The sequence below is a fragment of the Aquarana catesbeiana genome, linkage group LG12, assembly GCF_042186555.1.
Source record: "Aquarana catesbeiana isolate 2022-GZ linkage group LG12, ASM4218655v1, whole genome shotgun sequence".
Classification (NCBI taxonomy): domain Eukaryota; kingdom Metazoa; phylum Chordata; class Amphibia; order Anura; family Ranidae; genus Aquarana; species Aquarana catesbeiana.
The window spans coordinates 72068480-72140568 of record NC_133335.1 but is presented as its reverse complement, the minus strand read 5'-3'; the positions used below and the strand labels follow the sequence as shown (position 1 = coordinate 72140568).

The 72089-nt window shown below is 43.4% G+C and overlaps 1 long non-coding RNA gene across 1 annotated transcript; it reads right to left on the bottom strand.

Moving 5' to 3' along the window:
• Nucleotides 1-33830: 33830 nt before the first annotated feature.
• LOC141114388 (uncharacterized) lies at nt 33831-44485 on the bottom strand. Its single transcript, XR_012236904.1, has 4 exons — nt 44290-44485; nt 38125-38215; nt 35774-37063; nt 33831-35695 (listed from the first exon to the last, which is right to left on the bottom strand). It is a non-coding gene; the product is annotated as an uncharacterized lncRNA (long non-coding RNA).
• Nucleotides 44486-72089: the final 27604 nt, after the last annotated feature.

The following is a 72089-nucleotide window of genomic DNA, read 5'->3' as shown; positions in this document are numbered from 1 at the left end:
CCCCATTAATTTGTTCAGATCTTTTTTGCAAGGTTTCCACATCCTACGGAGAAGTTATTGCCCTGCTTAGCTTAGTATCGTCTGCAAATACAGAGATTGAACTGTTTACCCCATCCTCCAGGTCGTGTATGAACAAATTAATTAGGATTGGTCCCAGCACAGAACCCTGGGGGACCCCACTACCCACCCTTGACCATTCCGAGTACTCCCCATATATCACCACACTCTGAACTCGCCCTTGTAGCCAGTTTTCAATCCATGTACTCACCCTATGGTCCATGCCAAGGGACCTTATTTTGTACAGTAAACGTTTATGGGGAACCGTATCAAATGCTTTTGCAAGGTCCAGATACACCACGTCTACGGCCAAGTGTTTGGTTACCATTATGAAGTATGCATTCCATGATATATAAGTCCTTCCCTATAGGTGGGTATTCCTATGTTGGTGTCCCAAGTATTTGGTTACCGTTATGAAGTATGCATTCCATGATATATAAGTCCTTCCCTATAGGTGGGTCTTCTTATGTTGGTGTCCCAAGTGTTTGGTTACCATTATGAAGTATGCATTACATGTTATATAAGTCCTTCCCTATAGGTGGGTATTCCTATGTTGGTGTCCCAAGTATTTGGTTACCGTTATGAAGTATGCATTCCATGATATATAATTCCTTCCCTATAGGTGGGTATTCCTATGTTGGTGTCCCAAGTATTTGGTTACCGTTATGAAGTATGCATTCCATGATATATAAGTCCTTCCCTATAGGTGGGTATTCCTATGTTGGTGTCCCAAGTATTTGGTTACCGTTATGAAGTATGCATTCCATGATATATAAGTCCTTCCTTATAGGTAGGTCTTCTTATGTTGGTGCCCCAAATATTTGGTTACCATTATTCTAGGTTCAATACATTTGAGTGAGTAAAACTAATCTAATTGTCTTTGGACCCTAAAAATAATTAGGGGACCCCAACTTGTGCCCTTTTCCACAGCCTGGACATGCCAGTTATAGATAGTTGTGGGTCGGGTTGTTATATAAGAGCTGAATATGAAAAACTTGAAAATGAAAATGCACAAATTCAATTAAACATGGCATACAACATTCCATCATCTGTTTATCACTCAACGTAGCATCTCAGTACTGTAAAGACAAACAAATGTAAGTTTTTATCCATACTGTCAAGCTATCTCTATAGAACACGCAGAATATCATTTTCCCTTGATCAAACCTTAATTACTATAATTGCATCTGGTATGTGTTTAATAATCAGCAAATCAGATAGTATTCTCACTTACCCATACATAGAATCCACAATTCTGTCCCTTGTTTGAGCAGCTTCTTCTTCATGGAACATCAAACAGTATATAGGATTCACAGGCACTCTTTACTAAATCCAGCTTAGAAAAATAAGTTGAAATCCAATATTTGTTATGAGCAGGAGGCTGTGATAGTGAATGGTCGTGACTTTTAGCATAAGAAAAAAAGGTTTGAAATGATGTGTTAAGGAGCCACTTAGAGAGCAGCGCTTTTGTCGTCTAAGTCTCCCTTCAGCGTTCGTAGGCTTGTAGTTAGATCTGGTTACTTAAATATTGATGTACTGTATGCACACTTCCAGGCAGCTCCAAGTCTGCATTCATCTTTTGTAAATTTAAACAAGGATGAGCAGTTAACCTCTTGATTGGAGAAGAGGAGAACGCTCACTGCATTTTGACTGGGTGAAATTCTGCATGGAGTCTGACATTTTTTTTTGCTGGATTTTTAAATGAGTTTGCAGGGAAAATTGGAAATTCCATTTGTTTAGAAGTCCTCCGTGTAAAACGTCTAGGTTATCTGGGACAGAGGTTTGCTATTACAGATTTAAGAGCTCTTTCACATTATGGGCAGTGACCTGCGTTTTTTCACACTGGATAATCAATATTTTGAGAAAAAAACGACACAATCACATACTGTACACATGAGTACAACGATCAAATGTGTTCAGACAAGCAAAACTGCTTGTGGGTACCTCACATAAAAGAAAACATGCTAATGATCCCCAGATTGATGTTTTATCCCTTACAGAAAAAATAGTGAGCCACGTGAAAGATATCACACCAACATGTCAGAAAAATAAAAATAAAATAAAAAACAAAAACACTGAGTTGGAAAAAAGGATCACCCCCCTCCTAAAAAATACTTGTAAACTCAATCATGTGCAGCTAATCACCTTTTCAATGGCACACAAAGCTATTTGACTTTCAACTGTGATCAGCTGTGGTGATTTTGATTAGATCATCATGAAAAGAGCTTTCCTGGAGCATTTTAGTCCCTGGTAGTGCAACTGAAGCAAACAATCAGCTATGGGTGGCAAGGCACTGTCAAAAGATCCCTGGGATAAAGCTTTATCAATGCCTAGAAGCACAGTGAAGTCTATTGTTAAGAAGTGGAAGGTATTTGGTACAACACAGACCCTCCATGGATCAGCACATTGCCCCAAACTGGATGAAAGAGCCAGGAGGAAACTGGTCAGAGAGGGATCATCCTTTATCCCCACCTTCTCCACACCCTATAGTGTGGAATTCCACAAGATACAAAAAATTGTCACTAAGTATCTTCCGGTCCTGTCCAATGATCCCATCTACTCCAAAGTTTTGGCTAAGGGTATCCGCAGTGTCTCTAGAAAAGCACCATCCCTTGGTAACCTTCTGTCACCCAGCCTCTTTTCCAGCAAAAACAAATCTAAAAATTGGTTATCATTTCAGGGCACTTTTAAGTGCGGTGCTCGTAACTGTAACTATTGTCCATTTGTTAAGGGTGGAGACGTGGTGACATCAATGTCCACAGGAAAGTCCCATAAAATTAACTCTTTTGTTAATTGTAACACACGTTATGTAATATACATTATTACATGCACTACATGTTCCATCCAATATGTAGGGAGAACTACACGCAGGCTGAAAGACCGGTTGTACGACCATCTCTACGACATTGACAAGGACCATGCCACAAACGTTGCACGTCATTGGAACGAAGTCCATCAGAAGGACACGTCTTGCCTTGTTATACAAGGCATTGACAAAATTAGGACACCGCCGAGGGGGGGTGACAAATTTAGAATCTTATGCAGACGTGAAGTCCAATGGATTTTCTTTCTCAACACTAGACGACCCCTCGGGCTCAATTTCGAGTGGGATGTGTCACATTTTTATGAATAACCGTACATGCGTCCTGCGTCTTCGCATACATATAAATGATTTTACCTGTAGTTTTTGTTATCCATATCCTCAGTAGTCCACCATCTGGGATTTCACCAACATTAATCAGTTCCCCTAAATTTGTTATCATTAGAAAGTTGCATCAGCCTGCTTATGCATTGTCTACTATTTACTATGTTTCATTGATATTTACATTATACATTTTTTTACTGTTGATAGATTAGATATCTGGTTTTCGTATATTCTTCACTCCTGGTAGATTGGAAACACAATTCCCCAGGCCTAAGTTGTTTAGGCTTCAGCTTTATGCCATAACAAGTAGTAGCATTTTTTCAGCAGTTTGAGTGAGACTTCTCAAGAGACCCTTTTGAGTCTCCGAATGCACGGCATAATACAGTAAGGCTCGGTATAGACTATTTTGTCTTCTCCGCCTTTCGGCTTTATTTATTATTTTTTGTCAGTCTCACTCTGGATTTGTGGTGTCTCTATAGCGGGCCGTGGTGTCCTGCAGCACAAGAAGTGAGACTTTGGGAATTTCTAATTGCATGGTATTATGCAGCAAGGCCGCCATAACAAATACTCATACATTTTGCATTTTTGGTAGATGAGAAACACGATTCCCTAGGCCTAAGTTTTTTTAGGCTTCAGTCTTATGCCATAGCAAGTAGCACTATATATATTTTTTCAGCAGTTTGAGTGAGACTCTTTAAGTGAGACTCTTTTTGAGTCTCCGAATGCATGGCATAATACAGCAAGGCTTGTTATGGACTTTTTTGTCCTTTCTGCCTTTTGGTTTTATTTTTGTCAGTCCCACTCTAGATTTGTAGCGTTTTAATAGCAAGCCGTGGCGTCCTGCAGCACGAGAAGTGAGACTTTGGGAATCTCTAATTGCATGGTATTATGTAGCAAGGCCGCCTTAATAATATATAATATAAAAAACTAGTTTTATCTAGTCAGATACAATAAGCTATAGTCCCATTGACATAATTTTTTGACAGTCAACTGTGAGATGCTGCAGCACTTCAAGTGAGACTCTCTCAAGTCTCCGAATACATGGCTCAATGCTGTTAGGTTTGTTATAGACCATTTTGTTCTTTTTGCCTTTTGGCTTTATTATTTTTGCCAATTCCACTCTACATTTATGGTATTCTTATAGTGAGCCATGGTGTTTTGCAGCACGAGAAGTGAGACTTTGGGAATTTCCAATCGCATGGTACTATGTAGCAAGGCCGCCTTAATAATTCTTAATTTTTCTTTTGGATGCAGGTGTGGGCTTTGTTTTATGCAGATTCTATAGCCACCCTACTATATCTGTGTGCGTTTGAGGTTACTCTCTTTCGCGTTATTATTCAACTCAACCTATTTCAGCACATGGAGTGAGACTTATGGTCTCTATACATTTGCTGTTGTAGCATAGTTTGCCAGCACGTTGATCTATGTGGAAACTGCATTCATTTAATAGTTCATTCGGTTCTTTGTTTTGGTTCCTTTGTTGGGTTTTTCTATGTTTCCTATGTGGTTGATCATACACCTTTTTATTATTGACCGCACAGCTAACATGATATTGTCATGGGAGTTTAATATCAACAACAATGGATATTTATCTATACTTTTTTGTGGTTCATCTGGTGTCTTATCCATTTTCATGCTTCTGTTTGTCTGTTTTTTACTGTTTTTTCTTTTCAGAAAGTAAAGACTTATCTGACACCAGTGCTTTGGATGCGATGCTACATGTTTGATACTTTTGACACATTTGTAACCACTCTTTCGGGTAGTTGGACCGACCCCTTTTTCAGATCTATGTATATATTTTTCACTGCATATATTTTTGTCAACTCTCTCGTCTATAAAATACAAGTGGTTAAGAATGATTGGAGGAGTTGGAGGAGTAATGTGCATATATCTCTAAATTTCATGTTTAATGTATATACACGCTGATCTCATGTCTAATATGCTTGTACTTTGATCTCATGAAAATGTGTGTATATTTCATTTAAACTGCTTATGCACATTTGCTGTTTTAGGGTTGTGAGAGTGCTTTGACACCTTTTTAGCACTCCCAACTACCCAAGTTTGTTCCACTGTTGCGGCTTCACCTGCTATGGAGGGTTTTAGCATCCAATACCTACCTTTTTTTTTCTCTTTTTTTTCAGTTATTTTTATGAGTTCATGCTGATTTTTATTGGCATGACAGTTTTGTCTACTTACATTTTTCATTATGCATTTTGGTTAGGTTAACAATGGATGTTTCCTCTCCTCTTTTAGCAGGTGTAGTTTTTTAATGGGATCAGTATTGTTTTAATCACACTGAGAGGGTGGGTTTGCTATGCAGCACGGTGATTGGTTGTTTTACCGGCATGCATACCCCACCCCCCCTCTTTTACTTTTTCACTTTTCTATTTATACCACACTATTACTATCCCTCTCTAGCTACGAATAAGCATCCAAATGATGTAAAACGCGTTAGCAGTCTACCAGCCTGTACGTCTCTGCAATTGACTGTATGTTTGGATTTTATTGAAATAAAGATGTCCTTATCCCAGAGTGCGGCTATCCAGGATTTCTTTCTACCTCACTACCTCCCTAGATAAGCACATTGCTCCAAACTGGATGAAAGAGCCAGGAGGAAACTGGTCAGAGAGGATACCAAGAGGCATACATCAACTCTGAAGAAGTTTCAGGAATTTACGACAGAGTGGTCATTGTGTACATGTGACAACAATATCACAAATTCTCCACAGATGTGGCTTGTATGGGAGGGTTACAAGAAAAAAGCCACTCCTCAAGGAAGGCTACATGCAGTCATGACTGAGCTTTGCCAAAACGCACCTTGAAGATTCTGAGGCCACATGAAAAAGGGTGTTATGGTCAGATAAGACTAAAATTTAATTATTTGGCCTCAACACCAAACCATATGTCTGACAGAAATCCAATACAGCTCACCATCCAAATAACACCATTCCTACAGTAAAGCATGGAGGTGGTAATATCCTGTTATTGGGGTGTTTCTCTGCAGCAGGGACTGGAGCACTTGTCAGGATAGAAGGAAAAATAGATGGGGTAAAATACCGAAAAATTCTTGAGGAAAATCTGCTGTCCTCTGCCAGAAAGTTGTCAATGGGAAGAAGGTTTACATTCCAACATGACAATGGCCCAAAGCACACAGCAACAATGACCAAACAGTGGTTGAATGTCCTTGCATGGCCCTCAGAGCCCAGACTTAAACCTCATTGAAAATCTGTGAAATGACTTAAAAAAATGACTGCAGTCCATAAACGGTCACCATCAAATTTAACTGAAGTTGAGCAGTTCTGCAAAGAAGAGTGGGCAAATATTGCAAAGTCTAGATGTGCAAAGTTAGTAGAGACAAATCCCAACAGACTAAAAAGCTGGAATTAAAGCAAAATGCGGTTTAACGAAATACTGACACAAGGAGGTGATCCCTTTTCCAACTCAGTGATTCTGTTTTTGATTTTTTTTTCTGACATGTTGGTGTTATATATTTCATTTGGATGTTATAAGTTGGATGTTATATAGCTGGATAAAACAAAAACTGTATCCGTCTTCATTTCAGGCTGAAAATCAACATAATGTGATTATTTTAAGGGGGGTAAATCTTTTCTATACCCACTGTATAATTCACTTATGCATAACAAAGAAATAAACTTCAAAGAGAGATATATAAAAGTTAAAATGTGAAATCTTGAAAGTGATGAAAGTCCATGTGTAAGAATCCCAAACCACCACACAGACAAGTGTTCCAGTTCACTTACCAAACAGCAATGATCTCCAAATGATAAGAGATCAACAGCGCAGAAATCATCCAATTGGAGGCCACCACTCGGGGAACCACTGACTCCGCTGCCTCCAAGGTCCTTCTCTAGTTATCCAAAGCCAGCACCTCAAAGTAATAATGAGTATGAGAATGAACAAAGGACCATAGAGTAGTATCCTAAAACCATATGATTTATTAAAAGACATACTGTACACACAAAAGTAAGGGTAACACCGGCAAAACACACCACACCAGGAACCAACAGCGGGTGTATAACATCATATGCCACTGGCCTCACCTAGTTAGGGTGAGGCCAGTGGCATACACCCACTGATGATTCCTGGTGTGGTTTGTTTTGCCTGTGTTACTCTAACTTGTGTTACTAGAGGCACAGCAGAAGACAGATCGTTGTACTGGGTCGGCCCTGGTACCATGTGATCGCTGTGACCAATCACAGCGATCACCTGTCAATAGCACACAATTGCTTTCATTCATAGCCATTTATTTTGTACTATTGTCATTTCTGTGATCGGTCACAGTGATCACATGATGCAGGGGCCAATTACAGCAGACCTGTACAGTGTGATAACTGTGGCCAATCACAGATATCATAATAGTACACAATTACACATGAATGGATGCCATTCATAAAAATTATTGCTTATAACAGTGATCAGATCACCGCTATACCAGTTATAGGATGATGCTGTACTGCACTGGTGACAGTATGTAAAAAAGTTAAAAAATTTTTTTTTTTTTTTTTCATTTCTTTATTTTCCCAAAAATTGTGTCAAAAAATGACAACTTTAAAAACTTACCATGCCTCTTACTAAATGCCCTGGACTGTCTACTTTCCAAAAAGGGACCATTTTGGAGACATTTTTACTGTCCTTCCATAGGTGTGCGCAGCCTATTGCATTAGGGTATGCAGCCCACAGCTCAAACACACATGCCTTTCTCTGCATTCCCAGCTGCACGGGGCAGTGAATGAATGGGAAGTGCTCTGTACTGAGCAGCTTCCTGTTCATTCACAAACGAAAGCATAGTAAACACAGTTTATTATGTTTCAGGTATGATTGAACACAGTGAGTGTGTTAATTTAGAAAAGGAAGGGGCTGGTGAGTGATTAGCCCCTTCTCCCGCTCTCCATCCTGAAACATCCCCCGCAGCAGCTGGGGGGAGGGGGAGGGGAAGGAGGGAAGCCAGCAACACTGCCGTGGGGGGGCACAACACGGGGGGATTAGGGTGTGCCCAGGCACACCTGGCACACCCCCTGTGCACGCCTATATGTCCTTCCATTTTTGGGCCTAAAGAAATAAGATGTCAGTACATCAGGATTGATCAATTTCATAGTTTGTGAACTCTAGAACTTTCCTACAGGCTAAATAATATACACTGATTTGAGTTATTTTCACCAAAGAAATGTAGCAGAATGCATTTTGGCCTAAATCTTTAAAGAAATATTATTTGCAAAATGTTATAACAGAAACAGAGAAAAATGTGTTTTTTTTTCACAATTTTCGATATTTTTTCGTTTCTTTAGCAAAAAACCCAGCGGTGATTAAATACCCACACAAGAAAGCTCTGTTTGTGTGAAAAAATGATAAATATGTAATATGGGTACAGTGTTGCATGACCGCGCAATTGTCATTCAAAGTGTTACAGCACTCAAAACTGGAAATTGTCCTGGACAGAAAGGGAGGGAAAGTGCCCTGTATTAAAGTGCTTATTAAGATAATTAAATGTCCTATCTATATTATATAAAAAAAACTACCATTCACTATATGGTAATATATCCCAATTATTAATAACTGCCACAGTTGGCATAATACAATGCTTGTGCTCTCTACAGCTCGTATAGTGGGTAACTTCTCACAACAATTTTAACCACTTCAATACAGGGCACTTCCCAACGCTGTATCCTGGCCTAGGCCGACAAGGCCCAGGCCTAGGGCAGCACTTTGCAGGGGGGGCAGCACAGAAAGAGTCCCCGCCGGCTTGCGCTACACTGTTAGTGACAGTTGTTCGGTCATGCGACGCTGTACCCAAACAACATTTTTATCATTTTGTTCTCACAAATAGAGCTTTATTTTGGTGGTATAACCTCTGTGGTTTTTATTTTTTTCTAAACAAATAAAAAAAGACTGAAAATTTTGAAAAGAAAAAGTTTTTCTTTGTTTCTGTTATAAAATTTAAAAAAAATAAGTACATTTTCTCCTTCACTGCTGGGCACTGAGGAAGCTGCACTGATGGGCACTGATAAGGTGGCACTGATGAGCACAGATAAGGTGGCACAAATGAGGTGGCACTGATGATGGGCATTAATATGCGACACTGATGGGCACTGATAGGCGGCACTGATATGCAGCACTGATGGGCACTCATAGGCGGCACAGATGGGCACTCATAGGTGGCACTGATGGGCACCGATAGGCGGCACTGATGGACACTGATAGGCAGCACTGATGGGTAATTATGGGTAACACTCATGGGCACTGATAGGCGGCACTGATGGGCACTGATAGGTGGGCACTAATGGGCACGGATGGGTACTGCTAGGTGGCCCTTATTTACACTGATAGATGGCACTGATGGGCATCGCTGCTATTGAGGCACTGGCAGGTATTGCTGGTGGGCACTGATTGGCATTATGTGTGGGCACACATTGGCATCATGTGTGGGCACACATTGCCACCCATGGCTACCAGAGATGCTATACCTGGTGGTCATCAGTGGTGGCCATCCCTGGTGGTCCTGGTGGCATCCCTGGTGGTCCTGGGCGGGAATCCGCGGCAGGGGGGCTGCACTGATAAATAATCAGCACAGACCTCCCCTGTCAGAGAAGCAGTTGATCGACTCTCCTCTACTCGCATCTGTCAGACGTGAGTGAGGAAAAGCCGATAAACGTCTCTTCCTATTTACATTGTGATCAGCCGTGATTGGACATGGCTGATCACGTGGTAAGGAGCCTCCATCAGAGACTCTTTACCTAGATCGGAGTTGTGGTGTGGCAGAGTGACACGCCGCAACAACGATCGCAGCGATGCGCCCCTGGGGGGGCGCATGACGGCTTGTTATCCTGATCACGTCATATGACATCCGGTCAGGATATCGCAACTACTTTGCCGGCATCATTTTGCTATATGGTGGGCGGCAAGTGGTTAATAATTGTCTTATGGAGCAAGATATAAATTGAATTATAATTGGCATTTGTAGACTGCTGTGTAGAGAGCAGGGTCATGCTCTGGTGATGTCACATCCTTCACAACCTTTATTAAACTAATAGTGCACATATAAATCCCTTCCTGTGAGACCTGACCCTTTAACAAATTTTGCCCATCTAGGCTTAATCATAGAGTATTTGGAGAGATGAGTGAACTCTACCCTCCCAATAAAAGGAAATCTATGAATAAAGAAATGGCTAGGATTATTTAATCTACAGTACTTAAAATACTACTTAAATCTACATAATGTGACTAAACTTTCTCAATCAATATTTAAAAAAACAAACATGCTATACTTACCTGTTCTGTGCAGTGGTTTTTCACAGAGCAACCCCGATCCTCCTCTTTTCGGGTCCCCCACTGCCACTGATGCTCCTCCTCTTCAGCCAGTGCCCTCAATAGGAAGCTGCTTGCTCTCTAGGGGCACTAGTGCATGCTCGCTCCGCAGCCCTGCTCTCTGCATCCATAAAACATGCGCAGTCGCAGCTCGGCCCCGCCCCACTCTCTCCTCTTTGACTAAAATGTCATTGTATGTATACAATGACAATAAAGTATATCTATCTAAAGTCTATCTATCTATCTATCTATCTATCTATCTATCTATCTATCTATCTATCTATCTATCTATCTATCTATCTATCTATCTATCTAGCTATCTAGCTATCTGGCTGTGATTACATATTACTGGATCGATAGGGAGTTCAGGTAAGTACTTCAACCACTTTAACTAATCTGTCGGAACTGCTGCCAAACATCCTATACAGTATCTCACAAAAGTGAATACACCCCTCACATTTTTGTAAATACTTTATGATATCTTTTCATGTGACAACACTGAATAAATGACACTTTGCTACAATGTAAAGTAGTGAGTGTACAGCTTGTATAACAGTGTAAATTTGCTGTCCCCTCAAAATAACTCAACACACAGCCATTAATGTCTAAACCACTGGCAACAAAAATGAGTACACCCCTAAGTGAAAATGTCCAAATTGGGCCCAAAGTGTCAATATTTTGTGTGGCCACCATTATTTTCCAGCACTGCCTTAACCCTCTTGGGCATGGAGTTCACCAGAGCTTCACAGGTTGCCACTGGAGTCCTCTTTTACTCCTCCATTATGACATCACGGAGCTAGTGGATGTTAGAGACCTTGCACTCCTCCACCTTCCATTTGAGGATGCCCCACAGATGCTCAATAGGGTTTAGGTCTGGAGACATGCTTGGCCAGTCCATCATCTTTACCCTCAGCTTCTTTAGCAAGGCAGTGGTCGTCTTGGAGGTGTGTTTGGGGTCGTTATCATATTGGAATACTGCCCTGCGGCCCAGTCTCGGAAGGGAGGGGATCATGCTCTGCTTCAGTATGTCACAGTACATATTGGCATTCATGGTTCCCTCAATGAACTGTAGCTCCCCAGTGCCGGAAGTACTCATGCAGCCCCAGACACTGTAGGCAAAACACACTTGTCTTTGTACTCCTCACCTGGTTGCCACCACACACGCTTGACAACATCTGCACCAAATAAGTTTATCTTGTTCTCATCAGACCACAGGACATGGTTCCAGTAATCCATGTCCTTAGTCTGCTTGTCTTCAGCAAACTGTTTGCGGGCTTTCTTGTGCATCATCTTTAGAAGAGGCTTCCTTCTGGGACGACAGCCATGCAGACCAATTTGATGCAGTCTGCGACGTATGGTCTGAGCACTGACAGGCTGACCCTCCAACCCTTCAACCTCTGCAGCAATGCTGGCAGCACTCATATGTCTATTTCCCAAAGACAACCTCTAGATATGATGCTAAACACGTGCACTCAACTTCTTTGGTCAACCATGGCGAGGTCTGTTCTGAGAGGAACCTGTCCTATTAAACTGCAGTATGGTCTTGGCCACCGTGCTGCAGCTCAGTTTCAGGGTCTTGGCAATCTTCTTATAGCCTAGGGCATCTTTATGTAGAGCAACAATTCTTTTTTCAGATCCTTAGAGAGTTCTTTGCCATGAGGTGCCATGTTGAGCTTCCAGTGACTAGTATGAGAGAGTGAAAGCGAGAACACCAAATTTAACACATCTGCTCCCCATTCACACCTAAGACCTTGTAACACTAACGAGTCACATGACAGCGGTGGAGGGAAAATGGCTAATTGGGCCCAATTTGGACATTTTCATTTAGGGGTATATTCACTTTTGTTGCCAGCGGTTTAGACATTAATGGCTGTGTGTTGAGTTATTTTCAGGGGTCAGCAAATTTACACTGTTATACAAGCTGTACACTCACTACTTTACATTGTAGCAAAGTGTCATTTCTTCAGTGTTGTCACATGAAAAGATATAATAAAATATTTACAAAAAATGTGAGGGGTGTACTCACTTTTGAGAGATACTATGTTAGAAGTGAGAAGACATTGCTGGAAGATCTTCAACTCACACTTCGCTCCTGTTTATACTGTATTCCTTGGACATCTCATTACTGACCCGGCTTGCCTCTAGACCTTCCTGCTACCTGACTCCTGGTTTTTGACCTCGGCTTGTTAAAAGGACTTTGCCTCTTTTGACCAAACGTGAATGACCCTGGCCTGCTCCCCTGACTACACTCCAACCTGCTCTGCCCGATTCTTGTGTATGACCTCAGCTCCATTCCTGACTAGGTTTTTGCCTCACCTCCTACCTAATTCTCCATGCATGACCTTGGCTCTGATCCTGATGACTCCTCTTAAGTCTGGCTCTACCAGCCTGTCCACCTTCCTGCCTTGGGTGCCATCTCGCTCGTGGCTGCTGCGTTGGCCCTGCTACACCTCCAGACATTTTTGTGTTCCTGCCATCAGCCTTGATGGATTATATCTCTGCAAGCATTCCTCTGTGGATCCACCTAAATGACACCCGTACTGCGTTGAGCCCTACAATCTCTGTTCTCACCTCCAGGGGTGCTCGGTGCTTCACCTCAAGGGACGCCCTCTCGACATTTCAGCCTCTAACCAAGTACATGACACCTGACCTTTTAAAATTGTTAAATGGTGGCTGTCACACTGCCCCTATAAATTCTTTAAGTGAGTCACCTGGAGGTAGGCGTGTAGGCTGAGCATACAAGCCATGCATCTGGGCAAAAGAGGCAGTGGGGGAGCTGTACTTACAGTACTTACATTCACAATTTGGATGAGTGCACTTTGCACATCACCACTACTGAATAAACCCATACGCACAGATTTCCATCATACTGGATCTTTTGTAATCTCTGATCCACGGTGTAGTCATCACACAGCTGTTTGCATTTTTTTGCATTCTCCCAAAATTTGTTCACATTTAGCCCACTTTATTAATGTAAACTATGGAAATGTCACTCAAGTCAGCGCTCTCAGCCATTGGTTGAGAGCGCTGATAGTGAAGCCATCGGCAGACCTTTTCGGGTTATGCCCCTTTGACAGAAGCCAGCTGAACAGCCGGCTTCTGTCGGACCGACTCCAATACACACGGGCAAAATGTCGGGCGGTTTCTATTAAACCAGCCAATGCCGCCCGACATTCAGCCCGTGTGTACTAGACTTTAGATAAATTAAATAGCTTGACTGTTACAGGAAGCAATTGACAGTGAATACAAATGACTGGAGTAAAATGCAAGACTGTATAAAGAGGAACTCTTATCATAAAAGTTACAGTATAGGCATCTTAACTTAACATATTTGGTAATGGCAATCTGCAAATAGATACTTATAGATAAATCGCAGGCTTTTCATTCTTTGCATAACCTTTTTTTTCTTTTCCTCCCCAATCTTCTCATGGTGGCCATTTTTACTAAGGGTGGATTAATCAATCTCCCTTTAATTCCTGGAACATGTGACAGGAACTTCCCAGGATGCCTCTGTGAGGCCCTGGTTACATCACCAGTGCCTCTGTCAACCAGGAAAATGAAAAACAGTAAAAGCAAAAAAATATTTGTCTACCCACTTGACCGCTAGAAGATTTACCCTCCTTCATGACCAGGCCATTTTTTGCTTTTTGGCACTACTTTACTTTAACTGGCAATTGCGCGATCATGCAATGCTGTACATAAATTACATTTATATAATTTTTTCCCTCACAAATGGAGTTTTTTTTGGTGGTATTTGATAACCACTGGGTTTTTTATTTTTTGTGTTATAAACGAAAAAAGGCTGACAATTTTAAAAAATATATATATATTTTTTACTTTCTGCTATAAAACATGTCTAATAATTTTTTTAACAAAAATCAAAGGTCTTCACAAATTTAGGCCAATATGTATTCTGATACTTATTTTTGGTAAAAAAAATCTCAATAAGCGTATATTGATTGGTTTACGTGAATGTTAATGCGTCAGCAAACTATAGTGTATATATACTGGATTTTTAAAAAATATATTTTTGTACTAGTAATGGCGATGATCAGTGACTTATTGCAGGACTGCAATGGTATGGCAGGCAATCTGACACGTTTGAAACTTTGTGGGAACCAGTGACACTAATACAGTGATCAGTGCTATAAATATACACTGTCACTGTACTAATGACACTAGCTGGGAAGGAGTTAAATATCTAAGGCAATCAAAGGTTTAAATGTGTGCCTAACAGTGATTGCTGCATTCACTGTGTGCTGTTTTTACTAAGGGATGTGCCAGTTTTTATTCCCTGCTTTGCAGGGAAACAAAAACCGGCACATTCCCACTAACAGGACAGAGCTCTGTATTGTTTACATTCACAGAGCTCTGTCCTGTCATCTTCTTTGCCAATCAGTGGGTGCTAGCGGTCATCTATTGGTGGCACCCGCTGATCGGCATGTGCTGTGACTAATCGGAAGTGCTGGCTCACGTACTAGATATGTGATCCGTCGCAGGAGAGCCTCCCTTTTTAGCGAAAGAGGGAGAAGAGTACACTTTAAGGAGAATATCTACATCAGGGGTAGGTAATCTTAGATTGTCATCCAATATTGCCTCCTCATCACTTGATTTAAACCTATAATTGCCATACTACCATGCCACAATCGTGTGCATTTCACTGAAATTATTGCTAAAGGGGTTGCGGTTGAGGGTGGTAAGAACAGGGCTCGACTATGGGGTTTCACCACGCACCTCCCTTGCAAACCACAACAAGCCCTCTTCTGTTGTAAGCCCCTGATTATAGTTGCTTTTTAGTGGAGCCCTGGGATGAGGACAGAGAGGAACCCATAGAATGAGGACAGAGAGGGATTGCTAGGATGAGAACAGAGAGGGATCACTAGGATGCGGACAGAAAGGGACCCCTAGGATGAGGACAAAGAGGGACCCTGGGATGAGGACAGAGGGGGACTCCTAGGATGAGAACAGAGAGGGACTCCTAGGATGAGGACAGAGAGGGGGCCCTGGGATGAGGAGAGAGAGGGACCTCTAGGATGAGGACAGAGAGGGACCCTGGGATGAGTACATAGAGGGACTCCTAGGATGAGGACAGAGAGGGACCCCTGGAATAAGGGCAGAGAAGGACCCCTGGGATGAAGAAAGAGTGGGATCCTGGGATGAGGAATAAGAGGGAGCCCTGGGATGATGACAGAGAGGGACCCCTGGGATGAGGAAAGAGTGGGACCCTGGGATGAGGACAGAGAGGGACTCCTGGGATGAGGCAATAGTGTGACCTTGGGATAAGGACAGCGAAGGACCCCTGGGATGAAGAAAGAGTGGGATCCTGGGATGAGGAATCAGAGGGAGCCCTGGGATGAGGACAGAGAGGGACCCCTGGGATGAGGAAAGAGTGGGACCCTGGGATGAGGACAGAGAGGGACTCCTGGGATGAGGACAGAGAGGGACTCCTAGGATGAGGAACGAGTGGGACCCTGGGATGAGGACAGATAGGGACTCCTGCGATGAGGAATGAGAGGGACTCCTGAGATGAGGAAAGAGTGGGACATTGGGATTAGAACAGAGAGGAACCCCTGGGATGAGGAAAGAGAGGGACCACTGGGATGAGGAAAGAGTGGGACCCTGGGATGAGGACAGAGAGGAACTCCTGGGATGAGGACAGAGAGGGACTCCTGGGATGAGGAAAGAGTGGGACATTGGGATGAGGACAGAGAGGAACTCCTGGGATGAGGACAGAGAGGGACTCCTGGGATGAGGAAAGAGTGGGACATTGGGATGAGGACAGAGAGGGACCCCTGGGATGAGGAAAGAGAGGGACGCCTGGGATGAGGAAAGAGTTGCCGGGGTTGCCGACCCCAGATCTACATGTTGCCTGTTATTTCTGATTTGAAAGAATAAACATATATTTATGCCAGTACAAACTTGAAACATTTTTATGCATTGCAGACACAAGCATATTATGGCATTTAAATGTATCTAAACCAAAAAAACTAGAATGTAATACATTGTAACATACTAGTCCTTGGTGTGGTAGTTGAATTCATTTTCATATTTTCAAGCTTCGTTTATTTTTGTTTTTTTCACTAGGTGATCCTGCATATAACACATTTCCTGTCCCTGGGTGGCTATGTCTTTCCTCCACTGTATCTATGGGGGTAGCCATGGTTGTCTGTTATCCTAGGCAGCTCTCCTGATATGGACTACAAACATGCCCATATCTCTTCATCTCAATTACATGGGGGGGTAGGCCAGTTGGTAGATTACAGAAGATAGCTAGGAAAGAAGATATTCTATAGTGCAGCTCCCAGGAAGTGATCATGACATCATGACATTTCTGGCAAGATCAACAGGTATTTTCAGGCTGGCTGAAAGTGCTCTTAGCTTGAAAAAGAGAGAAAACTAATAGAGCCATCATACTGTATCTAAGGACTATGACCTGCAATAAATTTCATATTTGACCTTAGCTTTAGTTATATTTTAATTCATTTTTCTGTTGTTGTAACTCCAACTTAACTTCATTAGCTTACTTTATACTCACATGCCTAGGTTAGAGCTTTGATCTCTCCTGCTTGCTTTTTTCCAATATGCTGAATCTTAGGGAACAGCCAACTGGTGAAGTCTAAAAACTTCCAAACCGGAAACTCTGTAGCATAGAGGCTGTGATTGATCATTTAATGCAAAATGGGTCAGTTAATTTGCAGCATTTATCTCTGTCTCTTTTCTCTAGCTCTCCATTATCCTCCATTACATCTCAATAGACCCTACCTAGCAGTTGATCTCTTCATTTACCATGAAGAGAGAAAAGGAGGTCCCCTATGAAATGCATAGATAACCTTCAGCTTGGTAACAAACATATTGGAAGCTGTTATTAAGGTTACTGAAAATTTGAAACAAAGACACATAGGGGGTTATTTAGGAAAGGCAAATCCACTTTGCAGTGCAAGTGCAAACTACAAGTGCAAAGTGCACTTGAAATTGCACTGAAAGTGCACTTGGAAGTGCAGTTGCTCTAAATCTGAGGGGTAGATCTAAACTGAGGGGAAGCTCTTCTGATTTTATTATCCAATCATGTGCAAGCTAAAATGCTGTTTTTTACTTTCCTTGCATGTCCCACTCGGATCTACAGCGACTGCACTTCCAAGTGCACTTTCAGTGCAATTTCAAGTCCACTTTGCACTTGTAATTTGCACTTGTAGTGCAAAGTGGATTTGCCTTTAGTAAATAACTCCCATAGAAACACATTGTTACATAGTTAGGTTGAAAAAAACACAAGTCCATCTAGTTCAACCAATAAAAAAGGGAAAAAAAAAAACATACAATCCCATTTACACAATCATATACCCACAGTTTACTCAGAGGAAGGAGAAAAACCCCAGCAAAGCATGGCCCAATTTGCTCCAGCAGGGAAAAAAATCACTTCTTGATCCCGAGAGGCAATACCCTGCATCAACTTTACCTATAAATGTAAGTACCCAGTTATATTATGTATATTTAAGAAAGAATCCAGGCCTTTTTAAAGCAATCTACTGAGCTGACCAGAACCATCCCTGGAGGGAGTCTATTCCACATTTTCACAGCTCTTACTGTGAAGAAACCTTTCCATAACTGGAGATGAAATCTCTTTTTCTGCAGATGTAAAGAGTGTCCCCTTGTCCTCTGTGATGACCTTAAAGTGAATAACTCACCACAACACCAAGTTCACTATATGGACCACTTATGTATTTGTACATGTTGATCATATCCCCCCTTAATAAATTCAGTTCCTCTAATCTTTCCTCATAGCTGAGCTCCTCCATGCCTCTTATCAGTTTGGTTGCCCTTCTCTGCACTTTCTCCAGTTCCCCGATATCCTTTTTGAGAACTGGTGCCCAAAACTGAACTGCATATTCCAGATGAGGTCTTACTAATGATTTGTACAGGGGCAAAATGATATCTCTCTCTCTCTGGAGCCCATACATCTCTTAATACAACAAAGGATTTTGCTCACTTTGGAAACCCCAAGCTTGGCATTGCATGCTATTATTAAGCTTATGATCTACCAAAACCCCCAGATCCTTCTCCACTATGGATTCCCCCAGTTGTACTCCCCCTAGTATGTATGATGCATACATATTCTTAGCTCCCAAGTGCATAACTTTACATTTATCAAACATTAAACCTCATTTGCACTTAGTTGCCCACATAGTTGAGGTTGGCTTGTAAATTGGAGACATCCTGAAAGGACGTTATTCCACTGCATAGCTTGGTGTCATCTGCAAAGACTGAAATGCTACTTTTAATCCCAGACCCTATATCATTTATAAAGATATTAAAAAGTGATAACCCTTCAGAAGAAAATAAAGTGTAGATACAGACAGACCTATAAATACACAACTGATCCATGTGAACTTGTTTGGCACATTGAAATCTTATTTTTTTATAGATGTTGCAACATACTGTACAGTATCTCACAAAAGTGAGTACACCGCTCACATTTTTTGTAAATATTTTATTATACCTTTTCATGTGACAACATTGAAGAAATTACACTTTGCTACAATGTAAAGTAGTGAGTAGGCATGGGCCCGAGCATAAGTTTGGCGAACAACCAACATTATGCGGTGTTTGTGGCAAAATCGAAAGTCGCGGAACCCGTTAAAGTCTATGGGACACAAACATTAAAAATAAAAAGCGCTCATTTTAAAGGCTTATATGGAAGTTATTGTCATAAAAAGTGTTTGAGGACCTGGGTCCTGCCCCAGGACATGTATCAATGCAATAAAAGTTTTAAAAACTGCAGTTTTTTTGGGAGCAGTGATTTTAATAATGCTTAAAGTGAAACATTAAAAATTAAATATCCCTTTAAATATCATGCCTGGGGGGGTGTCTATAGTATGCCTGTAAAGTAGCGCAGTTGACCTGTGTTTAGAACAGTACCACAGCAAAATGACATTTCTACAGGACAAATTGTTACGGCTGTAATAAATTGTTGGGTCTCGGCAATATGGATAAAACTCATTGAAAAAAACTGCATGGGTCCCCCCCCTCCCCCCAGTCCAATACCAGGCCCTTTGGGTCTGGTATGAATATTAAGGGGAACCCTGAACCAAAAATGAAAAAAAAAAATGCCTGGGGGTCCCCCCAAAATCCATACCAGGGCCTTCAGGTCTGGTATGGATATAAAGGGGAACCCTGCGCCAAATTTAAAAAAAAATGGCGTAGGGGTCCCCCCCAATTCATACCAGACCCTTCAGGTCTGCTATGGATTTTAAGGTGAACCCTGTGCCAAAATTAAAAATAAAATAGCGTAGTGGTCCCCCCCAAAATCCATACCAGAGCCTTATCCGAGCACGCAATCTGGCAGGCCACAGGAAAAGAGGGGGGGCGAGAGAACACCCCCCCCTGAACCGTACCAGGCCACATGCCCTCAACATGGGGAGGATGCTTTGGGGTCCCCAAAGCACCTTGTCCCCATGTTGATGGGGACAAGGGCCTCATTCCCACAACCCTTGCTCGGTGGTTGTGGGGGTCTGCGGGTGGGGGGTTATTGGAATCTGGAAGCCCCCTTTAACAAGGGGACCCCCAGATCCCGGCCTCCCCTCATGTGAATTAGTAACGGGTACATTGTACCCCTACCATTTAACAAAAAAAATCAAAAATAGTAAAAAAGACAGGAGACACTTTGGAACAAGTCCTTTATTAAAAGATAAAAAAATAAAAATATCCCGCGATTTAGATCCATCTCACGCCGCCCGACGGGCTGAAAAAAGAAAATAAACAAACGCAACAGCCCCGCCTCCATGGGAGGCTCCCACCGAGTGATGCTTCTTCTCTATGACAGCTGTTATATAGCTGAGGGCGGGGCCACTTGGTGATGTAAATGGGTGACCCCGCCTTCCTCTAACGTCGTGTGGCTTTAATGGTGTTTGTGTGTTTGTCCAAATTTTTTGCCTGTTCGCAAGTTCTGGTGCGAACCGAACCGGGGGGGTGTTCGGCTCATCCTTAGAAGGGAGTGTAAAGCTTGTATAACAGTGTAAATTTGCTGCCCCCTCAAAATAACTCAACACACAGCCATTAAAGTTTAAACCGCTGGAAACAAAAGTGAGTACACCCCTAAGTGAAAATGTCCAAATTGAGCCCCATTTGCCATTTTGCCTCCCTGGTGTCATGTGATTTGTTAGCGTTACAAGGTCTCAGGTGTGAATGGGGAGAAGGTGTGTTAAATTTGGTGTTCTCAATCTCTCATACTGGTCACTGGAAGTTCAACATGGCACCTCATGGCAAAGAACTCTGAGGGTCTGAAAAAAATAATTGTTGCTCTACATAAAGATGGCCTAGGCTATAGGAAGATTGCCAAGACCCTGAAACTGGGCTGCAGCATGGTAGCTAAGACCATACAGCAGTTTAACAGGACAGGTTCCACTCAGAACAGGCCTCGCCATGGTTTACCAAAGACGTTGAGTGCTTAGCATCATATCCAGAGGTTGTCTTTCGGAAATAGACGTATGAATGCTGTATGAGGAGGATATCAATTTTTGTAGGATACAGAGGGTAAAAAAGGGGGATGGGTATGCCTGTATATCAAAAATGATGTACAAGTGAATGTGAGAGACGATATTACTAATGGAGCAAGGGAGGAGGTGGAATGCTTATGGGTAGGGCTACAAAGGGAGGAAACTAGTGGGAAAGTAATACTGGGAGTAAGCTATAGGCTCCCTAACCAGAGGGAGGAAGCGGACCTCCTATCAAAATTTGGATTAGCGGCAAGAATGGGAAGTGTCATTATAATGGGGGATTTTAATTTTCTAGACATAAACTGGGTGGAAGGAACCGTGCATTCATCTAAGGCTCACCAGTTCCTAAATGTTTTGCAGGACAATTTCATGGGTCAGATGGTAAATGCACCAACTAGAAACAAAGCGTTACAAGACCTACAGATTACCAACAATACAGACCTGATCACGGATGTGGAAATACGGGGCAATTTAGGAATCAGCAATCACAGGTCAATTAGTTTCAGTATAAATCACACAAATAGGAAACAGAAGGGGAATACAAAGACACTGAATTTCAAAATAACCAACTTCCCTAAACTACGATCCTTGCTAGAAGATACTAAATGGGATAAAATCTTAGGACCAAAGAACACTGAGGAAAAATGGGTATGCTTTAAGAGCATATTAAATAAGGGTATTAGCCAGTGCATCCCAATGGAAAATGAATTTAAAAGAGCTAATAAAAGTCCTAGGTGGCTTAACTCCAACGTAAGAATGCATATAAAAGCAAAGGAGAAGGCCTTCAAAAAAATACAAGGCTGAGTGATCATCATCAGCATTCCGACTTTACAAAGAATGTAACAAGATATGTAAGGGTGCAATCAGGGCGGCTAAGATAGAACACGAAAGACACGAAAGAAGAGAGTAAAAAAAATCCCAAGAAATTCTTTAAGTACATAAATAGTAAAAAAGGGAGGTCAGATCACATTGGTCCAATAAAGAATGATGAAGGGAATCTGGTTACTAAGGATGGAGAGATGGCGAAGGTATTGAATTTAGGCATCTCTTCGGTCTTCACAAGGGAATCGGGGGGCTTCAGTAGCCAAAACTGCAATGTTTATCCTCATGACACGTCACAAGAAGCATCCTCATGGCTAACAGAGGACAGAATTAGAAATAGACTTGAAAAACTTAACATTAATAAGTCACCGGGACCAGATGGCTTGCACCCGGGGGTCCTTAAGGAACTCAGTCAAGTAATTGCCAGACCATTGTTCCTAATTTTTACGAACAGTCTACTGACTGGAATGGTACCAGCTGTTAAAGAAAAGCCAATGTAGCACCAATATTTAAAAAGGGGCCAAGATACATCCTTGGGAATTACAGAGCAGTTAGCCTAACATCAATTGTATGCAAGGTCTTGGAGGGGATGATAAGGGACTAAATACAAGAGTTTAGTAATGACAACGGTATCATTAGCAGTAATCAGCATGGATTCATGAAGAATCATTCTTGCCAAACCAATCTATTAACCTTCTATGAGGAGGAGAGCTGCCATCTAGATAAAGGAAGGCCTGTAGACGTGGTGTATCTGGATTTTGCAAAAGCATTTGATACAGTTCCCCATAAACGTTTACTGTACAAAGTAAGGTCCGTTGGCATGGACCATAGGGTGAGTTCATGGATTGAAAACTGGCTACAGGGGCGAGTTCAGAGGGTAGTGATAAATGGGGAGTACTCGGAATGGTCCGGGGTGGAAAGTGGGGTCCCCCAGGGTTCTGCCCTGGGAGCAATCCTATTTAATTTATTCATAAACGACCTGGAGGATGGGATAAACAGCTCAATCTCTGTATTTGCGGACAATACTAAGCTAATCAGGGCAATAACTTCTCCGCAGGATGTGGAAACCTTGCAAGAAGATCTGAACAAATTAATGGGGTGGGCAACTACATGGCAAATGAGGTTTAATGTAGAAAAACGTAAAATAATGCATTTGGGTGGCAAAAATATGAATGCAATCTACTCACTGGAGGGAGAACCTCTGGGGGAATCAAGAATGGAAAAGGACCTGGGTGTCCTAGTAGATGACAGGCTCAGCAATGGCATGCAATGCCGAGCTGCTGCAAGCAAAGTAAACAGAATATTGGCATGCAGTAAAAAGGGGATTACTTCCAGAGATAAAATGATAATTCTCCCACTCTACAAGACTCTGGTCTGGCCGCACCTGGAGTATGCTGTCTAGTTCTGGGCACCAGTCCTCAGGAAGGATGTGCTAGAACTGGAGAGAGTCCAGAGAAGGGCAACAAAACTAATAAAGGGACTGGAGGACCTTAGTTATGAGCAAAGGTTGTGAGCACTGAACTTATTCTCTCTGGAGAAGAGACGCTTGAGACGGGATATGATTTCAATGTACAAATACTGTACTGGCGACCCCACAATAGGGATAAAACTTTTCCGTGAAAGGGAATTTAATAATACATGCGGCCATTCACTAAAATTAGAAGAAAAGCGGTTTAACCTTAAACTGCGTAGAGGGTTCTTTACTGTAAGAGCAGTAAGGATGTGGAATTCCCTTCCACAGGCAGTGGTTTCAGCGAGGGGGGGCATCGATAATTTAAAAAAACTATTAGATAAGCACCTGAATGACCACAAGATACAGGGATATACAATGTAATACTGACATAAAATCACACACATAGGTTGGACTTGATGGACTTGTGTCTTTTTTCACCTCGCCTACTATGTAACTACTACTGCAGAGGTTGAAGGGGTGGGGGGTCAAGCATGGTGGTGGGAGTGTCATGGTTTGGGGCTGCATGAGTGCTGTTGGCACTGGGGAGCTACAGTTCATTGAGGGAACCATGAATGCCAACATGTACGGTGACATACTGAAGCAGAGCATGATCCCCTCCCTTCAGAGACTGGCCCGCAGGGCAGTATTCCAAAATGATAACAACCCCAAACACACCTCCAGGATGACCACTGCCTTGCTAAAGAAGCTGAGGGTAAAGGTGATGGACTGGCCATCAGGGGCGTAACTACCACCATAGCGACCCATGCGGGCGCTATGGGGCCCGCAGCCGAGTGGGGCCCAGTGAGGATGAGAGCACCACCGGCACAGTCTCCCAGCCAGGGGAAGAGAGAGGAGAGAAAGAGACGAGCTGTCCGTATTAGCAGAGAGCTGAATTGCCCGATGTAATAGCTTTCATTAGAATTTCTAGTGTTCCCGGGGCTCACGTCACATAGCTCCACCTCTTGGCCCGGCGCCTTTGATAGACAGAACGCCGATCCAATGCGGGACATGTGACGTCATCAAAGGCGTCGGGCCAAGAGGTGGGGCTATGTGACGATGAGCCCCGGGAAGGCGGGAAATTAAAATGAAAGCTATTACAGCGGGCAATCCTGCTCTCTGCTGATCTGGGTGGCTTGCCTCTTCCTCTGCATAGGTGAGGCTGTATGGGGCACAGGCAGACCAGGCTGTATGGGGCACAGGTCACGCTGTATGGAGCACAGGTCACGCTGTATGGGGCACAGGTCACGCTGTATGGGGCACAGGTCATGCTGTATGGGGCACAGGCAGACCAGGCTGCATGGGGCACAGGTCACGCTGCATTGGGCACAGGTCACGTTGCATGGGGCACAGGTCATGCTGCATTGGGCACAGGTACCGCTGTATGGGGCACAGGTCACGCTGCATGGGGCACAGGTCACGCTGCATGGGGCACAGGTCACGCTGCATGGGGCACAGGTCACGCTGTATTGGGCACAGGTCACGCTGCATTGTGCACAGGTCACGGTGTATGTGGCACAGCTCACGCTGCATTGACACTAGGGCAGCTGTGGGGGGGGGCTGTTTGCAGGAGGGCCCCATACAACATTTTGCTATGGGGCCCTGCTATTTCTAGTTACGCCCCTGCCAAGCATGTCTCCAGACCTAAACCCTATTGAGCATTTGTGGGGCATCCTTAAACGGAAGGTGTAGGAGCGCAAGGTCTCTAACACCCACCAGCTCTGTGATGTCGTCATGGAGGAGTGGAAGAGGACTCCAGTGGCAACCTGTGAAGCTCTGGTGAACTCCATGCCCAAGAGGGTTAAGGCAGTGCTGGAAAATAATGGTGACCACACAAAATATTGACATTTTGGGCCCAATTTTGGCATTTTCACTTAGAGGTGTACTCACTTTTGTTGCCAGCGGTTTAGACATTAATGGCTGTGTGTTGAGTTATTTTGAGAGGACAGCAAATTTACACTGTTATACAATCTGCACACTCACTACTTTACATTGTAGCAAAGTGTAATTTCTTCAGTGTTGTATAATAAAACATTTACAAAAATGTGAGGGGTGTACTCACATTTGTGAGATACTGTATTTCCAACATAGGAGATGTTTCTGAGTAAAACCCACAGTTTTGGAATATTCATCTCTTGGTATATGCGGATTGAAAGAAATTAGTCAGAGCCATAGATTCCACTGCGGCTACTAATTTGATTCAAATAATGTGTGGGGATCAGAAGAAAAGATAGAAACACGATTTAATACAATGTAAATATAATCTTATGAATGAAACATTTCAGTGTTTGCAGATGACACCAAGCTATGCAGTGGGCACTATTCCTCCCACTGACACCAATGATGGGACACTATTCCTTCTACTGATACCAACAAAGGGGTAATATTCCTCCCACCTTTATCAATAATGGGGCATTGTTTACTCCCATTGACACTAGGGCATTTTCTGGTCTCACTGGCCACAGTCCGCCCCCCTCAAAGTCTGAAGGACAGTAAACTAAAGGAAGGAACTAAATGTATTGTCTTTTGAGAAAAGGAGATTAAGGGGGAATATGATCACATAAGGGGTTCATATAGTGAACTTGGTGTTGAGTTATTCACTTTAAGGTCATCACAGAGGACAAGGGGGCACTCTTTACATCTGGAGGAAAAAAGATTTCATCTCCAAATACAGAAAGGTTTCTTCACAATAAGAGCTGTGAAAATGTGGAATAGACTCCCTCGAGAGGTGGTTCTGGCCAGTTTTAAAAAGGCCTGGATTTATTCTTAAATGTACATAATATAACTGGGTACTGACATTTATAGGTAAATTTGATCCAGGCAGGGCTTTTTTCAGCTGGAACTTGGTGGAACTCAGTTCCACCACCTCTGGCTCAGGCCCTCTGCTCCCTGCTCACCACTATCTCTTGCAAACACAGAAGTTCATCTTCTGTGTTTACAAGTGAAAGCTTGTCTCCCAAGAGCTCCCATAGAACTGATCTTCTAAATGACTGCCACTGAGTGCAGGATGGGGACAAGGGAGATGCAGGTGCAGATCCCAACACCCCAACTGAATGATCACCCTGCAAGTGAGAGAGACGGAGCCACCTATAGTGTGCGGGGAGGTACTAGAGCCGGCTGGGTGCTTCAGCTTAATACACAAGCACAAGTAAGACATGTGGAAGATTGCGGAGCTTTTAAGGAAGGAAGGAGAAGATGGAGACAGTGGGGGTTGCATGCAGAGTTCAAAAGTTGAAGAGTGGTGAAAGTGAGGAGGATAGGGGATGCAGAGGTAACCAGCTGTGGAAGAAGGCCCCCCCCCCCCCTCGAAACTCTGCACTCTGTACATAATGCACTCCTGGTATTTATTGCCCCTTCCACTGTTAGTGAAATCTGACCACACTCACTATTTGATGCGGTTTGAAGGGTTTGTGTGGGGTGGGGGAGGGTTTTTTGAGAAGTCGTGGTTGAGTTCCTGCACCTATTTTCTGAGGAAAAAAAGCCCTGGATCCAGGTAATATCCAATTGCCTCTCGGGGGATCAGGAAGGAATTTTTTCCCCTGCTGTAGCAAATTGGAGCATGCTTTGCTGGGGTTTTTCGCCTTCCTCTAGATCAACTGTGGGTGAAGGATTGTGTATATGGGATTGTATGATATTATTATATATTTTTTTTTATTAGTTGAACTGGGTGGACTTTTTTCAACCTGACTAACTATGTAACACTGGCAACAAGCCCACTTACAAGCCAGGCTGGAAAAACACTGGCCGTGTGGCAACCCTAATTCTGTCATCAGACCTCCTGCCTGAGATTCCTGCATACATTTTGACTTACTAGACATTCCCTCAGCCTCTGGTAACAGCACTTAGTTGTGACAGTTGGCTGCTTAGGTACCTATTACTGTATTATAGGGAAGCAGAGGCAATGTCATGTATTCATCCATACCCGGAAAAACAGTAATTTCCTGGACGGGTAGGCAGTGGAGCAAGGCAGCAGTAGAGCATCATGGGAAATGTAAGTTCTCGTTCCGCGTGATCCAAATAGTAAAGCAAATGTGTTACTTTATTCAGAATGGAAACACAAGTTCACTTTTAAGTTACCCTTTAACGTCTTAATGAATCACAAGTGCAAGTTTTGTAAACTTCTCAGGTGTCTAAAAGTATTGTGACGCCTGCCTTTACACGCACATGAACTTTAATGGCATCCTAGTCTTAGTCCGTAGGGTTCAATATTGAGTTGGCCCACCCTTTGCAGCTATAACAGCTTCAACTCTTCTGGGAAGGCTGTCCACAAGGTTTAGGAGTGTGTCTATGGGAATGTTTGACCATTCTTCCAAAAGCCCATTTGTGATGTCAGGCACTAATGTTGGACGAGAAGTCCTGGCTTGCAGTCTCCACACTAATTCATCCCAAAGGTGTTGAATACTTCTCACAGAATAAACTTACAAACACATGTATGACTAAAAGCAATGATTTTATTACATCATCATCATGTTAAAAATTAGTTGGGGTACAACCCCCTTAAAAACCATATATAATGGTAAACAACAACCACACATAACTTTACAGCCCCCCAGAGAGGCAACCCCCATATATTGTAAATAGATACATTTAAACACTATGCAGAGACACCAATAAAGAGTGGTGTCTATTGGTCATAAATGCACTATATAACACTGTGCAGGGACACCTGCAGGGACATAAAAAAATGTCATATAAAGAACACATGCATCAAGCAACTATTGCGACTAAGCAACTATTAGCTTCTTTTGGGGGTTCATGGGCCGTTGGATATGGTTGATAAATCAATATAACAAAAAATCCCCCCAAAAAGGGAGGGTGTAAACCGGTCTGGTATGTAACCTCTAAAAGTGTAGCTGCAGGCATGGAAGACATCAGTTGGAAAAGGTGGGGGGGGGTGATGTCCAAGAGTCCAACCAGGGAATCCAAAAAACAGTGCCCAAGGGGGAAGGTACAAGGGCCTATTCATCCAGCAAAATGCAGGGACCTGCACAATAGAGACAGTAAGGATCCGGACTCCAAGAGTCCACCATCAATATACACTCACCTCACTTTTAACAGGAGTAGTGTAATGTTTCGACAGCGCTGCTAGGGAAATACCCATTTTAACACGATGGTGTAATAAAATTATTGCTTTTATTCATATACTGTATGTGTTTGTAAGTTTATTCTGTGAGAAGGATTGAAAACCTATTTCTGTTTGTGTTTGCTTTTCAAAATACTCAACCTTATTTTCCCCAGTCACAAGAAAGGGCATCTTCTTTTCAAGCATGGAGGTATTTTGGTGGCAGCAGAAGTGAGAAAACAAGGCTGGCCATGTGAGTTTGCTGTGAGTCTCCCTGTTTAAGAGGTAGTGGGGGGTTGGGAAACCTTAACCCCAGGAATTTCAAAGAGATTTCTGTGAAGAAAGATTGTTAAGCATCAAGGAAGTGCAACTAATAAACAGTAACTTTATTGTTGTCAAATGCATTTGCCTGATCAAGATGTAATTGTGTTCTGCATATGAGAAGTTCTGGTTCTAGGTCCTAGGAAGGGATCAGAGATGATGGCACTCCTGGAGAAGGGTGCATATGGCCACCTGGATTGAGCCATTAGGCCCAGGTTGGAGAGCTGGTTTATGTCTGCAGAAGGATAGGGTAGGTCTCAGAATATCCTCGTTCAGAAAACACACTGTGTATTGCAGGATGTAACTTGGGTGTACTACCACAGTTATGAAAGGTGGTCTAAACTCCTACATTTCACTTATGGCCCTCTAGGCTGATCACTAAAGATTTTCCACAGCCAGCCAGGTTGTATACAGACCCTTGTTATACTGGTTTACCTGGTAGAAGACCAGTTTTCAAACAAGCATATAATTTTCAATAAAATGTACCAGGTTTCATTTCATGTACCAGCAATTAATTTTATAAGCACCCAGGGGAAGATTGATGTGCCCGACACTGCCTGCAAAGTTTTTAGCAAGCATGACTAGACCTGGTATTCTCCTCGTCTTTGATCTGGAGACTTTAACACTTGGCAGCAGAAGCTTTGGGGATTGGTCCTGTGCAGGGCTGCAGCCATTGGTTACCATTTTCTGGGGAGATACGCATTATACAATTTTGAATACTGCACTCCGCAAAGCTGTGCTGTATATTACATATGCCTGTCCAAGTGTTAATTGTCTCAACAATTGCTGTTTGTCGCATGTCCTGAACTATTTTAATGTAGTTCTCCTTTATTGCATAGTAACCTTTTCTATGAGTTTGTTCCGTAATTGTATTGTTGCAATTTTCTGGAAAATGAAGAAATTATATAAATTTCTCCTTTTTTTTTTTTCATTTTAACAAGTTATTTCTCACACACTGCATAGTAATACTTATACAGTAATTACACCCCAAAACACATTTTGCTATGGCTCCTATGGGGATACCACATGTGTGTCATACTTTTTACCAGCCTAGATGCATAGAGGAGCCCAAAATCCAAGTTGCACCTTTGGACTTTCAAGGAGCATAAATTACACATAAATTACCTATATAAATTTCCTGACTACCTATCACATGTTGGAGGCCCTGCAGCACCAGGACAGTGAAAACACCCACAAAATGATTCCATTTTAGAAAAGCAAATACTCCAAGGTATTTTTTGAAAGGCATAGTGACCAGGCATACAAGACAAAAGGTTTCTTCATCTCAAACAGGCCAAAATGTGGAACGCAAGACACTTTTTGCACCGCTCCACCTGGCTGTCTTCTACTCAGCTTAAAACTTTGGAGGAGCTGGCTCCTCTAGGTACCCTACAGATATTATAGCTATCCCACTTTCTATGGTCTTTGCCTGAATCAATTCATGATCAAATTCTCACGCAACTTGACGTCCTTCAAACAAGAGAGCCAAACAGCAGGCTCGGTTTACCATACCCTCTCCTTGACTTACAAATGGCGCCTTATGGAAACATCTCACGCACCCCTACATTATCTATGGGAACAAGACTCAGGGATCACTTTATCAAAGGTTCTTTCTATGTCTTTCACATCCTCCATATCCAACAAATACCAGGACCCTTCATTTTATATACCTTACAGAATTTGAGATCTGTTGGAAATGTGATTTACTGCACATATTCTGGTCCTGTCTATCTCTTGATAATTTTTGGACATGGGTTCACAAAATTACTACAAAATTTTCTGACTGGGAACTCCATAAAATGGGCAAATTTTTTCCCTTGCATCACAACTCGACTCCAACATCGGCCTACAAAAAACTAATACTGCGCCAGATGGTAAACATGGCAAGGTCCACACAGCGAGGTCATGCATACCCATGATTAAGAGCCGGGGCGAGATGTGTTGGGGGTGTGGCCTTATTGGAGTCCAGGCTGAGGTTGCCACTCTTATCACCACTATAGAATCACACAGATGTGTGGCATCAGGGATCACTTTTTTCTTTACCCTCTACTTGGTTTTATTTCACATACACCCCCTCATGTAGCCCCCCTTTGTGGGAACACATAGATATTGGCCACCTTATTTTTACACTTTTACACATTAAATTAATCCCTTTTAAACATATTTTTTCCTGTCTTCCCTGGCAGATACCGGACCTGGCCTTGAGGCTGTGTAGTAAGTATCCCAATTTATCTCCACCTTGTTGGGATATAATCTCTCTGTCCTCCCTTATTCGAAGGCCATTACCATTAACCCCTGTCCATTTCCTTTCCAGTATATTACTTCATAACACTCCTGATGAATGGCTGTAATGCCAGGAAACGCGTTGAGTGCCACTAGATGCCCAAAGTTACCTGTTTCTATAATACATGTTTTTTAACCCAATTATCTTATCATGTATATTTATTATGTCTAATTCATATTTGTATTGCATGGTATGTAGCAGCATATTTAGTGTAAGTCATGTGACTACCTATCTATTTGATACAATATTTTTCTTCAATGTAACAATAAATCATGTACTGTAACTTCAACTTTATGTTGTTTTTGTCCATATCTGACATGGCGGTCGCCTCATTTAATGTCCCACAGCTTTCCTTTTCTATAAACTAATTTAGTAATGGAGGTCGCCATGTGTGCTATAGTGTGTGTGCCAGGTCACATCCAATACACTGTTCTACTATTACTTGTGGCACTTCAGATTCTACTGGTAATTCACATTATGATAAACATTACTTGTTACGCATAGATTGTTTTATCTGCCAATCTACTTTTGTCAAGTACTTGCTTGTTTTACACTTTGTTTATATACTGAAAATTAGTGACAATAAAGACTGCAATCAAAAAGGGCATAAGGTTAGTACAGGCATCAAGCAAAGGCAACACTGCACTGTTGTGGCGTTGATCAGGGAACCTAACTGGTGTGGCGATGATCAGGGACACTGAAACTGTTGTGGCGGTGATTAGGGACAATATGACTGGTGTGGTGGTGATCAGGGACATTGTAACTGGTGTGGCAGTGATTAGGGACAATATGACTGGTGTGGTGGTGATCAGGGACATTGTAACTGGTGTGGCAGTGATCAGGGACAATATGACTAGTGTGGTGGTTAACAGGGACATTGTAACTGGCGTGGCAGTGATCAGGGACAATATGACAGTGATTAGGGACACTGTGAGTGGAATGCAGTTGTTAGAGACACTGTGAGTGGGTGGAGGTGACTAGGGACACTGTGAGTGGGTGGAGGTGACTAGGGACACTGTGAGTGGGTGGAGGTGACTAGGGACACTGAGTGGGTGGAGGTGACTAGGGACACTGAGTGGGTGGAGGTGACTCGGGTCACTGAGTGGGTGGAGGTGATTAGTGACACTGGGAGTGAACTGCGGTGATAAGGGACACTAAGTGGATGGCAGTGATGAGGAACACTTAGTGGATGGTGATGGTTAGGCACACTGTGAGTGGGCGGAGGTGACTAGGGACACTGTGAGTGGGTGGAGGTGACTAAGGACACTGAGTGGGTGGAGGTGATTAGTGACACTGGGAGTGAACTGCGGTGATAAGGGACCCTGTGAGTGGATGGCAGTGATGATGAACACTGTGAGTGGATGGTGATGGTTAGGCACACTGTGAGTGGGCGGAGGTGACTAGGGACACTGTGAGTGGGTGGAGGTGACTAGGGACACTGTGAGTGGGTGGCGGTGACTAGGGACACTGGGAGTGAACTGCGGTGGTAAGGGACACTGCGTAGGTGGCAGTGATTAGGAACACTGTGAGTGGATGGTGATGGTTAGGCACACTGTGAGTGGGTGGAGGTGACTAGGAACACTGTGAGTGGGTGGCGGTGATGAGGAACACTGCGAGTGGTGGATGGTGATGGTGATGATTTTTTTTTTACACTCTGCTTATTACAGTGATGATCACTGTATGAGCAATTAGTAACACTGTTCAAAGGTTCCATCCATGAAACCTTTGCTTACTACTGTGATTGTACACAGCTATAAAATGGTACAGGACCGCTGTGATTGGCCTGGTACTATGTGATCGCCATTACCAGTCACAGAGATCACACAGTAGTAAGCAAGGCATGCAATCACTGTCAATGTCAATCACAGCCTTGTTTAATACTGTAACTGTGATTGCTGTGATTGGTCACAGCGATCACATTGCACCAGGGCTGCATGCTTCTGGTAGGATGTACAGGTATGTCCTTCTGGAACAAGAGCGCGCCCACCCATCCGTTTATGTAAATTTGCATAGCGGGACACAGTTAAACTGGCTTCTGATAGAGAAACATCAAAACTAGTGTTATGTGCATACACTTGTGAAAGTTAAACCACAAAGTACAAAGTTCTTTACCATGAAAATTCAGAAACTGACATGGCACTCAAATGAAAATCATTAAAAATTAGTCAAATTAATGAAAGCGCCATTGAATGCTCGGATGAATGTTTTTGATCCTTTGTTGCCCAAATTCAATTTTACAGTAAAAAGCTGTAAGGCCAGCTTTAGTTTAGAGGCAGATGTAAATAACAGAACAGTGTTGCGCTACCAAAATACCAAAAGTGACTACAAATATATCCTAAATTAAGAATAAATGATTAGCTTGCAAAGTTGCAAGATACTAAGTGCACCATCAAATATTCATGTTCCCTAACTGGGAAAAGTGAAAAGGCAATATGCTATGTCAGTGTTCCCTGACTGGGAATAATGAACCATAAACAATAATAATGAGGTCCACACACTCAAAAAATGACATAACAGTCCAAAAGAAAAAAAAACAGTCCTCAAAATCTTCTGCATAAAAATGTAAAAAACACCACTAGTGAATAAAAGATGAGACTGCAAGTGCTCTCCTCCACCTCAATATCCTAGCTGCTCACCTCACGTTTTGACCCCTGTTTCACCAGAAGGTCAGAAAAAGCAGGTTCCCTCTCAGGGATGCAAACGGATCAGCTGATCATGGAGCTCCTATTCCATCCGTGCTGCCTCCGGCTGATTAGAGGAACACCAGCCAGTACAAATTCCCTCAATGGGGTCCAGTGTATAAAGGAATAGAAAAGGCAAATCTAGTGCTCTCTGTATTCAAAAACGGTTTATTTCTTCATTAAAAAGACATTAAAATGTTACTCACAAACGCAGCATTTAAAGTGGTGTTCCAGCCGAAATTATACTTTTTAAATAAAAATATCCCTATAATACACAAGCTTAATGTATTCTAGTAAAGTTAGTCGGTAAACTAAGCTCTGTTTTGTTAGTTTATAGCAGTAGTTTGTTATTTTATGAAATTGCAGTAGGCTGTGGCCATCTTAAGTGTGGGCATCTGAAGCCAGACTGTATTTCTTCCTGGATCTCATCCTTGCAGATCTCGCACATGCTCAGTGCAGCACAAGCAGTGTAATAGGTTTCTGGTCAGGTTTCCATAGCAACGGCAGTGTCAGAGGAAGTTGCCGCCCCTTCACAGAAGGCATTGCAAACAGGAAATGATGCGATGGGCCACGGCCAGGGAGGAGGAAGTGAAAGATGAATACAGCAGATATACAGTAGGTGCTGAGAAAAAAAAATAAAAAATATCCAATTTGTTTACAGTGCACAGTTTAGTGAGGGATGCTGAAGAGTTGTAAAAGTGGGTGGAACTCCACTTTAAGCAGTGCGGGCTCAGGATGCATAGAAATATAGAAACAGTAAGATGCTCTCAGGATGACGCTGCCACTGCGACTCCTCCCTCCTCTTCTATCATAGGGGGAGGAGTCACAGTGGCAGCATAATCCCGCGAGCATCTTGCTGTTTCTAAGCATCCTGAGCCCGCACTGCTTAAGCGCTGCGTTTGCGAGTAACGTTTTAATGTTTTGGACCCTCGAATCGCATTGGCTTATCTTTTGATTGTTTCCCTGACCCTTATTTGAATAAAGTCATATTTGGACTTTATAACAGTGGTGTGTTACTTCAGTTTACATTATACCTATAAATACCTTGTCATGATGATGATAAATAGCTATTTAGAGCCCTTGTGTTCCCAATTGGGTATATTAATTTTTACTTCCTGTACCTGTTGCAGGGTGTCACAAGGACAGAAAGTGATCAGATAGCTATCTGATCAGGACAGAAATAGCAAAAAAGTATTTACCAGCATGCCGATCGGTTATGTCGAAAAAGGGGGTATTGCTCTTAGTGACACCCACAACCCAGATTTCTTGTAATGACGTCACCAAGACAGGAAGTGCAGAGAGATCTCCCTAAGAAGGGCACTAAGTGCCAAAACATTTGTAGCCACCCTGTATTTAGTGGGTTCCTAGTAAATTTACCTTTCCTGGGTAGTAGTTTGCCTGGGACAATTTGTAGCTTTTCTTTTGGCTTCTCCCTTTTATTCTAGAACTGCTGCAGTACCCTAATGCTGCCACTAGGTGTCACTGGAACTTAGGGCCATAGTTCTGGAATGGAGAAAATGTTGTGCTATTGAGTCTTTATATCTCCTTTTACTACCACTAGTAGTTTCCTGCAGTGGCGCTTAAAGTATAACTAAAGGCAAGCGTTTTTTTAGTTTTGGATAGAGGGGAGAGGGATTAAAACACCTGCCAGTTTTTATTACTGTCTGTGCTCCCTATTGTGTCCTGTTTCCAAATCCCAAATCCCAGAAAAGTAATAGAGGGGAAATCTTCCAAAGGGGATACTAGTTCAGCTGACCTAGGGGTCAGCAAGGAATTCCCTTAATTTGCTGGGATTTGCCCTAACTTTGTGAGACAGGAAGTGAAGGAAAGTCTCCACAATGGGACACAGATGGCGAAAAAAAAATCTGACAGGGGTTATAACACTCCCGTGCTCTATTCAAAATGGAAAAAAATTTTTTCCTATAGCTCTACTTTAAGCTTGGGGAGTGGCTCGGCGAGGTCTCTTTCCCCCAGGCTTCGACCTGGGGAGGATGTGTGGAGGGTATGTTTCAAAGGTGGAAGAGCCTGATGAATGTCTGCTGGAGGGGGATTGGGGTCTGCTCTCAGAGGATCCTAGCACTCCCTTGGGCTAATGGAGTCAGGAAGACCTCATTGCTAATGGAGACCTTACCCTAAACCTCTCTCCCTGTGAAGCTGGAGTAATAAAACTTGAAAAGACTAAAGTGACTGCCCCCCTTCTCTGTCGTGTCATGCTCTCTGGCCATGGATCTGCAGCTTGTTAATGACCAGGCCGCACAGCGGGAGGTGAGTGGCGACTGTAGTCTGCACATGGCTATCAAAGACCATGGTTGCCACTCACCATCTGCTGTGTGGCCATGCTTGTGTGTCCTCTGCCAGCTCCTCCTCCCCACCCAACTATGTCATCCTATGAGCATGGCAGGGGGTGGGAAGAGCTGCAGTTCAGAATGGAGCAGGGGGCAGGAAGAGCTATCCAGAATGGATAGCTCTTCCTGCCCCCTGCTCTGTTGATAGGATGCCATCGTCGGGCAGGGGAGCTGGGAGAGGACACAAAGACTGAACACAGCCTCTGCCCTGCCAAAGGTACGAGTCGTAAGCAGGGGAGGCAGACATCAGAATGGGGAGAGAGGAAAGGGGGGCAGGCTGCAGGGGCACTGTGATGGAGGAGGCTGTGATTGCTAAGGGAACGGTAATATAAATGCACTGCACTGTAATCATTACAATGCACTTTTACAGTGCAGTCCCCTTTATATCAATGTAAAAGGGGACTGTGATGTAAATGGAACTGCACTGTAAAATAAAGGGGGCTGTGATGTGAAGGGGAATTGAGAACACTGATATAAAGGGGGAACTGTGCTATAAAAGGGGTGGTTGTGGTGTGAAGGGGGGCTGAGGACAGACTCGGTGAACAACCCCCCCCCCCCCCCCGGGAAAATTGATTGCCATGAAACCGGTTCCTGGTGCTGAAAAGTTTGGGGACCGCTGCTCTACCCCATGAAGGAGTGGTGCTACACATTGAAAGAGGTTCTCTTATCCACTCTTTAGAAAACAAAACAAAAAATGTTTCAGTCTTCGCACACCTCTGGAACATAATTGTAGGTAGCAGACAAACAGCAAGCACGATGTTCAGTACTTTTTATATACATAGGGCATTTTTACACCTGATCCATTGAGTCTTTATAGTTAGCTTGACCATAGAAAACCAAACAATTAATATCCTACAATAAGTCTTTATAGCACAGGGTTCCTCAGTACCAGTTTGTACATGTGATCATGAATCTCATATCGTCCACTTTCTTTTCCCCCATCTGTAGTTGTGGCGCACTGTCCTCAGTCTTTGGAGGGACTTGGTAATCCTCTTTTTCCTTAGTTGCAACTTTAGATCCATGGTCGGCAGCCTGTAGGATTCTTTCTCCTTGCTGATGTTTATCTTTATTTTCTTCCATTATCTGTTGAAGAAATAAATATAATGTGCAATCAGTTGTATGTTACACTCCCAAATCACAAGCAGTGCTAACATCTATTGCATCACTTTCATTTTTCTGGTTGTATATTGCCACCTAAAGGGTAACTACACTTTTGTGTAAAAAAAAAAAAAAAATTAATATAATACAGCATATTATAATATGCTACACAAGCCATTCATTTTTAATGTTATTAAAAAGTACATTTCAATTTCTACAGTATCTGAAGTGCTGTCATTTTCTGTTAGTGTGTTCACTTATTGTGACTCTGAGTGTACAGTGTGAGTATAGTGTGTCAGTATAGTGTAGTGTCAGTGTAGTGTGTTAGTGTAGTGCAGTGTTTAGCACAGCATTTACATAACACTTAGTGCTGTATACAGTGCTGTATACCTTTTTATTTTATTTTTTTTTGTTTGCTGCATTTTTTTTTTTTTTATCCCCTGCCTGCCCTCCTTTTTTTTTTATTGTAAGCCAGTTTTTCTGACCACAATGCTGGTGTCCACCCCCCCCCCCCTTTTTTTATAGTTTTTACATTTCTGTTAGCGTCAGTCCTCAATTTAAAGTGCACCAAACACCACTTTTCATTCGATAAGGTGCATCCAATTGCACATTTCCCAGTTTCTATTAAAATCAGGTAATAACCCCCCCACATCATGCCTGGAAGGCCAACAAGGAGAGGCAGACGTTCCCATGCTATTATGAGGGGGCTAGCAGCGTCTGTGTCCACAGGCAAAGGTGTATGTGGTCTGTCCTCAGGCAGGGCACATTTGTCTCTATTTACTGTTGTTGGCCGTGCTATCCAGCCACAGCATGCAGAGGAGGTGGTGGACTGGCTTACTAAACCATCCTCATCTTCCTCATATGACCCAAGCTGACACTAGTGCACAGTCCACTGCAGCCACCAGAGAGGCATATTCTGCCTCTAGAAGGTTACGGGGTGAAGGCACCACAAACACCCAAAGACCAATATTTCCACAACTGTTTGACAGGTGCATATCATTGCAATTTTTTACAGCAAGGCCAATTCTTGCTTTCATCAAGATTACCTCTATAGGGTTACGGTGTGAAGGCACCAACGACACCCAAAGACCACCTGTTACTTCTATCCAAATCTACGAAAGAGACACCAGACTTTATCTAAAAAAAAAAAAAACATTGTTAATCTTGGCCTGAGTGTACTATAATGTGGCTTCTTCACATAAGGCCTGCTCACTGTTGTGCAAAACATTATTTCCATCCAAAGTCTGCCAGACACCAGAATTTATCCAAAAAATCTTGAATCTTTTTTCCAAGTGCACTAAATTGTGGCCTTCATTTTTTTTTTCTTTATAAATGTCAATTTTGCTGCATAGGATCTATACACGATACAGATTAGCCACATTACAGGCAGACTAAGGGGACCCCCAGGCACTATATTTAAAGGATTTTTTCATTTTTATGGTTTCACTTTAAGCATCATTAAAATTATTGCTCCTTTAAAAATTATCTTTTTGTAAAACAATTTTTGCATTGATACATGTCCCCCGAGGCAGTACCCGGGCCCCCATACCCTTTTTATGTCCAATAACTTGCATATAAGTCTTCAAAATGGGGACTTTTGATTTTTCAAGTTCAGGTCCCATAGACTTTGATAGAGTTTGCAGTTCAGGTTTGAACTGTTGCGATGTTCGAGAGTTCTGGCGCAAACCAAGGCTGGGGGTGTGCAGCCCATCTCTACTCTCCAACAGAAATGTAATCTTTGAGGAAATACTCCCTAAGGGTTAATTACTTATAAAGGGATGCAGACGCTACAACGTTACTCATTAGAACGCAAAATGCACCAGGTGATTATAATGAACCAGACCTCCCCCCCATTCAGAAAGGACAAGGTGAAACAAACAATTATTCCTTCAACCTGGGTTCACACTTGTGCGGTGTAGGACACTACATGTGATTCACACGGAAATCACACTGCATTACTGTGCACATTATATGTGATGTCTGTGCGGTGTGATTTGAGCCATACATTTTGTATGGCTCAAATCGCATGGCATCCGCACCAAAATAGTGCAGGACTCTTTTTTTTCCATGCCTGAATGGCATTGCATGGTTGCTCACACTCATGCAATGCAATGCTGGCAATCGCACTGCGTTTTGCGATCTGTTTCGGGGTGTCATTTACCTAACATTGACACCCGAAGCAGATTGCATGGATGACATTTGATTGCTATGCAGTGCGATGCAGGGAAATGCAGTGAATCTTGTGCGTTTCCCACATCACATCAGTGTGAACCAGGGCTCAAAGCAGAAGCAAGTAGGAATATTTAACAAATTTGTTAAAATCCTTGCAATGTATATTGATCACCCAGAGGGAATTGTTTGTTTTTTTTTTTTTTCAACAAAAGTGGAGTTACTTTTTAAGTAAAGAGCAGAGTGAGCTTATTATTGTGTGTCTGGAGTGACGCACTACAATAATGATTTGATTAAAAGTTGTAGAACTTAAGCCCTATGTCTACCAATAGTAAAAAATAGTATCTGGGTTCCCACAGTTACAAGTCAGATTCAGATCAGATTGAATGACTGGCCTATATTGATGCCTCATGACATTGTACTTGTCACTAAAAAGGTCACACTGGGAGGACAAGTTTGCCTAATGTGTGACAAAAGTAAGCTGCGTAGGTCCAAAGTCAGCCCATGGCAACATCTGCCCAGCCCACTCCTTTGTCCTTATGGATGGGATCTGACCCATTAACATCCTGGTGGCAGTTAGTGAAGTATGAAATACAGTCAGTCAAAAAGTAAGCTGTGTATAATGAGTAACACTGCCAGGCCACAAGGAAGTGTGCGGTAGTGTAGAAAGCAGATGAAGTGGCAAGCAGTAGAGAAGCTTGTGGTAAGTGAGTGGTAAAGTGCACAGGTGCAGTGGTGGTCATTGCAGAAATGCTTGGTACAACAGAGAAGAGTGCAGCTGCAGTAACAGTCAATGGAGAAGTGCATCGATATAGTGGCGGTAAGTGGAGAAGTGCATGGGTGAAGTGGCAACCAGTAAAAATTAGAGTGTGTGTATATTGGTAACCAGTAAAGAGTAGAGTGTGTGGGTAGAGAGGAGCAGTTCACAGGTGCAGCGGTGGTCGGTGGAGAAGTGCATGGGTGCAGTGGTGACCGGTAGAGAGTAGAGTATGTGGGTACAGTGGCAGCCAGTAGAGAGTAGAGTGTGTGGGTACAGTAGGGACTAGAACAGAGTAGAGTGTGTGGGTACAGTGGCAACAGGTGAAGAGTAGCATGCGTGTGTACAATGGTGACTAATAGAGAGTGTGTGTACAGTGAAGACAGTAGGCTGTGTGAGTACAATGGCGACCAGTAGAGAGTGAAATGTTTGGGTACAGTGTGTAGGTATGGTGATGACCAGTAGTAAGTAGAGTGTGTGGATACAGTGATGACTAGTACAGAGTAGAGTGTGTGGGTATGGTGGCGACCAGTAAACAGTAGAGTGTGTTGGTACAGTGATGACCAGTGCAGGGTAGAGTGTGTGGGTATTGTGGCAAAACCAGTAGTGAGTAGAGTGTGTGGGTACAGTAGTGACCAGTGAGGAGTAGAGTGTATTGGCACAGTGTTGGCCAGTAAGGAGTAGAGCGTGTTGGTGCAGTGATGGCCAGTAGAGAGTAGAGTGTATTGGCACAGTGATGGCCAGTGAGGAGTAGAGTGTATTGGCACAGTGATGGCCAGTGAGGAGTAGAACGTGTTGATACAGTGATGGCCAGTAGAGAGTAGAGTGTGCGAGCACAAAGGTGACCAGTGAAGAGTAGAGTGTGCTGGTGCAGTGATAACCAGTAGAGAGTAGAGTTTGTTGGTACAGTGGGGCAGTCCACGGGTACAATGGTGGTCGGAGGAGTCCATGGAGAAGTGCATGGGTACAGTGGCAACCAGAAGAGTGTGTTGGTACAGTGATGACCAGTAGAGAGTAGAGTTTGTGGGTACAGTGGAGAAGTCCACAGGTGCGGTGGTGGTAAGTGGACAAGTGCATAGGTGAAATGGCAGTCAGTAAAGCAAGAAGTTTAAATGACAATTAGTGCAAAAGGGCAATGGCAGAGACCTGATGCAGTAGAGAAATGTGTAGGTACAGTGGAAAAGTGGATGAGCGCATTGACAGCCAACAGTGATGTGCATGGGTGCAGTAGTGGTCGATGGAGAAGTACACTAAAGTCATTTCTTCTTTTCAGTCATTTTTAAAGATGTTTGACTTTTTTGAAAAGCAGTCCATCCACCAATGAGATTTAAGGTGGCCCAACGCCTCTTCTTCAGGCCGAACAGGACATACCCTTTTAAACATTATTTAAACCCAACCATTCTCAAAAGAGTCGTAGAAGTAAAATTACATTCATGTAGCTGCATTAGTTACTTAATTGAACTGGACTTGTTTTGTATTATGAAGATGCTTTGCTACTCATCCATGCAGCAGTGAGGCTACATTCGCAATGCTATGTTGCAAAAACATATGCGTTTTTGCAACGTTTTTACAACATTTCTGGTGTTTTGTACCTGTGAAAAAAGGACATGTGACTAAAAAAAAACACCCCAAAAACGCAACCATGGGTGCCTTTTTGCTGCATTTTCTATTCATTTCAATGGGGAGGTGTGTTTTTCCGGCATGTTTTTTACTGCACCTAAAATGCAGTTTGCAGGACTTTTTTAAACTCAAAAATGGAAAAAAAACAAAAGTTTTTCAGTTTGAATACCATGACCTGGGTAAATGAGAGCCTCCACAGACATCAGTATTATCATTAGGCTAGGTTCACACATATGCGGCTCTGTGCTACACCAAAGGGGCGTGTGGTCCCTGCCAGTAAATGGCAAATCCCTAAAGTTGGGTCTAACCATGTGCTAGCTGTGTCAGGAACCAAGTATTGTACAGGAGAGAAAGTAACAGTCTACAAAGAAGCGTTGTGCAGGAGAAGTCTGGAGCTTTAGAGGATGTGAATAGAGGTTCAAATGAATAATTTCATTGTTTAATACTATTGATTCTGGGCATCCCATAACCCCTTACCCCATCCAAGTTTAATCCCTCAATAAAATAACAAAACAACAAAGCTGATGGACTGTTCATTGTCTGGAGAGTGACTGGAAGCGAATGCCAGGCTGGGCAGGGTGACAGGTGGAACTACTACACTCAGCAGCCCCACGGGGGTACCGCTACAAATGTTATCATTTGTAGCACAGCCAATTTAGGTGTGCACCTGAAACACACATGCATGTGGGGCAGGAGAGCATGCCGCAGCAAATGGTGGGTGTGGTCAAATTGAGTGGGAGGATCTTAAAGGGGCATTAAATACCAGGCATGTACTACATACAGAATGCAGAGTTCAGGAGTATGCTACAAACAGCGTGCAGAGTTCAGGAGTGAGCTAGGTAGAGTGTGCAGAGTTCAGGAGTGCGCTTTGTACAGATTGCAGGGTTCAGGCGTGTGCTATGTACAGAGTGCAGGGTCCAGGAGTGCACTATGTACAGAGTGCAGGGTCCAGGAGTGCGCTATGTACAGAGTGCAGGGTCCAGGAGTGCGCTATGTACAGAGTGCAGGGTCCAGGAGTGCGCTATGTACAGAGTGCAGGGTCCAGGAGTGCGCTATGTACAGAGTGCAGGGTCCAGGAGTGCGCTATGTACAGAGTGCAGGGTCCAGGAGTGCGCTATGTACAGAGTGCAGGGTCCAGGAGTGCGCTATGTACAAGGTTCAGAGTGCGCTATGTACAAAGTGCAGCGTTCAGGAGTGCGCTATGTACAAAGTGCAGAGTTCAATGGTGTGCTATGTACAGAGTGCAGGGTCCAGAAGTGCGCAGTGTACAGAGGTAAGGAGCATGATATGTACAGAAGGCAGGGTTCCGGACTGCATATCTCATTGGTGGCTCTAAACCAAAAATGACTCCCCTTTTTGCCCCCAAATACCTCCCTCCACCCAGTACCGAGTTCTCCTCCAACTCTCATATCCCCATCCTCAAAAGGATTGATATTCCAATTCTAGCAGAAGCCTGCCTATCCCCCCCAACCAGTGTAAAGCCTCTTTCCCTGCCATCACATCCCCCCCCTCCCCCTAGATGTACAAATGCCACTATAATTTTTTTTTAATTTCTCCCCATGCCAACACAGACCTGAGATACAGCACAGCTCCAGATGGGGTGGGATATTTTCTTCCTCTCAGGCTCCTCCATGGGGTCGGTCAAAAAGGTTAGAGCTGAGGAGGAGCCTAGTGGAAGTTTCCTCGGCTGTCAGCTCTCTTACACAGATGGTAGGGAGAGATGCTGCGGTTGGCGGCAATCACTGCATGGCAAAGGATGCCTGGCACTAGCGATTCCATTGGCACTCACCCCTGCCTTACAGTAGCTGCGCCCAGGGATGGCGGGAGGCTTCTGTGTTTACAAATGAGGATAGTAAGCGTAAGCACAGCACTGGGTGATTAGGGTGTGCCCAGGCACATCCGGCACTCCCTGTGCGCATGCCTATGCTAGGGTGACAACACTACTGTGAAGAAGTGTGGTCACCCTAGGACAGGAAGCATAGGTGTGCGCAGCCTATTGCATTAGGGTGTGCACCCCAAAGCTCAAACACACATGAACACCACCTGCTGCCACATGGAGGAGGCTCTGATGGTGGGAGACAGTTTTATGCTACATGCTACACTCTACATACGAGTGTAGTGTGTTCCTATAATTGAACCTAGCCTTTAATATAATTGGGGCATTTACACTGGCTACTGGTGCCACTCCTGGATAATGCTAATGCACATGGAGTGATTAGGGTATGATTAGGGTGTGCCCAGGCACACCCAGCACACCCTGTGCGCACACCTATGACAGGAAGTATATTACTGGCAGGATCATCTGCCCTCCATCTGACGGAGATGAGAAAAACGATACATTGAATACATCTAATGCAGCCTTTTATATACTGATGTGAATGAGCCCTGATTCTTACAGTGCTGTGTTTAGATGCATACAAAGCTATATGCTGTAGAACTATGTGCTTTATAGTGTGAATGAGCCCTATACAGTGCAATCAGTCTAGGGTTTATGTACAGGGGATTTGCTTGCTCTTTTAACCCATACAAGTCAGTGTGAATGCAGAACCTACTCTAAACACAAACCCTTCATCAATCGGATAGTTCAGGAAGGACATGAGTCAAGTGCAATGTCTCGTCCTTCCGCTAATCATGCTGTACGGCCTTGTTTATTCATTTCACTCACCAGCACGCCCAGCGTAGACTGTGTATGTGACTCCTTTCCTCTTCCTGCTTCCCTTTACTGTCATGGAAGTGACACCTAAAGGCCCCGCACAGAACAGCAGCATTCACAGAGCAGGCCTGGATTTTTACTCTACAATATAATGTTCCTTTAATTCCTATTATGAATAACGCAGCAAGGGAGAGGCTGTCCTTACCGCAGCAGGAGTTTATCCTCATATAATATATCTGTTATAATATACTGACATACAGTGCCTTGCAAGTATTAGCCCCCTTGGCTTTTTACCTATTTTGTTATAGCCTTTAGTTCAATGTTTTTTTAATCTGAATTATATGTGATGGATCAGAACACAATAGTCTAAGTTGGTGAAGTAAAATTAGAAAAATATATACATAAAACTATTTTTCAGAAATAAAAAACTGATAATTGGCATGTGTGTATGTATTCACCCCCTTTGTTATGAAGCCTATACAAAGCTCTGGTGCAACCAATTGCCTTCAGAAGTCACATAATTAGTGAAATGATGTCTGCCTGTGTGCAATCTAAGTGTCACATGATCTGTCATTACATATACACACCTTTTTGAAAGGCCCCAGAGGCTGCAAAACCTAAGCAAGAGGCACCACTAACCAAACACTGCCATGAAGACCAAGGAACTCTCCAAACAAGTAAGGGACAATGTTGTTGAGAAGTACAAGTCAAGGTTAGGTTATAAAAAAATATCCAAATCTTTGATGATCCCTAGGAGCACCATCAAATCTATCATAACCAAATGGAAAGAACATGGCACAACATCAAACCTGCCAAGAGACGGCCGCACACCAAAACTCAGGGACCGGGCAAGGAGGGCATTAATCAGAGAGGCAGCACAGAGACCTAAGGTAATCCTGGAGAGTTGCACAGTTCCACGGCAGAGCCTGGAGTATCTGTACATAGGGCGACAATAAGCCGTACACTCTATAGAGTTAGGCTTTATGGCAGAGTGACCAGAAGAAAGCCATTACTTTCAGCAAAAAACAAAATGACACGTTTTGAGTTTGTGAAAAGGCATGTGGGAGACTCCCAAAATGTGTGGAGGAAGGTGCTCTGGTCTGATGAGACTAAAATTTAACTTTTTGGCCATCAAATAAAACGCTATGTCTGGCGCAAACCCAACACATCACCCAAAGAACACCATCCCCAGTGCAACATGGTGGTGGCAGCATCATGCTGTGGGGATGTTTTTCAGCAGTCGGGACTGGGAAACTGGTCAGAGTTGAAGGAAAGATGGATGGTGCTAAATACAGGGATATTCTTGAGCAAAACCTGTAACACTCTGTGGGTGATTTGAGGCTAGGACAGAGGTTCACCTTCTAGTAGGACAATGACCCCAAACACACTGCTAAAGCAACACTTGAGTGGTTTAAGGGGAAACATGTAAATGTGTTGGAATGGCCTAGTCAAAGCCCAGACCTCAATCCAATAGAAAATCTGTGGTCAGACCTAAAGATTGCTGTTCACAAGTGCAAACCATCCAACTTGAAGGAGCTGGAGCAGTTTTGCCAGGAGGAATGGGCAAAAATCCCAGTGGTAAGATGTGGCAAGCTCATAGAGACTTATCCAAAGGGACTTGGAGCTGTGATAGCTGCAAAAGGTTAGAATAGTTATGCACATTGACTTTTTCTGTTATTTTGTCCTATTTGTTGTTTGCTTCACAATAATAAAAAAAAAAATTTCAAAGTTGTGGGCATGTTCTGTAAATTAAATGATGCAAATCCTCAAACAATCCATGTTAACTCCAGGTTGTGAGGCAACAAAACACGAAAAATGCCAAGGGGGGTGAATACCTTTGCAAGGCACTGTACATACTAGAAAGTTGTGCTGAAGTCTCCATTTGCATGGGTGTTTACACTATGGCTGCCACCTCATCCATTTAAAACCGAACACATATGAATTACACAGGTTCTGTGGCTAATTAAGGTGGTAATTAAACTCACGTGGCGCCTTATCTGCATTAAATTAGCCTCAAAACCTGTGTAATTTGGGTGTTTGGGTTTAAAGGGATTAGATAGCAACCCTAGTTTACACACGCTCAGGGCCTATACAGGAGGGGAGGCGGATGCCCTGGGCAGCACCATTTACTGGAGGAAGGGGGGGCGCAGGAGTGCTGCTAAAACAAGTACACTGACTGTCTGCACACATCAGCCGCGCTACAGAGCTAATAGCTGCAACATGTGCCGAATGCGCTCCTGCACCCGGCACAAGCCTAGGACCAGCTCCGCCATTCACCTCCCTGTCAGGTGGAGTAATCTCTGCCCGACATGCGCTTCCTAGTCCTGCCCGGCATGACGTCACTCAGAGGCTGGCTGGGAGGCGGGATGGGAGAGGAGCACAGCGTGTTGCTGCCCACCAGAGCTGCGACCTAGAGGAGGAGGAACCAAGCAGTGCATCGCAAAACGCACAAGTAAGTAGATTGCTATCTGAAGAGGAGTTAATGAAATCTTTGAATGGGGCTGAGGGGAGGTTAATTACAAATGGTATTTCTGCAATATGCAGCATGAAGGGGTGTTATGTACTGTCACTGATACATTAGTGACCAGTGGCATTTAATTAACTCTTTTGTGCTGCATTTGTAGCACCAGTGTCAGTGTTAATTAACCTCTTTATGCTGCTGCATGAAGAAGTTAATTAACAATGACACTGGTGCCACTAAATGCAGCACAAAAGGGTTAATTAACTGCCACTGGTCACTAATGCATCAGTGACCAGTGGCAGTACATTTATCCCCTTTTCCTGCTGCATATTACAAATACCATTGGTAATTAACCATTTGCCAACCCGCCACAGGTAGCAGCCACCGACACCAAGATGTACCCGTACTTCACTGCTTGTTTCAGGGTTTTGGGCACATTCCCCAGCCCGTCTACTCCCCTGTGATTGTACACAACAGGAGTCTGTCAGCAGATCCCAGGCAATGAATCACGGTTGGGACCTGCTGACCGGCTGTGTCAAATCACAGCCCAGAGCCCTGTGTTGACAATCAACACAGAGCTCTGTACAGACTGAACGATCACTTTTTTTTTTTCCATGCAAAGCAGTGATAAGAAACAAATCGATCAGTAGCAAAAAGCAGCACACAACTAACCCCCTTGATTGCCCCTAGATTTTAACTCCTTCCCAGCCAGTGTCATTAGTACAGTGACAGTGTATAGTATTAGAACTGATTGTCCCAAACAATCTAAAGTGTTTTAAAAGCTGGAGTTCAGTTTTATTTCTATTTTTTTTAAAACTGCCAGGGAACAAAAAACTAAAATATTATTAAAATAACAGTATACAAATTATCCAATACATAAAAAAGGTAAAATACAAATACTAAGAACACTAAATGAAATAAATGAAAGTACCTTAAAACAGAACTTCACTCAAAACTTGGAGTACCACTTATTCTCTCTCTTACCCCAGCCCAGTTTGCGGGGTTTTTTTTGGGTGGGGGTTCAAGTACTGTTTTTTTGTTGGCCACATTCTCACTTCCTCAAACCTCACCAAGGTGAGAGTGGCGTTGCACATTCAGCCCCCTTCCCTACCGTGTAACGTGTCCCAGGAGGCTGTTGGAACAGTTTCCCTGTGCTGTGCAATGTCCCAGCTGTGATTCATCAGGAAGTCACAGCTCCAAAATCCAAGATGGCGGTGCCAGGGACCCACAGTGGTGAGAAAAAACAGCTGCAGTAAGAAAGAACTGCTGAGTATCTGGTTTTTAATACAACTTTTTGAAATACACTTAACAACATAAATAAATTTAAAAAGTAGTATTTTTTCAAGCACATTTCACCTAAACAGCTCATTGAGCATAAATGAGAGTTTCCGTTTTGCAAAATTTCTCTCTGTAATTCCATGGCAAAACCAATTTGGTTGAAATCATGATGCTTAGCCTTTATGTCAAGCGCAGATCAGCTCCCAATCTTGTTTGTCTCTGAACTCATTTTTGCTGTGCCTTGCCTGGCCTGTTGTCTCTTTGGATCAATCTTCTTTGTGCCAACCCCGGGCTTCATTTCTTGGACTGCCTCTTGCCCTGACCTTCGCCAGTTTCCTGATTCTTCTTTACCATCTCTGCTTGCCATGGACTCACCAATATTTCTGCATCCCTTCAATACTGGTTTGCATTGGTTAGTCTCCGCACTGTAAGCAGGCTCACCAAGGACATAGTACAACACAGCAAAAAAAATGCTCAGACCTAATATAGGCCATGACTCTTTGCTCTGTGGCACATCCAAGACAGCAACAATAAACGCAAAGTCAATGCCATTCCTTCCCTCGGAGGGCTCCAATCAGTTCATTGACTGTAACACACTACCTCTCAGGCTTTCATTCATCTGTCTGCAGTCCTAGAACTGGATCATAAACTTTTGAGCAAAATGAGAGAAATCCTGTGAAGAGGAGATAACTGAGGCCTCCAGCCAAATCACTACAGAACTGCTCAACAGGATCAAAAACATAAGTCAGCAGCAGACAGCCTCCCTTGAGCAATGAATGGATGGTGAGATTGTTGTGTTGGAGGAAGACCTTCATGCAGAACTATTAGAACTCCAAAACAAACTTGAAGACTCTGAGAGCACAGCAAGGTAAAGCAGCCTGAGAATCTGCAGCCTAGCTAAAACAATAGTTTTATTAGGTTCCATTACAGCACTCTTTCAAGAGCAAACTTCTGACATCCCACTGGACCAGCTTGAGATGGACAGGGTTCATAGAGCGCTAAGCCCAATGGACTATCACAGTTAACATTATAGTTAAACCCCAAAATTAAAGTATGCCATTTACTGGCGTTCCAAAAGCAAGGTCACTTACATTCTAAGGACATACTGCAAATACTTTTTTTTTTTTTTAGGGCTCTCCCGGAGAACCATCGCTAAAAGAAGAGTCCTTGGACCAGGGGTGACCAACCTGTGGTCCTCTGATGTGGCCCTCAACCTCACACTGAATACTGGAGTTTGGTTGTGCTTTCAGAAAGTACAACACAACCGCAAAAAATAATAGATGTCTATTGCAAAATGCAGCTAACCTACAAGGAAGCTGCAGGTGTAAAAGCAGCCTTATAGGGGGCTCAAGACAGTAAGCAGTTTGGTGCTGATTGGTGTAGTTTCAGGGGTTGCAATGGTGACCCCACCTCATGTCCCAGGGGGCCTATGCAGCCTCCTTGTCACATTCTGTTTTAAACTTGGACAGAAGGGGACAGCGGGGTTGGCATGTACTGGAATCGATCTTTTCCATTTTCCTCCTGCATTTGCTGAAATTTGGCTTCTCCTCCTCTGCCTCCCACCGGCACTCAGTACTGCAGAGGGAAAAATGTTCATTATGCTATTCAAAATAAAAAAATTTTAATTCTAAACTATTTCATTTCATTGTGTCCCATGACCGGTTACCAAATCACTTAAGTGGCCCGTGCTCTTCAAAAGGTTGAGCACCTTTTTAGACCCTTACTGCTAATTCTGTAATCAGAGAATATCTATTACTGATGAGGATATCCCTTTATGCTTCAGTTTACAGATCAGATCTAGAAACATTAGTGTGCTACACCTTTACATGCTAATAATTTTAAAGCCAAACTCTAGGGAGAAGTGGCGGCCGGCACAAACACAAACTAAAGACCCCTCTGCGGGAGACAGACGATGGATGCCTTAACTTATGGAGGCAGGGGGAAGGAAGAGCCGGGGCCGTTCTGACCGATCTTGCCAGCGAGCACACAGAGAGACAGCCTTCTCCTGTCCTCCCAGTCGCACAGGAACAGGAAGTGTGCTCTGAAACACGATTGGCCAGGGAGTCCCAAGACTCCCTGGCCAATAGGGGCTTCCCGATTGGCCAGGAGGGGAATGAGGGAGACAATAGTGAATATACATTCGCTATTGTCACACAAGTGAGTGTGCTCTGTGCCCCGAGCCCCACCCTTTCTTGAAGCCTAGAGCGCCAGGTTCTAATCACGTGCTTAAAAAAAACCAAAAAAACATTGGAATTCATGCGTTTGGCGCCCCGCATGTAGATTAGGGGGTGGACGCATGGATGGGGAGGCGGCGCCCCTTAGCCTCTAATGGACAGTCCCCCACTGCTAGGTAGAAACAATAATTCATGTAGGTTTGTGTTCAATAAAAATCATTAGGGTAAGTACCTAAATTTAGCTTGGCATCAGCCCCTTGAAATCCCCTCTTCAGTATCGCTTATATGGGCAGCACAAGGAGCCAATCAGTTGTACTATAGGATACATGTGCTAACAAGGAACATGCAAAGAGCGAGTAGAGTAACAGAGGGATGAGCTCATCAGTCTACTGCTTCTCCTTTACTGTCACAGGCAATGGGAAGGACATGACCCAATTGGCTTACTTAACTGCAGTAGAGAAAAGTCAGGTATACAGTCTGTGCTGTGTGGCAGAGCTGAAAGGTCAGGAATGGATGGACCCACCTGAGGTGGGCGGGTTCTTTTCTGACAGTGGACCTCTGGATGTCCATAAATGGATTCATAATGGGATCTGTCACTGCAGAGCTCTGAAGAAGAGGGCCTGACCCTCGAAACGCGTTAGCCATTTATAAACGTCTAGAGGTCTTCCCATGCCATCAGTTGAGTATGGTGTATTGGAGGCGGTGTCGTCTGTGTCTTTAGCTATGCTTATGAGAAACACGTGTTTGTGAGTACCCACTTGCTTTACTTTTTAATAAAAATTAAGTTATGATAATGCACTAGGTTGGTGCGCTCTCTCTCTCTTGTGGTACCCCTTCTGGTGCTTCCGGCTCCCCCCACCACGAGTGTACCCATAGCTAGCTGCTTGCTATGGGGGCACTCGTGCATGCTTGCTCCTGAGAGATACACACAAAATTGCTGCATGGCCCGCCCCCCACTCCCTCCTCACTGGCTGTGATTGACAGCAGTAGGAGCCAATGGCTGCCGCTTCTGAGCCAGTGAGGAAAGAGAGAGCCTCTGTTCTCATGCTTATCACTGCATCGAGATTGGGCTCACTGCTAAGTAGTGCATTGGACAGTTTGCCATGTTGCTGGAAATGAGACAGAAATGTGAGTGACAACACTGGTCTTTGGCAGCAGGGACCACCCCGGAGTCCATCACTGCCATTCACTACAGATTGCACATCCTGCGTGTTGTGTGATCTGTGGCTGTTTGTAAATACACAGCCCTGCAGCCCTAAGTAATCTATTACTATTAAATAACAAGCAGAAGTTGCCAGCAGTGTTATACATGGCATTGCTCCCGACAGTGCTGTTTATTGTAATAAAAACTGTCAGCTTAGAGAGGGGGCAGGGGCTCACTGCTGGCTGCACCTCCCTCCACAGGAATGCCCATAAATTGGGCTTCAGACTAGGGTGGAGGTTCAGCCAGCAATAACATGCCTTTACTCTGAAATTGGGCTGTGTGCATTTGGTCCCCTCGAGGGATTAAATAAAAGTGTAAACATATTTTGTAAAATTTCTTCTTTAACCACTTCCCGCCCAAGGCCGTCACACGAGCTCCTGGACTTTGATTGGTAAATCCGAATGATGCCTGCAGCTGCAGTTTTTTTCTGACAGCGATTCCCTGCAATGTAAAAACAATCATAACGGCTGTTTAGCCACTTGATTGTTTTTACAGGCAGTGATCACACGGGCAAGCCGGTAGAAGCAACAGAGGGCGTCGGGAGGGGGCGACATCCCCTCCCACTGCCTGTAATGAATCGGCCGGCACTGGCCGCTTACCATAGAGATGTCCGAAGACCAGATGGTCATCGGACATCTCTATGACCTTCGGAGGCCAGACATGATGTTATGACGTCTCTTCCAGCTTTAGCAGATGTAAATATTGCTGTGTTTTAAGCTGGAAAGGCTGAGATCGTTTTTTTTTTTTTTTGATCTCAGGCTTTCCAGCATAGAGGAGAGATATAGGGGTCTTATAGACCCCAAATTTCTCAGTGAAGGGGACCTGTCATGCGCTATTCCTATTACAAAGGGTGTTTACATTCCTTGTGTAGCGCTGACAACTGTTGTTTCCAGCTCTATGTGTATTATTCAGTACAATAGTTGAGTTAGTGCCATCTGGTGGACATTTGATAAATACAATAAGTTTACGTCTCAGGATTAAGTGACATGGAAGTGATTCATTGTTTACTTTGGAACTGTAGCTCTGACCCACCCACAATGCTCCTGGACAAAGTCAGAACTGAACTGCATTGTGGGGGGGCACTTTAGCTCTCTGGTTCCTGGGACGCTTGGCCTGCCAGCAGAACTCTGTGGGTATGTGTGTCCCACAGGGTTGCGGCCTACCTGGCGGAGGAGCAGAGCAGCTGTAGTATCCTGCCATCGTATCGCAGTGAGCTGGACAAGAGACGTGATCGTTCCGGAGGACCCGTGGGGAGATAACCGAGGACTCCTGGTCGTTTGTGAACGGAACAGTGTGACGGCGTGGTGGTGCCTCCATACGGAACTGAGAACTGCTGAACCGGAGACATCCATCTGCTTGGATTCTGTGTGGTGAGAGGGTTGACACCCAGAAGTTTATTTGAGTATTACGTACACACCTTTAAAACTGTACAGAGTGTTGCTGGGACTGATAGTCCCATGGAACAAGTTAAGTCGGACAGCATTACATCCGAATAGACTTCAGTGTTCAAGAGTGGATGTTAGATGTTTGTTTGTTCATATAAAGACACCTAGTCACTCTGTTGGATTACAATTGTTTTAGTGTGTTATACTACACTGCACAACACCCAGGAGGAACCCTTTGCGGATTACAATTATAAAAGCTAGCGAAGACTGAAGACATCTGGACTACCTTTTTCATTGCAGGGCCCTGCATTTTAGTATAGTGACTTTAAGGTCTAGAACAGGGGGAGATCCCGTGTATAGATTCATATCAATATATACATATATATTTCTGTGATTGTTATTGATTGATTGTCATAATCATTTCTTATACTATCACACTACGTTGGTGTGATAGTATATTCATTGAAATAACTCTTTATATAAATATATTACAAAGAAAGAAGTTATTTTTGGTCATTATTGAAGTTTGTGTGCAGTGTTGTCATTTCTCCTACAGGTGGAGCTACCAGCACCCAGGTAGAGGTAACCCTAATTGTAAGTGTATATTGTGGGTTAAACTTAATGCTCATATTGTTTCAACACTGCACTACAGTTGTGTCAAGGGGAGTGAACAATTTAAGAAGGGTATAGAGCAAAGAGGACAGGCCCGCTTAAACCAGCAGCTCCACCGTGAGTTATTGCTACACTTGTAATAGGAATAAAAGTGATAAAAAGTTTTTTTTAAAGGGAAAGTGTAAAAAAATAAACAATACATTTTTTTTTTTTAAAAGTGTCCCTGTCCCCGTGTGCTCGCACGCAGAAGCGAACACATACGTACGTCGCAACCGCATAGGTGAACAACACATGTGAAGTATCACTGTGGACGTTAGAGCGAGAGCAATAATTCTAACCCAAGATCTCCTCTGTAGTTTTGAATGGGTAACCTGTAAAAAAATTTAAAGCGTCGCCTATAGATATTTAAGTACTGAAGTTTGTCGTCATTCCACGATTGTGCGCAATTTTAAAGCATGAGGTATCTATTTACTCGGGGTAACATCATCTTTCTCATTATACAAAAAAATCTGCCTAACTTTAGTATTTTTTTTTTTTTAATTTACGAACGTTTTTACAAAAAAAAAGTGTTTGAAAAATTGCTGTGCAATATGCAGGTGCTCCTTTAAAAAAGTATGTATCTGAGGTAAAAAGGAAAATAAATAAAATTAACCAAATCAATCAGTAAAAAAGACAGCAAAAACCTAATTAAAAAAAAAAAAAAAAAAAAGGATTTTCAATGTTTATCTTGGAAATGCAAAAAAAAAGAAAAGAAAAAGAAGAACACGGCAACAGCTGGGACATAGAAAAACTATAAAACATAAAGAAATAAACCAGATACAATGTTGGCAAAAGGTCAACATTTTTTAAGCTCACACTAAAGCCCATTAAAGCAAAAACCAGACATAATTCACCAACTAGCAATCCTGTTCTTAAGGTTCTTAAGAAATTCACATACCAGTTAGTAAAGTCATACTCTGCCAACTTCACATTCCATGTTAGCAGCTGACTTATTAGCTGACTTATGCTTCTTTCTTTATCACACCCCCCCCCCTCCTGAATTCCTCCACTTACAAAGGAGGCACAACATGTAATTTATTATTCAATTATTATTATTATTATACAGGATTTATATAGCGCCGACAGTTTACACAGCGCTTTACAACATTAGGGCAGACAGTACAAGTACAATACAATTCAATACAGGAGGAATCAGAGGGCCCTGCTCGTTAGAGCTTACAATCTAGGAGGGAGGGTCAAGTTATACAAAAGGGTAATAGCTGTGGGGGATGAGCTAATGGAGAAAATAGTGCAGTTGTTAGATGGAGGCAGGATAGGCTTCTCTGAAGAGTAAAGTTTTCAGGGATCGCCTAAAAGTGGATACATTTGGAGACAGTCTGACAGATTGGGGTAGGGAATTCCAGAGGATAGGCGAGGCTCGGCAGAAGTCCTGGAGGCGGATATGGGAGGAGGTGATGAGGGAACTAGAGAGCAGGAGGTCTTGGGAGGAATGGAGATGGCGATTAGGTTGGTATTTTGAGACTAGGTTAGTGATGTATCTGGGGGCAGAGTTGTGGATGGCTTTGTAACTTATTGTTAGTATTTTGAATTTAATTCGTTGGGCGAGTGGTAGCCAATGGAGGGATTGGCAGAGAGGGGTAGCAGACACTGAGCGGTTTGTAAGGTGGATGAGTCTGGCAGCAGCATTCATGATGGACTGAAGGGGGGATAGTCTATTTAAAGGTAAGCCAATGAGGAGGGAGTTGCAGTAGTCAAGGCGAGAGATAACCAGAGTGAATCAGGAGCTTTGTGGTTTCACTGGTTAGAAAGGGACGTAGTTTAGAGATGTTGCGGAGGTTGAGGCGGCAAGCTTTGGAAAGTGATTGGAAGTGGGGCCGAAAGGAGAGTTCAGAATCCAGGATAACACCTAGCACCCTGACATGTGGGGTCGGGTGGATGGTTTTGCCATTGCTCTTGACAGAGAAGTCAGGGGAAGAGGCACGGGGGGAGGAAATATTATAAGCTCGGTTTTGGACAAGTTGAGTTTGAGGAAGTGGTCTGACATCCATACAGATATGTCGGTTAGTAAGTTAGTGATGCGTGAGGAGACCGATGGAGTGAGTTGAGGGGTGGAGAGATAGATTTGTGTGTCATCAGCATAGAAATGATATTGAAAGCCCTGAGAGGCTATCAACTGACCCAGGGAAGAGGTGTAGATTGAAAATAAAAGAGGTCCAAGAACAGAACTTTGGGGGACCCCGACAGAGAAGGGAAGAGGAGTGGAGGAAGTAGAATTGTAAGTGACACTGAAGGTGCGTTGGGATAGGTAGGATGAGAGCCACTGAAGAGCACAGTCATGGAGACCGAGGGAGTAAAGCTTTTTGAGGAGGAGGGGGTGGTCAACCGTGTCAAAGGCAGCTGAAAGATCCAGAAGTAGGAGTACAGAATAGTGTCCATTGGTTTTTGCAGTTAGTAGGTCATTTGTGAGTTTTAAAAGAGCATTTTCTGTGGAGTGTTGAGGGCGAAATCCAGACTGAAGGGGTTCAAGAAGGTTGTTTTTAATGAAGTGGTCACTCAGTTGGTTGTAAACCAGGCGTTCAAGGAGTTTAGAGGAAAAGGGGAACAAGGAGATAGGGCGTTGGTTGTTAAGATTGGTAGGGTCCAAGGACGGCTTTTTGAGTATGGGGGTGACCAGTGCATGTTTTAGAGCATCGGGGAAGATGCCAGAGGTGAGGGAGAGATTGAAGATGTGGGTTAGAGAGTGTAGGATGGGGTCAGAGGGCGACCGTAGCATTTGAGAGGGAATAGGGTCCAGGGGACAGGTGGTTAGGTGGGCGATAGAAAGGAGTTTAGCAACTTCGTCTGTAGTAGCAGATTTGAATAGGGGGAGTGTCAGTTGTACCTGTTGACATGGGGTCTTAGCTGGGGGAGATACCTGTAGAATGGAGATTTCATCAAGGATTGTATCAATCTTGTTTTTGAAGTGATTAGCGATTTCCTGGGCAGTGAGTAAGTCAGTGGGTGGAGGCGGTGGAGGACAAAGTAGAGAGTTGAAGGTAGAGAAGAGTTTACGGGGATTGGATGAGAAGGTGTTAATAAGGGTTGTAAAATAGGTTTGCTTGGCAGTCTGGAGGAAAGAATAGTATTTTTGGAGGACAGATTTGTATTGGTTGAAGTCTTTGAGAGACTTAGTCTTGTGCCACAGACGCTCAAGAGCGCGACTATGTTTTTTGAGAATTTTAGTGTCATCTGTTTGCCAGGTTTGTAGGGGTCGAGGCCTGATTCTGCGTGTAGTGAGGGGAGCGAGCTTGTCCAGGGTGGATGCATTATTATAAATTTTTATTACTAATCAATACCTAATAAATATTTATCACTTAAAACAAATACTGTATTTATTGGCGTATAACACTCACTTTTTCACCCTGCAAATTGGTTCCAAATAGTGTGTGCGTGTTATACGCCGATACTGCAATTTGGGCTGCCTTGGAGAGAATGGGGAGGGGGGCAGAACGAGCGCCGTCAGATTACATACAGCGATAATCTCCTGTTTACACAGCGGCCTCTGTAATCGGAAGTCCCGTCTCCTGGGCCAGCATTGGACCAGTGTTCTGTCTATCATAGAATCTGGTCCAGGAGGCGGGACTTTGTATTAAAGAGGCCTCCGAGTAAACAGGAGATTCTCCCTGTATGTAATCTGATGGCGCTCATCCCGCCCCCCTCCCTGAGATGGGCATTAATCAAGCTGCATTGATGGGCAATTGTGAGGCTGCTGATGGGCATTGATCAAGCTGCATTGATGGGCAATGGTGAGCTGTGGATTGGCATTGATCAAGCTGCATTGATGGGCAATTTTGAGGCTGCAGATGAACATTGATCAGGCAGCATTGATGGGCACTGACCCTTATTGTGCTTCAAAGTTCTTTATTTAAAATTAATTTTTTTTTCATGAAACTTCCTTTTTAAAATGAAGGTGCGTGTTATACGCCTGTGCGTGTTATATGCCGATAAATGCGGTAATTGTTCTGGCTCAATAGGTACTTAAAAAAAGATTTATACATTTTAATATATATATAAAAAAAAATCTAATTTTTGCCAGGGCTCAGGGCAGGTATTAAATAGTGACACCCTATCTTGCTGTATCCTGATTTATTGGAGGGGGGATCTGTGTTGGGTATATATCTGATTAAACCTCTGTAATCTTAGCACAGGCCACACACACAATTGTATTGAGATTTTTTTGTTTTTTTTTCTCCTTTTTGTACTGTTGGTACGTTATGTACTTTGTCCAGGGGACCTGCCCCTGTGCATGCTGGACAGCCTGTTTTCTTTTGCAATATTGAAAATTCAATAAAAAAATAAAAATATTTTTTTTAAATATGTCTGACGGCTGTATTCGATTAGGTCAAATTCAGCTACATAGATGCCAGTTGTGGTGGACTTGCTGGGATAGTTCCACATCTATGCCCTCTGTCCCAATGATGTCCTGTGACCTCCATACACGTTTGGCAAGCAGTACCCCATTCGAGCAAATGGTAGCTCCATGTACATTCAGAATATGCCATAAGGCTGCTGTTAGAAATCACGGGCTCGGTACAGTCTACCTGACAGGGCACCCTACCCCCCCTGAACAATTAAAAAAAATATTTTCAAAAAAATACACTAAAATCAATATTAACGGACGCAAACATACCATAACTTACAAAATTCCTACAACATTTAAAAGACAAAACTGTATGCAGTTAATAAAAAATTGTGTGTGTAAATGAGGTATTGGGGCTCATTCACATACATAGGTGCTGTGCAGTGTGAATCAGTGTTTTTTTTTTTTTTAAATGTGGCTATTGCTGTGTGCAGGGAGCCTATGTTATGCTATGGGGATGCAGCAGCTGTACGAACACAGCATCAGGTCCTAATTTGACAGGCGTGTGGATGGAGGTGTATGGCCCTCGAACATTGACAGTGTGCACCCATCCACACCTGCACACCTATCAAATTAGGACCTGATGCTGTGTTCGTACAGCTGCTGCATCCCCATAGCATAACATAGGCTCCCTGCACACAGCAATAGCCACATTTAAAAAAAAAAACACTGATTCACACTGCACAGCAGCTATGTATGTGAACTGTAACTGCCCCTCCGCACCAATTCCCCCTGCTGTTCGGGCCCCCTACATGAGGACCAGTGGTCCTGCCCTGTTTGCCATAAACTGATTGTAAATGAATCTCCCAGGAAGAAGTTATGTTTTTCACAAGGAGGAACTGCTGAATGATATATGTTCTTCAGTTCTGTTGTCTTTCTCAATTGTTGTGGAGAGAACAGCGAGGGGGAGAAGACTGGATGGAAAACATAATTTAACGACTTTTAGGTTGGTAAGGCGCTGTGCATCATATAATTTTTTTACATATATATACAGTATCTCACGAAAGTGAGTACACCCCTCACATTTTTGTAAATATTTTATTATATCTTTTCATGTGACAACACTGAAGAAATGACACTTTGCTACAGTGTAAAGTAGTGAGTGTACAGCTTGTATAACAGTGTAAATTTGCTGTCCCCCCAAAATAACTCAACACACAGCCATTATTGTCTAAACCGCTGGCAACAAAAGTGAGTACACCCCTAAGTGAAAATGTCCAAATTGGGCCCAATTAGCCATTTTCCCTCCCTGGTGTCATGTGACTCGTTAGTGTTACAGGGTCTCAGGTGTGAATGGGGAGCAGGTGTGTTAAAGTTGGTGTTATCGCTCTCACACTGATCACTGGAAGTTCAACATGGCACCTCATGGCAAAGAACTCTGAGGACCTGAAAAAAAGAATTGTTGCTCTACATACTGTAAAGATGGCCTAGGCTATAAGAAGTTTGCCAAGACCCTGAAACCTAGCTGCACCAGCTGCAGTGTGTGGCAGCAACCAGGTGAGGTGTACAAAGAGAAGTGTCTTGCCTACTGTAACATACTGAAGCAGAGCAGGATCCCCTCCCTTCGGAGACTGGGCCGCAGGGCAGTATTTCAACATAAACAACCCCAAAACATACCTCCAAGACAACCACTACCTTACTAAAAAAGCTGAGGGTAAAAGTGATGGACTGGTCAAGCATGTCTCCAGACCAGGGGCGGACTGACAACTCATGGGGCCCCCGGGCAATAGGAGATTATGGGGCCCCTGGGCAATAGGAGATTATGGGGCCCCCAAGCAATAGATTATGGGGCCACACAGTATACACACACACATACAGTATACACACACTGAAAAGGTACTGGAGAGGCGGAGCAGCTATAATCTTGGGATTTTTTAAAAAAACACAAATTTTTACATATTGTCCCTGGTTTTATTGAGGCTGGCAACCCTGATGGAGCCCCTTAGTGGCATGGGGCCCTCGGGCAGTGCCCGAATGGTCAGTCCGCCCCTGCTCCAGACCTAAACCCTATTGAGCATCTGTGGGACATCCTCAAACAAAAGGTAGAGGAGCTCAAGGTCTCTAACATCCACAAGCTATGTGATGTCAGCATGGAGGACTGGAAGAGGACTCCAGTAACAACCTGTGAAGCTCTGGTGAACTCCATGCCCAAGAGGGTTAAGGCAGTGCTGGAAAATAATGGTGGCCACACAAAATATTGACACTTTGGGCCCAATTTGGACATTTTCACTTAGGGGTGTACTCACTTTTGTTGCCAGCAGTTTAGACATTAATGGCTGTGTGTTGAGTTATTTTGAGGGGACATCAAATTTACACTGTGAGGCTCAGTTCACACAGGGGTAACCCGACTTACAGCGCGACTTTGCAAGGCGATTTGGAGGCGACTTCAGGGCGACTTTGCGCAACTCATGACGTGACATAAAGTTGCCTCCAGGACAGGCGACTTTGGCTGTGGCCAATCACAGAATAATCAGCTCTATGGGAGGGAGGGGGTTGCCTGGGTAAACATGGGAAGTACCTGTGTAAATTATTTTCTTTTTCCTGTAAAGTCGCTTCAATATAGATGGAGATTCGACTTGGAGGCAACTTCCATTGAAATCTATGGGTACAAGTTGCCTAGAAGTCCACTGGAAGTAGTACAGGAACCTTTTCTGAAGTTGGAGCAACTTCAGTAGTGTACATTAAGACGGCTCTCATTCACTTCAATGGAATTTCTTATGTCCAGCGACTTGGAGCAACTTGAGGTCTGACAAGTCGGATCCTGAGTTACTGTAGTGTGAACCGACACTTATACAAGCTGTACACTCACTTCTTTACGTTGTAGCAAAGTGTCATTTCTTCAGTGTTGTCACATAAAAAGATATAATGAAATATTTACAAAAGTGTGAGGGGTGTACTCACTTTTGTGAGGTACTGTGTGTGTGTGTAGAATGGTTAGTGTCATAATCTGTCACAAGGCTTTCATGATTTAAGTGCAGGCTGTATTTAGAAAAGAGTTAAATAAGCTTTATTTAATTGCCCTGAGTATCTCTTTTTTTTTTCTTTGAAAAAGAAAAAAAAAACAGCTTAAGCTGGCCATACATTATACAATTTTCTTATTCAATTTCCTTTAGATATACCTTCAGCTATGTAGTACAAGTAGGGTTGCCACCTCATCCCTTTAAACCCGAACACATATACCAAGTAGGTTTTGTCCCAACCAGGGAAGCCAGGGATGACACGATTAGGGCCTTGAATCTTATTCACTTGACCCGGTCCAGGAAAACTCCAATGTTGCTGATTTCAGCTGACGCGGAGAAAGCCTTTGACCGGGTCAACTGGCTCTTTATGAAACGCACGTTGAAGCACCTTGGCCTAGGGCCCCATATGTGTCAATGGATAGAGGCAATCTACTCCCAACCCTCAGCAGCAGTCCGAGACAATGAAGCAATTTCAGCCCCCTTTCCCTTGAGCAACGGGACGAGACAGGGTTGCCCACTGTCACCTTTAATATTCATATTGGTACTGGAACCCCTGCTGGCTCACATTAGAAATGATCAAAACATAAAGGGCGTCAGCACCGGCAACGCACAGCACAAAGTTGCGGCCTACGCCGATGATTTATTATTTTTTGTGACAAGCCCCGTCACTTCCATCCCCAATTTATTGCAGGCGCTTAAGACATACTCTGCTCTTTCTAATTATAAAATTAATGTGCACAAATCTGAGGCTTTAAACATTAATTTACCTAAGGAGACTCTCAATATTATTCAACAGAATTTCCCCTTCTCTTGGGCTCGCCACAAAATGAAATATCTGGGCGTTTATCTTACCCCCTCAGTGTCAGCAGTCTTCCAAGAGAATTATGTTCCCTGGCTTGCCTCTCTACGTCTGGATCTCCAGCGCTGGCACAAGAACACTTTCTCCTGGTTTGGAAGGAACAGCATTTTAAAGATGGCGGTTTTGCCAAAATTACTATATCTCCTCCAAACACTGCCAATAACGGTCCCAAACCACTTCCTTCGTTCTGTCAGAGGGAAATTTTTGAATTTTCTATGGGGCTACAAAGTAAAAAGATTGTCTCATCATATCCTGACCTTACCAAAAGACCAGGGTGGCTTGGGGTTCCCAGACCCGTTTAAATACTACCAGGCGGTTCATTTAACTGGTTCAATACCGGGCATTTTCACCCCCTTCCTTCCCTGGCCAATTTTTAGTTTTCAGCGCTGTCGCATTTTAAACGACAATTGTGCGGTCGTGCAACGTTGTACCCAAAAAAAATTGACGTCCTTTTTTCCCCACAAATAGAGCATTCTTTTGGTGGTATTTGATCGCCTCTGCGGTTTTTATTTTTTGCGCTATAAACAAAAGAAGAGCGACAATTTTGAAAAAAACACAATATTTTTTACTGTTTGCTATAATAAATATCCCAATTTTTTTTTTTTTTTAAAAAACGAATTTTTTCCTCAGTTTCGGCCGATACGTATTCTTCTACATATTTTTGGTAAAAAAAAAAATCGCAATAAGCGTATATTGATTGGTTTGCGCAAAAGTTATAGCGTCTACAAAATACGGGATAGATTTATGGCATTTTAAAATATATATATTTATTTATTTTTTTAGCGGCGATCGCGATTTTTTTTCATGACTGCGACATTATGGCGGACACATCGGACACTTTTGACACATTTTTGGGACCATTCACATTTATACAGCGATCAATGCTATAAAATTGCATTGATTACTGTGTAAATGTGACAGGCAGTGAAGGGGTTAACCACTAGGGGGCGGGGAGGGGTTAATATGTTTCCTAGGTAATGATTCTAACTGTAGGGGGAGGGGACGTACAAGGGGAGGAGACCAATCAGTGTTCCTCCGTTCTGGGAACACAGATCGCTCTCCTCTCACCTGACAGGCTGTGGATCTGTGTGTTAACACACACAGATCCACGGTCCGGTCCGGTTAACGGGCAATCGCGTGTGCCCAGCGGACATCGCGGCCGCCGGGCACACGCACCGGGTCCCGAGCAACGCGGCGGGCGTGCGCCCCCTAGACGGCCGGGAATCCCAGGACGTCATATGACGTCCACCCAGGATGGGAGATCCCATCCCAGGACGTCATATGACTATATGTGGGTAGGGAAGTGGTTAACTAGAGCCCTAGACTGGGCCAAGCATGCCTCAGAGAAGGAGTGGGTGGGGGTGGAACAGGCAATGACATCTCTCCCGCTCCCAACTTTGATGTGGCAGACTTCTGCCCTGCCAGTACCCCTGAAATCCCATCCTTTGATTGGGACTACTGTGTCGGTGGCAGTAAAAACTGGTTGTGTCACGTTGGTCTCCCACACTCCCTCACCTTTGTCACCGGTAATTGGCGCTCAGGAGTTCCCCTGTAGTCTGTCGGGGAGGAGGTTTAGGGAATTTCTGATGATCAACAGATTTAGGTTTCAAGACTTTCATCAAGAGGGTCGATGGTGCACTATCGAGGAAATACAAGCAATGTTATCGCCACCTTTAGATAGATGGAGAGCAACACAGATTAGACATTTCCTTACCTCCTCGCAGTTCGTGCCATCCACTAGTCAATCCACGTCTGCTTTTAAGAGGCTCTATCTGGATCCTACTCCCCTCCGTCATCTACTGTCCTTAATGTATGGGTTTCTAGTCGACCCCCAGGACGGCTTTATACCTCATTATCTACGGAAATGGGAGAATGACCTGAGTCAGGCCTTCTCAAAGGAAGAGAGAGAACGAATTTTATACTTTGCACACCGCTCTTCAATTGCGAGCAGGTTCCAGGAGGTTGGGTTTAAGATACTGACTCGCTGGTATAGAGTGCCTAAGCTCCTCCACAAAATCTACCCTTCAGTTTCCTCCTCCTGCTGGCGTTGTCAGCATCCTGGTGGTTCGTTACTGCACATTTTCTGGACATGCTCCCGTGTTCGTCCCTTTTGGGAAGCCATTAGACTGACGGACGTTACACTGGCAGATGACCCGGCACAATGCCTGCTCCACCTTACCCCGATGTTGAGACGTCGATATAAGAAATCCCTCTTGATCCACCTTCTAAACGCCGCTAAAATGTGCATTCCACAAAAATGGAAATGCTCAGAACCTCCATCAGTTGGTCAGTGGATAGCTGTGGTGAACGAAATTAACTTGATGGAACAATTGACGGCTGCATTACAGCGTAAGGAGGAAAAATTCAACAAAACCTGGTTTCACTGGCACGATTTCCGTTTCTCTCAAGATTACAACACCTTTGTGTCCCCCTCAGTAGAGCTACAGTGGCAGTGCATGTTTTTCTTTCCAATCGCCTCCGCCTTCATCACTCCCCCCCCCCCCTTTTTTTTTTTTTTTCTTTCTACGCCCCCCCCCCTCTCCCCTTACTGATCTTACATCCTTTCTCTCTTTTAAAACTGCCTTACCTGACTCGTTCTTACCATGTTCATGTCTTCTTTCCTGTTCTCGGATTTCCGTACTGTTATGTCTTCTTCATTATTTGAAAAATCTGTTTGTGTGCACCTGACTAGGGGCAAGCATATTGTTTTTCATTGTACATTGTAGTACTTTATGTTTAATGTGGGTGAGCTGGCGCTATTTTTGTCGCCAGCCGACTTGCCATCTTCATATTGTATGTTGATGCTTTGTCTTTGGTTTATGTATCAGCCTGTCCTCAGTGTACAAGTTGTCAGTGTTGGTCTTGTTTTGCCTTGCCTGGTGTACTCAATAAAAAACTTTAAATAAAAAAAACCCCGAACACATATGAATTACACAGGTTCTGAGGCCAATTTAATGGCTTCCGGACCTCCCACCGCACATATACTGCGGCAGGGCAGCCGGGCTGCGCGAAACAACATACCTGTACATTGTTTCCGCTTCCTGGGTCTGGGGTACGCCGCGCGCACCACCGGAGACCCGCTCTCGCTCTGATTGGACACAGTGTGAGCCAATTAGTGGGTCCACCAGCGATTATTCGCTGGAGAGGCAGAACGGCGGTCTTCCTGTGTAAACAAAGCAGACCGCTGTTCTGTCACAGAGGAGGAGAGAAATCTTGTGTTCCTGCTAATCAGGAACACAGATGTCTCTCTTCCTCCAGTCAGTCCATCCCCCACAGTTAGAAATCACTCTCTAGGCGCACACTTAACCCTTTGATCGCCCCTGATGTTAACCCCTTCCCAGCCAGTGTCATTTATACAGTGAGTGCATTTTTTTTTTTAGCACTGATCACTGTATTGGTGTCACTGGGCCCTAAAAAGTGTCAGAATTCACACCTATGCATTTTTAGTGCTATTTGCAGATTTGCACTACAGAATGTGTTCCATAAGAAACCATGTTAAATGGGTTGAAGTGCACATCTGCAAAATGCAAAAAGCACTAAAAATGCATTGGTGTGAATCAGGCCTTAGTGTCCCATTTGTCCACCACAATGTTGCAGTCCCGCTAAAAATTACTGATCGCCGCCATTACTAGAAAAATAAAAATGCCATAAAAATATCCCATAGTTTATAGACACAACAAGTTTTGCGCAAACCAATCAATATACACTTATTGGGATTTTTTTTACCAAAAATATGTAGCAGAATACATATTGGCCTAAATTGATGAAAAAATTCGATTGTTTTAATTGTTTTTATTGGATATGTATTACAGCAGAAAGTAAAAAATATATTTTTTTTCAAAATTGTTGCTCTTTTTTTGTTTATAGCGCAAAAAAAAAACACAGGAGGTGATCAAACACCACCAAAAGAAAGCTCTATTTGTGGGAAAAAAGACATCAATTTTATTTGGGTACAGCAATGCACGACCGTGCAATTGTCAGTTAAAGTAACGCAGTGTAGTATCGCAAAACATGGCCTGGTCAGAAAGGGGGTACATTTTCCGGGGTTGAAGTGGTTCATTCAGATAAGGCACTAAGTCGGATTAATTACCACCTTAATCAGCCACAGAACCTGAGTACCGTATATACTTGAGTATAAGTCGATCCGAGTATAAGTCAAGGCCCTAATTTACCACAAAAAAATGGGAAAAACGTATTGACCCGAGTATAAGACGAGGGTGAGAAATGCAGCAGCTACTGTAAGTGGAAAAAGAGGGTCAACAATGCCCATCTGCAGCTGCATGGCTCCCTGTGTATGTGTCATGTGTCCTGTGCATGTGTCCTGTGTATATGCGCATGTGTCATGTGTCATGTGTCCTGTGCATATGTGCATGTGTCATGTGTCCTGTGTATATGTGTCATGTGTCCTGTGTATATGTGTCATGTGTCCTGTGTATATGTGCAAGTGTCATGTGTATATGTACCTGTGTCCTGTGTATATATGCATGTGTCATGTACCTGTGTATATGTGCATGTGTATATGGAGCTGTGTCCTGTGTATGTGTGCATGTGTCATGTGTATATGTACCTGTGTGCATGTGTCTGTGTGCATCCTACCTGTGTATCCTGTGCATCCTCTGTGTGCCGCTCTGCACCGATCAGCGTGTGCAGCGGCCATTCACTGTTCAAAAGCCGCGCCTCCTCCTCGTCCATGATAGGCAGAAAACTCCATTTCCCAGCAGTCAGTGGTCAGCCTATCACGGACATTCTCTCATCCTCATACCACGGACGAGGATGAGAGAATGTCTGTGATAGGCTGTACACTGGCTGCCCATTACAGACGAGGAACCGCGGCTTTTGAACAGTGAGAGCCGCTGCCGAGTGTAATGTAGCACACGCTGGCCGCCGTCTGCCTGCATGACACGCTGATCATGTAGGCAGACGGCGGTGACTCGAGTATAAGTCGAGGGGGGCACCTTAAGCCCCAAAAAAGGGGCTGAAAAATTCGACTTATACTTGAATATATACGGTAATTAATATGTGTTCCATTTTAAAGGGATGAGGTAGCAACTCTAAGGCCCCATTCACACCCAAGCATTTTGTAGCTTGAAGCCTGAAGCTACGAAACGCTGGAGGGGAAAAAAATGAATCATTCTCTATGGAGATGGGTCACATCTCCACTCCAAAACGCCTAAAGCCAGAAGCTCCAAAACGCCTGAAGCTCAAACAAGTTCTGGTACTTTTTTTTTTTTTAGGCAGATTTGGCCGTTTTTCTGCTTTTTCTGCTTTTTACATTGATGACCTTTTGATCTGTACAAAATAGCGGCAAAACGCGTCGAAATTGTGCAATTTTCTGCCTGAAAACGCTACTCTCAGGTGAGAATGGGCCTCGTACACACGGTTCGATTTTCGAAAGGAGATTGTCTGTTGACAGACTGTCCAAAGTTCTTACCATTAGTACGCTCCTTTTGACAATTGTTTTCCATTTTTCCGACAACAAATGTTGGATGACAGGCTAGGAAATTTTTGTCAAACAACAATTCCACATCAGATTTTCGGATGGTCAGTACACAAATCCGTCACACAAAAGTCGCAAAAGTACAAACACGCATGCTCGGAATCAATGCTCACCAAACATAAAATTAGCAGAAAGGGCCAAAAGTGTGGCGCTCAAGAGCTGAAATTCCTCGTAGTACATCACTACGTTCGTGTTTGTGGCACGACAATTTTTGTGTAACATTAGTATGCAAGACAAGATCCTGGCACACACCCTTTTGACAAAAATCAGACACTCGGTTGTCCAACAATTGAACCGTGTGTACCAGGCTTAAGTGCAAGAGCCTGCCTGATTGCATACTAATTGAAAGTGTTTAGGTTTGACCTCATATTATATGGGTTTCTTAATATAAAGGAAAATTGTACGAGAAAATTCTATAATGTATGGCCAGCGTAATGTTGGCCATACACTATACGAAAAATCGTCCAAAATCCAGTCATTTAGATAGTTCATTCGTTTTTCGGCCAGTTAATGGGCATAAAATTGATAACCGTTTTTGAGCCGAAAAAATGAAGGACAAGTTTGGAAATTTTCTGCCGAACGAACGATAAATTGAAAGGTTGTGTTTTTCGTCCGAACTGTTTGCACTAGGTATATGTAAAAAAAACGGAACAAAAAATGCATTCATTTATGTCCACTGAACGATTTATTACATGATGGCATTATCGTTTGCTCTCACGGCCGAATGTTCGTTTTTCGAAAATGGGTTTGGCCGATTTTTCGTATAGTGTATGGCAAGCATTAGACTGACGCTAGATCAGTTTATTATCTATGGATACAGGGCCGGTGCTACCTCTAGGCAAACTAGGCAGCCACCTAGGGCACACTGCTGCCTAGGGCGCTCAGCCACTGGTGTTCCTACTCTCTTCTCTCTGCAGCAAGCAACTCATTTTCAGCATCAGCAGGCAGCCGCTGCTCCATTCGCACATAGAGTCAGAAGCGCAGTGGCGGTGGAGAACTGTGTTTGTGTCTTGACTCCCGAATGTATGGAAGCAAGCAAACATTCACTGATGGGCACTGTTGGCTGCATTTGATGGGCACTGTTGGCTGCATTTGATGGGCGCTGGTAGGCTGCATTTGATGACCGCTGGTAGGCTGCATTTGATGACCGCTGGTAGGCTGCATTTGATGACCGCTGGTAGGCTGCATTTGATGACCGCTGGTAGGCTGCATTTGATGGGTGCTGGTAGGCTGCATTTGATGGGCGCTGGTAGGCTGCATTTGATGGGCGCTGGTAGGCTGCATTTGATGGGCGCTGGTAGGCTGCATTTGATGGGCGCTGGTAGGCTGCATTTGATGGGCGCTGCATTAAAAAGGGGGGTATACATGGGCATGGCAAAGTGGGTTGAGTCAGGAGTGGAGCCAAAGGGGGCGGTAAATTAGGTTTTGCTTAGGGTGTCAAAAATCCTTGCACCAGACCTGTATAAATATCTGGGTATAATCAGATCAGCTGGTTTTTAACTGGGTCTAATCAATGTCTCTGCTGTTAGGATTTCTTTCTAACCTTAGCCCTGGTTCACATTGATGCTACTTTGAAATCTCGCTACTTCACTTGAAGTAGCATGATTTCAAAGTAGCAAGGTCAGTGTGATTTCAGGTGCTACTTGATAGACATCTGTGTGGCTTCATGCACAGATGTCTATCAAGTAGCACCTGAAATCGCAGTGATTAGAACAGTGCCATTGCCTCCAATAGGCTGCGACTTGTCATGCTCTTTGATCTCTTAAATCGCATGACAAATCACTCCAATGTGAACCTAGGCTTAGCCCTGGTTCACACTGGAGCGTTTTTACATGCGATTTGACATGTCAAATCGGCGACAATTGCCATCAATGGCACCGTCCTAATCGGTGCAACGCCACATCTTCGGCTCTGCACCGATTTCAAAAAGTAGTTTCTGTACTAATTTTTTGCGATTTTGGGCTGTGATTTACATTGACATCTGTGTAGAAACCTGCACAGATGACTCTGAAATCGCGGCCGAAATCAGGACTGACATGCGGGAGTGAAATGGTGCGAGTTCAGCTGAAATCGCACGGCTTCATTCCCGCAGCTCAGTGTGAATCTGGGCTTAGGTAGCCAGTAGATGGGGCTGTGCTTCAAGACATGATCTGCTTATCATCAGCGTTAGCTCTGCAGAGTTGTGGAGCATATTACACATATTGTATATTCCACAACAGTTCTCATATTTTGTTCTTGGAAAGGACTGATTTCACAAAATGTGTGCTTGTCTAGATATGGCCAATATGGGAGTACAGATCATTCAGAATAGGGGGATTATATATTTTTGCATAACAGGCAATTCATAAAAAGTGTCTGAGACGTGTTCTATCTCAGCTGGTGCCTTTGCCCATAGCAACTAATCAGTGTCAACTTTTAACTGATTCCACGCGGCTTAGAAAATGAAAATTAAAATGTAACAGCTGATTGGCTGTGCTCCAATTCAGACAAAGCTGAGACCAGACATTTTTTATTAATTCCCCCGTTTGTTGATAACAACAGATTTAATGAATTCAGAGTTGCATAGCAACAGTTCAGTTGAGATGACAGTTAAATAGAAACCAAAGCTTGTTTTCTTAAATATTATTTGCATTCCAAAGTTTTTCTACTTAACCTGAAATAATATATATATATATATATATATATATATATATATATATATATATATATATATATATATATATATATATATATATATATAGTGTTTTTTTTCTTGGGGTGGGTAGCTTTTTTGTCTGGGTATAGCTCTGTTTGTCCCAGGCATGTTTGAATCCACGTACTGTTGGCTGACTCACTACCTCTGCTGGAAGTTTATTCCAATCAACTACTTCTTTGATAAAATAATACTTTCTAAGATTAGTTTAGAACTATCCTCCTGCTAGTTTGAGGTCATGTCCCCGTGTTATTTTTTTTTTTTGCTTTATACTGAAATACTGCCCTCCTTCACCCCTTGATGTATTTAAAGGTTTCAGTCATGTCTCTGCTTTCCCTTCTTTCCTCCAGACTGTACATATTAGGTTCCTGAAGTCTCCCCGATACGTTTTATCCCCCAGACCTTTCCCCAATCTTGTTGCCTATCTCTGAGCTTGTCCTATCTTCCTGAAATCTTTGGTTGCATGCATACTGTACTATGGTTTCATAAACTAACAACACAAGCAGCACCCTGTGAGTTAATTACATACCACAATTGTAGCATATATATATATATATATATATATATATATATATATATGTGCATAGGCGTGCGCACAGGGTGTGCCAGGTGTGCCTGGGCACACCCTAATCCCCCTGTGCTGCCCAGATTGCCTCCGCTGCTTGGCTGCAGAGAAATGGACTGGGGAATCTCTGTCCTCAGTTCCTTTCGTATTCTCCAAAGTGAGACATCAAGGGTCTGTTTAGACTTCTGATATTTCACCAAAGCCCCCCAATGGGGCTCAGAAAAAATAATAATAATAATTAAAAAAAATTGTAAAAAAAGTAATAAAAAAAAAATAAACTACTGACACCAATCTCTTCCCTACTGACACCATCCACTGCTCTACTGACACCAACGTCTGTCCTACTTACACTGTCCATTGCCCTACTGCTCTATATATATATATTTACACACACGTATGTGTGTTTGAGCTTTGGGGTGCACACCCTAATGCAACAGGCTGGGCACACCTATGTATATGTGTTACAAACACAGTCTATCTCTGTTTTACAAGTAAAACTGTAATACATGACTATGGTAAGACAGATGCAAGCTGGCCTGATACCTTTGCACATACCCTACTATTATGTTTACTATCTTAACCACTTGCCGACCAGCTGCCGCAGTTGTACTGCGGCAGAATGGCACGGCTGGGCGAAACGACGTTATGTAACCGATGCGAGTGCCCGACGGTCTCAATCACTGCCGGGCTCCCGTGATCGCCGCTGAGACACGGAGAACCCGGAACTGTGTGTGTAAACGCACAGTTTCTGGTTCTCTGAGGGGAGAAGTGACAGACCGTCTGTTCATACAGAGTATGAACAGCGATCTGTTATCTTCCCTGCACAGTCCCCATCCCCCTTCAGTTAGAACACACACTAGGACACACTTAACCCCTTCACTGCCAGTGACAGTTTTACAGTAATCAATGCATTTTTAATCGCACTGATCGCTGTATTAATGCTAATGGTCCCAATAATGTGTCAAAATTGTCCGACGTGTCCGCTATAATGTCGCAGTCACGATAAAAAACGCAGATCACCGCCATTACTAGTAAAAAAAAAAATTAATAATAACAATGCTATAAATCTATCCCCTATTTTGTAGACGCTATAACTTTTGCGCAAACCAATCAATATATGCTTATTGCGATTTTTTTTTTTTTTTTTTTTTTTACCAAAAATACGTAGAAGAATACGTATCGGCCTAAACTGAGGAACAAAAATTGGTGTTTTATATATTTTTGGGGGATATTTATTATAGCAAAAAGTAAAAAATATTGCATTTTTTCAAACAATTGTCGCTCTTTTTTTGTTTATAGCGAAAAAAATAAAAACCGCAGAGGTGATCAAATACCATCAAAAGAAAGCTCTATTTGTGGGGAAAAAAGGACAACAATTTTGTTTGGGTACAACGTTGCATGACCGCGCAATTGTCAGTTAAAGCGATGCAGTGCCGAATGCAAAAAGTGCTCTGGTCAGGAAGGGGGTAAAATCTTCCGGGCTGAAGCGGTTAAATAACCAGACAACACTCTTTTGGAGTAAACTTGGCCGTACCGGCCATTTTATTAACAATTAACCATCAACATATTATTTACAAATAATACTTTTCCAGATCAAATCGTAACCATGTTGTGTAGATCTTTGAAGGCACTGAAAAGACCCCAAATTTATATAGTATCAGCATGACGCACCAGGTCCCCAGTCGCAGCACGCCGACTCAGGGCTAATACCAACTCTTCAACTTCC